The sequence below is a fragment of the Pipistrellus kuhlii genome, unplaced genomic scaffold (assembly GCF_014108245.1).
Source record: "Pipistrellus kuhlii isolate mPipKuh1 unplaced genomic scaffold, mPipKuh1.p scaffold_m20_p_10, whole genome shotgun sequence".
Classification (NCBI taxonomy): Eukaryota; Metazoa; Chordata; class Mammalia; order Chiroptera; family Vespertilionidae; genus Pipistrellus; species Pipistrellus kuhlii.
Genome location: NW_023425405.1, coordinates 32,349,400 through 32,405,387, shown reverse-complemented (window position 1 = coordinate 32,405,387; position 55,988 = coordinate 32,349,400). Strand labels below are relative to the sequence as shown.

The 55,988-nt window shown below is 38.2% G+C and overlaps 1 protein-coding gene across 2 annotated transcripts; it reads left to right on the top strand.

The window, feature by feature from the left end:
- The first annotated feature begins 25,947 nt into the window (after positions 1-25,947).
- On the top strand, positions 25,948-48,018 carry TMEM106B (transmembrane protein 106B). 2 transcript variants are annotated; one of them, XM_045578303.1, is made up of 8 exons: positions 25,948-25,964; positions 29,613-29,834; positions 32,747-32,810; positions 34,952-35,111; positions 36,986-37,126; positions 37,882-37,931; positions 40,315-40,368; positions 41,719-48,018. In XM_045578303.1, exons 2-8 carry the CDS (start codon positions 29,615-29,617, stop codon positions 41,855-41,857), a joined length of 828 nt encoding a protein of 275 aa, XP_045434259.1. In that variant the 5' UTR covers positions 25,948-25,964; positions 29,613-29,614; the 3' UTR covers positions 41,858-48,018. The 2 variants fall into 2 exon arrangements, with proteins under 2 accessions (XP_045434259.1, XP_036285201.1); XM_036429308.2 differs by lacking the exon at positions 25,948-25,964 and adding an exon at positions 26,406-26,528.
- Positions 48,019-55,988: the final 7,970 nt, after the last annotated feature.

The window sequence follows — 55,988 nt, the reverse complement described above, 5'->3', positions numbered from 1 at the left end:
GCTCCCCCTGGTGTCTGTTTGCAATACTACAGGTTCTGTGGTACTTCTGCAGCAAGTTGTCCAGCTCCATTTTATTCTCATTGGCTGCCAGGCATCCAAAGTATCCAGGTTTCCTGTCAGGGCTCCAAGCCAAGCCAGAAAGAAACCAGTGTCTCAGGCAGCTCTCCCTAAAGCTGGATGGATGCTCCACTCTTCTCCCTTCATCCCCAGAATCCATGACTTGGGTGCCTTCTCCTGATGGCACCAAGCTATACTGGCCTTGTCCGTAGCACTGCGGGTCTCCCTGGTACCAGAGCAAGCCACCCCCATTCTCTGTTGCTTTCAGTGCGCCCCCACCCCCCACCCCCTAACCCCCTGCTTACAGACTATGCTGGTTCCAACCATGCCAGTGTTCCAAGTCAGTCCAAAGAGAAACAAGTCCCTCAGAAAATCTTACACATTGGACATATGTTCTACTCTTCTCTTCCCTCCCGCCCCCACCCCTTACCGCCCACCCCCGGGAGAAGTTGTGAGCTGAAATTCTTCCCAAAGGAAGAATGTGGTGTTTGAGTTTGGTGCAATGGGAGATAAAGTAAAATAGTTCTTATTCATTTCAATGCTGCTGTCCTCAACTTTTCACCTGCCTGGTGTACTGCATGGTTCTTGACTGGTTTCAAGAGTTCTCATAAAGATATTTTGTTCCATATGTTATGTTTAAGTCAGTGTCTGCAGAGGAATAGGGGTTGGATCTTACTCTTCTGCCACCTTGTTCTTATTCTCATTGATTTCTGCTCTGGTATATTTCCTTTTCCCCACTTACAGTAGTTTGGTTTTATTTTACCATTATTTTTCTTGTTTATTGTGATGGAAACTAAAGTCATTCATTTTAGACCTTTCTTTTTCCTAATATAGGCATTTAGTGCTATAAATGTCCCTCAAATACTGCTTTAGTAGCATCACTCAAATTCTGCTGTGCTGCGTTTTCATTTTCATTCAATTCAAAATATGGTCTAATTTCTTTGTTGATTTTTTTCTTTGACCCATATGTCATTTATATTATTTAATTTCTAAATTTTGAGTTATTTTTCCAGATAGCATTCTGTTAGTGATTTCTAACCTAATTCCCTTATATTCAATACTTACATTGAACAACCTGAATGCCTTCAAATTTATTTAAATTTTTTATGCTTTAATGCAATCTATCTTAGTAAATGTCTTGCGTGCTTGAAAAGAATATTTTTGTTAGAGTATTTTATAAATGATAATTAGGTCAAGTCAACTGATAGTGTTATTCAAATATTTTCTTTCCTTACTACTTTTTCTTTCTCCTATTTTACTCATTGCTAGGATCCAGTTAAATTACTTGAAACATTGTTATCTTTCTTGGTCTTGTTTGCAATATTTGTTATATGGAAACAACTTAGTGTTTACTCCAGGATCAACTCATCTCTGCTACTGAGGAAATACTCTTCTCTGTACTCTGTCTAGTGTCCCATGACACTGCAGATTTTCCAGTATGCTTGCTGGGCACTACTCCTGGCCTTGTGTGTGAGCACTGACCACTGTTAAATTTTAGAAGGTTATTTCCCAGCCCTTCATCCTCACACACATGTACTGATCATAATCACCTGAATACTCAGTGGAGGATCCTCTTAAGATCTCTGGATTCTTCTGTCTGTGTAGCTCCCCCCTCTACAGTAATTTGTTCTGTGCACTCTATCTGCCTTAGTTTGTTAAATTCTCAGTTCCATATCCTCAGCTTACTGTGTCTACTTCTCCACCTAAATTCCTCTTCCCTGTGTTGTGTGGTTTGAAAACTCTCTCAAGGGATCTCTATCTTAATTGCCTAATGTCCAGTTTCTCGAAAACTGTTGCTACATATATTTTGCTTGTTTGTTTTTTCTTACATGTGTGTGTTTGTGTGTGTGTGTGTGTGTGTGTGTGTGTTATATAATTTGGATTTTTAAGTGCATATTAAAGAATTCCCTTTATTTCATTTTAATAATGGCTTACAGGAAAATAGATTATATGTCTGCAGACATTAGCTTATTTATTTATGAGACTCCAACCGGATTGTCAGATAATAATAATGTCACCTGTAATAAACAATCATAATATAAAAGTTTATCATAATCTTTATTTGTTAGTAATGTTTAGATAAAAATAATTAAAAATTTCTTCTATTTTTTCCAGTTTAATGTACTAAAAAGAAAAACATTTACATGGGCTTAATATTCAACCAAAGTTGCTTGACTCAATATGAGTCTAATTAGGCCATAACATTTTTGGTAGTAATAGAAATCTTTATGGTCAGTAAATTAAAGGACTTTTTTGAGGCTATAATAGAGGAAATGGAAAGATAGAACACAGTAGCATAAATGAGGCCTGAAATCAAACACAAAATTTAAAAGAGACCCTGGGAAATCTGATTAATCCTGGATTTAATACTCTACCAGGAGCTTAATATATCATTATAAAGTAAAACCAGGTTTTTACAGTTTTAATTTTTTCTTCTCTGGGATAATCAGTAATTAATATGATAGGTAGGATCTAGTCCATATTTTTATTTTCTCTCATAATATAATCATATTCTTTCTGTGAATAAGTGGAAAGAAAATGAAGCTATTGATTTTAGCACATTTTATAGGGTACTGCAGGCAACATTGTTCAAACTGGTGATTTCAACACTCTTCAGTGTTTGCTTTTAATGTGTTTATATTATAAATAATATAACAGAGATTTCATAAATTATCATTGGCATAATTTTATTAAATTTTAACATATTAGTTAGAAGGAAGTCTAGAGAATTGAGGGGGAAGGGGAAGAAGACTCCTATTCTCTAGAAAGCCCACAATTTCCACCTCCAAATAGTTCCCATATATGAAACCCCTTAAATTATATTGTAACCCTTCCCTCTTGAGACTTGACCTTAAGTTTGAGAAATACTGGCATTGATATATGAAATACATAGATAATGCAAAAAAAAAACTCATTTTACCAGATAGTTTCGCCTTCTGTCCCCATCAATCATATTACAAAATCTGTCAACAGGAAGTAAATTGCCTGGCTTGAATTTCATACTCCTTCACATGGTCACTTAGAGGAAGTGTTAATGGCCAATATAAATGCCAAAACTGAATAGGAATAAATAAATGAAACACTGGTCTAGTTAATTAGCTTCTAGGTAGCAATATTAAACTATATTGCAAAGCTTGTGTTGGAAGAAAAAATGGAGAAGCCCTGTAGGTCTTGTTTTATTATGTTTCGAGGAAGACTATTATTTTCCAATATCACTGTTTCTCCCTTACCTTCTCTTTGCTTTCCTACTCTGCAACTCTATAATCTAGTCATCCAACTTTCTCTTTTTATTTAATCGACATGTTACTTTGACAAAACTTAGCATGGTAAGGGACACAAATAAAGTTGGAAGAAAATGTAGGTACATAATAAATTCTAAATTATGGTATTTTTTTGACTAAAGAATGTATTTATTATGCCTACTATCTACCAAAGATCATGCATTCGGATGATAGACATGGTTAATATAGTTCCTTTTCAGTTTACACTCAACAACAGATAGAGAAGGAAAAATATTGTGCCAGTATTTACTAGCTATGCTGAGTACTGCTAAGGAAATGCATAATTTGGGGATTTACCTTATTCAAGTCCATTAGAAAAATTTACCTGCATAGCAATATTCATTCTGTGCTTTGAGGGACCACCAATAAGCTAAGGTAGGATAAGGGTAGAACATTCTTGGAAGAGAAAACAATATACACAGAAGCTGTGAGGCAGGAGAAATCATAGGATGCTCAAATATTAATAGAAATCCAGAGTGGTGAGCATGAAATGAGCAAATAATAGGGTTGTGCATATGAGACTGAAAGGTCGGGTTTTTGGGGTTTGGGGGCCTCATTTGAAGGACCATTGGAAGCTGTTGGAAGATTTTAAGAAAAATGACCTAAGCAAATCTGTGTCTCCCACAATCACTGAATTCTGCCCAACCGTGGATATTATCCAGAAATCTGTGAAAGATGCCATTTTATGCCCAAAGTGGAGGGGGAGCTGAGGCAGCAATGAAGAAGTCACAAATCATAGAAAGGGATGCTAGCTATCATAGGCCATAAAATCGTACTGGCTGCTACATGAAAAACAGAGGGGATAGGCAGGGGTGTATGCCTGTGATGACTGCAGCCTAGTTGACAGTGAACTTAGTAGTGGATGGATTCAAGAGTGATTTTTTTTGGTATAATTTTATTAACTAATGTCACCCCAATAAGTTCAATAAAAAGGAAAAAAATGGGTTTGGGGGGATGGTAGAATGTATTGAATTGGGGAGTAGGATGAGCAATGAATCTAGAATTACGCTTATTTCTGGATTAAATATATGAAATATAGCAAAGAGTTTTACTCAACTTGGGAAAACTAGAAGGCAAATTTCTCAGATGAAAAAAATATCTCTTAGGATCACAAAGGTAACTTAAAACTAGACTGCTAGCTAAATATTAAATATTTAATTGTCAAACTTTTTAACTGTCCTTATGAAGGAGAAATGGGTAGGTAATTGAGTGGCTTATTTCTTATTAAAATATTTCTAATTTTGTATGAACATCTAAGGCATCTAAAACAAAAATAGCAGAATTACTTTCAAATCTAAATGTGCTCATTAATTTATTTCTCATGAAAGAAAAAAAACAATGATTAGAGGAAGGGCTGAGCAAGTATGTCACTATTTGCTGTATTCATAATTATAAGAGGAATTTCTAGTGGTGAAAATAATACCATCGGGAAACTATAATAGCTAGAGAAAAAAGAATACTTTAAGAGGGCAAAAAAGACTGGAATAGTATTTTTCAAGTGTAAAAAACTGTCAACCTACAGTCCTAAACACAATGAAAATATCTTTCCACAAAAAAAAAGGGAATTCAAATGTCATCAGATGAAGGAAAACTAAGAAAATTTGTTGTTCAAGAACACAGAAGGCAGAATTACGGATAAATAAAATACTTTCCTTTTCTTGAGTTTTTAAATTATGATAGGTAGTTAAAGCAAAAATTCTACAACTGGTTGATGTTGTTTTAAATATATGTAGATGAAATATTTTTTTAAAAAAAATATATAAATGGGAATAAAATAAGAAAAGGGGAGATAATGTTTCTATATTTCACTCAAACTACTGAAGAGATGATACCGGTAGATTGTGCTATAAATTAATACAAACTAGACATGCATATATATATATATATATATATATATATATATACATATATATAATAGAGAAACTACTAAAAAAGTCATGCAGATATACTCCTAAACAATACATATAAATCTAAATAATAGTTAAAAATACAAATTAAAACATATCAAAATTTGAAGAAGATAGCTAAAGCAGTGGCCAAGAGGAAATTTTCTAGCACTATGTGTGTTTGTGTGTGTGTGTGTTTGTGTATGTGCATGTGTGAAATTTCTTCAAGCCACTTACCATATTTTTCTTTAAGCAGAGATTGTATTTCTTTTCAGGAAAAAAGTCACAAGTTCAGAAAAGCAAGCGTGAGTTCTTTGTACTGATGTTTTCCTACAAAGAACAAAAAAAAAAGTGAAATGGTTGGTAACTATCCAACCACTGTTGATAAATCTGTTATCACTTCTGTGTCCTTAGTACATTATTACAAAGTTTAGTGCATTATTACACATTGATTCACACGTTAGAAAACTTGAGAGGGTGTCCCAGTAGTATTTAGTGTCAGTTTGCTCTTTGGGTGGGTTATAAAGTGAGCAAAATTAGTATCAAACTACAACATCCTTGCCCAAATACAGTGCAAATCTGTGGAGGATTATTTCTTGTTTATTTTGAGGAGTTAGGTCTCAAATGCGCATAGTTCTGACAACTGAGTTAACTTCTTTTTTAAGATCCTGGAACAGAATCAGAAGTAGAAATAATGAGGAAAGAATGACTTATAATTTAAAAAACAGAACTTGGTATGCAATCCCTTTTTCTTCATAGAATACATGATAAAGTGGGGGGGGGGGGAGAAACCCACAAAAACAACTTCAGAGTAAATGCAGTAAAATATTAGTTAATTACATTAGGCAACTGTTATGCAAATTGAGATCATTTGTATTTAGAGACTATAATTATTCCCTTAATTATAGCAAATTCTGCTACATAAAGAATGAGTAAAATCAACCATTGGTCTTGGTGGAATTCATTCATTCAATAACACTTGGTGGTATTATGCCTGCTATTTTTAAAAGCCTTTTTAGGAACAATCAACCCTACAGATTATGATTACATCTTTAATACTGGTTACTCAGATGAAGGAATTCAAAAAAAGGTCAACATTGACCTTATATACAACTTATTCTGTAAAGAAATTAAACATTAGTCATGCAATTAATTTATATAGGCATACACTCTATAACTCTGATATGAAAGTGATGTGCATATATCTGGAATCATCCAAAGTTGTATTATTTATTCTTCAAAACATTTGAAAAGTGAGGCCAATGAATTTGAATTTGCTGTGTAAAATATTTTGGTGTTTCTAAACTTCATTATTCTTCAGATACTCCACAACTGAAAGTCACTAAAATTAAAATATTTTAGGGTAATTTGTCATATCATGCTACTTACTGTATAAGAGTAATTTTTTAATGAATAGACTTAGTCTAAAATTTTAGTCTATTTCTACGTAGACACAAATCTAAGTGACCTTTTAAATTTTCAACCCATAATTTTGGGTGAAAATGGCAAAATGGCCAAGTGATTAAAAACATGTAGGAGTAATGTGCTGAGGAAAATGCATACCATGAAAAAAAAAATGAGTTTTACAGGTTTAAGAGGCAGGTGCATTCTTCCCTCACTAGGATGTGACCACTACCTGGTCAGAAAATCTATTTCATTTGCTCCTGAATCTCAAGATCCAAGACAGAACTACAAAATGCACTCTTTAATTCCCATTTCATGACTAAAATCTAAAAATCAAATGAAGTAAACATTGATAAAAAAAAATAGTTAACTATTTTTTTAAGTAAGGCTTCCAATTCTACTTCTTTTGTGAAGACAAACTGTATTAGATTTAAAATAATTATTAGGGAAAATGACAAAAGAGAATGACATTATAATTTCATATGGATTACTTGTAACACTCTTTGATAACAGTAATAATTAGATTATCTCTTAAATCAAACTATCTGGTTTCTAATCCCAGATCTGATAACCTGTTGTGTGGGCTTGGTCAAGTCACTTAATCTTTCTGTGCCTACTTTTTCTCATCTCTGTTTTGTAGATAATAATAGTATCTACCTTATAGTGTTATTATGACAAATGAGAAATAAAAACTGCCATTTAATATTAGCTAGAAATATCAGTAGTACCATTAGCAGCAGCAGTGTATATTAACAATGGTACTGAGTTATTGGGGGTCTTTATTTATGGACAACTATAATCAAGGCAAAAATGTACCAAGAAAAAATTTTGCTATATATGAAATATATACATAATAGAATTTCATTGAATTTCTAATGGCTTAATAGTTATAAACATTAATAATTTGTCTCTAAATAGTACTATATGAATATATTCAGAACATAGAGTAGACTCAGGACTGGGATTACCTTTTTAAACTCAGGCCTATAGCTAAAATCACATGTATAATATGTTATCTTAACCACAGGTGATTTATTTAACATGAATTTAAATATAAATTGATATCTAATATTGCTCATAATTATGTATCTTAATTTTAATGTTACAGTTAAGTTCTGTGATAAATATTTGTTGCTTACTGCTTTTAGAGTTTCTTCTCTAGATTATTGTTGTGACAATACAATTAATTTCTCCTTGAGTCTATGTTCTGTCATGTTGAAGCATATAAAAGATATAAAAAAAATAAATGTTCAATAATGTATAGGAATCTGAACAAGTTTAATTAAAAATAAGTTAAATAACAATTTAGTTAGTCTGTATGAAGTGGGCATCAATTTCAATTATGTAATCTGAATTCAATATTTCAGCACAAATGTTTTAAAATATTTTAAATGTGTAGATTTTTATATATTTTATAAGTTGAATTGTGTATCTCCAAAAATGATATGTTGAAATCCTAATCCTCAGTGCCTCCAAATGTAAGCTTATTTGAAAAGAAGGTCTTTACAAGGTAATCAAGTTTAAATGATATCATTTATACTTGATTATACTGGCCTTACTTCAATATGACTAGTGTCTCTGCAAACAGGGAAAATTTCGACAGAGAGACAGACACAAATAGAGGGAAGGTAGTCCACAGACACACAGGAAGTCTGTCATGTGAAGAAAGTCAAATGAAGATTGGAGTGATACATCTATAAACCACAGAATGCCGGAGGCTATAAGAACAGGGCCCGAGAACAAAGGCAGGGGAATTCCCTTTCCTGGACTTTAACTTCAGACTTCTGGCCTCCAGAATTGTGAGACAAGAAATTGCTTATTGTTTTAAGCCATCAGACTTATGGCTCTTTGTTACAGTAAGGATGTCACATCCCTATAGAAATACTACTAAATCTGAAAGTGTGACACCACAGGCATGTCAGATTTTTTCAGATTTTACTGGATTTTCTTTATAACGTGTGTATTTTGTTTATGTAGAAAAACTGGATTAAGGATTTCCATTAAAAAGTTAATGTAAAATGTAGAGATTTTTTTTCATTAGAATGATTTATCTTGAACTGTTTTTCAGTAAGAAAAAGGATTTTCTATGTTCTTGCACCTTGATTTGAATATGCAATAAACACACGACTTACTGTTAACATTGGGTCAAGGATAACAACTCTTAGAGTGAAAGAGATATAAACCTCATTCTCTACATATTTTGAACCACAGTAAATACGTCTTGCACAATATGTATTAGTTATAATCATTCATCATAAGCTGAGAACAAAAATAACAAAACAAAAAAAACCCTAAAATTTCTACTATAAAGCATTCCATTATAATGAGAAACATATTTTGTATCATCCTTTTTTAATATTTGAGAAAGTAAATGTAAGTTATGGCTTTATTCTTCAAGCCATAATTTCTAGGTTATTCTTATGTATAATTCATAGAACTTAACATATAGTAATTATAAAAATGATGAATATGTTTACTGCTTTTTCTCCTACTCAAAAATATTTTCCTTTCTTTTTAAAAAAAATATATTTTTTTTATTTCAGAAAGAAAGGGAGAGAAAGATAGAAACATTAATGATGAGAGAATCGTTGATCACCTGCCTCCTGCATTCCCCTACTGTGGATCAAGCCCACAACCAAAGCATATGCCCTTGACCAGAATCAAGGGGATCCTTCAGTCTGTAGACTTGACACCCTATCCACTGAGACAAACCGGCTAAGACTCAAAAATATTTTCCATCTTTCCTCTTGGACTTCCTCTTTCTTTAGGTTCAAACTAATAGATTTTTTTTTTTTTCTGATTCCATCCTGTGTACTAGCTTAACTCACTTTTTAATTTTGCAGGTATTTTAGTCTTTAGTGAACAGACTGAAGTTGGTAAAAGATTGTCTATTATACAGTGTTAAAGCTACTGTGGCCTGCAAAGACACATGTTGAGAGCTCCTAAGGGAAGGAGGAAATAAATTGCTATGATCTGGATGGAAGCAAGAGAACATAAATCAAGAATAAAATTGTACTGTTTTTTTCAACATTTCTATAAGTCTAAAATTATTTCAATATAAAAAGTTGTAAAACAAAAAAAATAAGAATAGTAAAACCATACAGGCATGAAGAATACCAATCAATTATCAAAATTGGAAACTTGAAATCAAAGATTTCAAGCCACAAAGGGAAGCCTGGTAAAGGATGCAGTTAAGTGTGTAGATTTTTGAGTCTCACTCCATTGATTGTATCGCTTAGTAGCTGTGTGATATTGAGCATCAGTTTTCTCAACAATAATATTAGTTCTCCTAAGTTTATTATAGGAATAAAGTAAGATGACATTTACAAAGCTCACAGCATTTGTGTGGCACATTCTATGCATCTGACATCAGCAAACCATTAGTAAGGAGTGGTAGTTATGTTAGGGCAGACAAGAATTGACCTATTAAATAGAAAAACTGACCCTACAATTATTTTCTGCAGTTTTTTTTTTTTTGAATCCTTAATGTTTTTATTGATTTAGGAAGAGAAAAGGGGAGGGAATGTGGACAGGACATAGGGCTTGAATATGATGGATGCCACTCTTGAGATTACGCCACTCTTGTGATATATATATCTATATATAGATATAGATATATCTATAGATATATATAGATATAGATATATACTATAGATATATATAGATATAGATATAGATATTGTAGATATATATAGAGATATAGATATATATATAGATATATATACAGATATAGATATATCTCATAATCCAACTTGCTAGCTGGCTTGCTCTAGTCTTGCTCTCCTTGCTGATTTTAAATAAGTAATCTTTCATAAATCCTAAAAAATGGTAAGAAAGGAAGTCAGTCTACAGCCTGAGTAAGCTTGGATGCAGGTCCTTCCCTAATGAAGCCACCAGATGAGAACCCAGCTGGCTGATACCTTGTTTCTGCAGGCTTGCAGAAAACCCAGCTAAGCTATGCCCAGAATCCAGGCTCACAGAAACTGTGAGATAATAAATGTTTGTTGTCTTAAGTTACTAAGTTTGTTGTAATTTATTATGCAGTAGAGAAAACAAATACAAGTATCTAATAGGCATCTTCTCACAAATTAAACCTGTCTAAAATAGAGTATTGGTCCTCCTACCATTCAAATATGTATTTCTTTCATGTTCCCTAAGTCAGTGGTCAGCAAACTCATTAGTCAACAGAGCCAAATATCAATAGTACAACAATTGAAATTTCTTTTGAGAGCCAATTTTTTTAAACTTAAGCTTCTTCTAACACCACTTCTTCAAAATACTCGCCCAGGCCGTGGTATTTTGTGGAAGAGCCACACTCAAGAGGCCAAAGAGCCGCATGTGGCTCACGAGCCGCAGTTTGCAGACCACTGCCCTAAGTAATGGCCCACCATTCATCCAGCTGATCAGGTAAAACATCCTGATGGCTCTGTTCTTCTGAGACTCAAAAAATCCTATCAATCTTACACATTTCATCCAAAATAAGAATACCTCTTATAGTCATCTGGTTCCATACACCATCAATTCTTCAAGTGTTGACACTCTTGAATCTATGCCCTCACAACAGTCAGAGATACCATTTAAAAGTAAATAATTTATTAAGTCCCTGCTCTCAAGCCTTCCAAATATTACCATGACACTTGGAGCAAAATCCAAAGTATTTTATATGACATGGGATTCCAAATAATCTGGCCTACAAATAACTCTCTTATTTCATGCCTTGTCTCCTCCCCTCATTCATTTTCCTCCAGCCACATGGATCCTCTCGCCAGTTCTTAAATACTCCAAGCAAACTCCCTACTATGGGCCTTTAAATTGTTGTCCTTTCTCTCTGAAATATTTTCCCTTAAATATTTTCACAACTTACTTTCTTTTTCGTTCAAACTTATGCTCACATGCTAGCTCCTCATACAGGCCTTTCATAAATGACCTATCAAAAGTAGAAAACTGCAATTCTCCCATTTCACTTTCTTGCCCTAGGTTTCATTTTTTATAGGACTTATTAAAACTATCCTTAGTATTGTTTGTTTATCTATTTATATCCCATCTTCGCAGTAGAAAATAAATTACATAATGCTAAGTAATTCATTGATTTTGTTTATTTCTATATTCTAGAACACTAATGGCACAAAGTAAGAAGTTGATCAATTAGGCATGTAATTGCAGTTGAAACCATTTGGAATCCTTCCAGAAAAGATAGTCTGCCTCAGTGCTTTTAGAAGTTATCTCAGAGAAAAGCACAAGAGAGTATTTCAAATGTTTGTTGAGTAATGCCAACTGATCACAAGACTAAATTCTGTCATCTTTTTGTATTTTTTTGATAAATTATTTAGATGAATTATCTTCATAAAGTAATGAATATCCCAAAGTGCAGCTCTTGACTTCTCTGCCAGTCACAGCTCAATGATCATTTTATACTCTCTACTGTGTATTTATGGCAAAGCAATAAAAAAATTATATAGCAGAAAAGTAAAATAACTTATTCCCCCAAGTAAGTGAGCAGTTGAGTGTTCAAGTCAGGTCTGTAATGTTATCTGACGGATGCCAGAGACTGTGTTGTTCACAGAGATCGGTATTGGGGAGACTCAATCCATCACCCTGCCATTGTCTGACAGTCACAGACAAGAAGAATACCTAGGAACCGCAAATGAGTTTTCTCACGATCAGTGCATAGCAATTTTCATAACATTGTATTTTGCACATTTTCTTCACATGCTCCACGTGTTAAATAAAAGAAAGCTGCTTTATCTAATGCTCACAATTTATACAAGATGATACGTGCTAACAGAGTTGTATAATGTGTCAATAAATAAAATCAAATAATTCTCCCCTCTCTTGCCTGAGCCAGTGCTTTGCTGATGGAGCAATGGGTAGCTTAGATGATTGATAATAGAATCCACAACCTTTCACCTCTGAGTCACCAGTTTGAACCCAAACTAGTTGAGCAAGGAGAGATATTTGTTTCCAGAGGCAGCTCGTCAGAGGCCTGCATGAAATGAATGGGTAGCGTCTATTTGCTTACTGGACCTGAAATGATAGTTCTTTTGCAGTAAGGAGGAAAAATTCTCCTGTGAGTAAAGGCCTGAATTATCATTATACTAATATTCTTCTTCAAAATCCTAAAGTAAACATAAAATATTGGTTGGAATACAGTTGTCTGACTAGCATATTTATTCTCTGAGATAATTTATAGTCAGATTTTTCAATTTTCTCAACATGAAATAATTATTATTTTAGATTTTTAATAATTAAAACTTAAGTGCAGTGTAGTAACAAGCCAAATATGCACATAATAATGAAGTTTGGCCTTAGATTTATTTTCATTTCTCAGAAGTTAGAATGTCAAACATTCTGCACTTTGGGATATTCATTACTTTATAAAGATAATTCATCTAAATAATTTATCAAAAAAATACAAAAAGATGATAGAATTTAGTCTTGTCTGTAATTAACAATCAGGAAATATCATTATGCTTGTTATTTAGAAATATGGACTAAAGCACTAGAACAAACCATTAAACTGAGTTGAAAGTGGATCTCACTGGATAATAGAACTTGGGGGTGAGGTATTTGTATTTATTACTTTAAATAAAATAATGTAAAAGTAAAGAAACAAAATGTATTCATACATTCTCCTTTTCAATCATCTCAATTTCTGTTTTGATGTCTTTAATGTTTTATGCTGTCATTAATCCTCACCCAAGGATTTTTTTTCAATTAATTTTTGTGAGAGAGTGGAAGGGAGAGAAATATTGACTGGTTGCCTCTTGCACAGTGCCCTGATCGGGGCTGGGGATCAAGCCTGCAGCTGGGTTATGTGCCTGTGACTGGATTCAAACCCCTGACCCTCAGTCCATGGGCTAATACTCTACTCACTGAGTAAAACCAACTAGGGCTTATGTCTTTATTTTTCTTTTAATATTTAATATTATTGTGATTAACAAAAAATAGGTACTCATTTTACAAAACCAGAAAATTATCCTTCTATCTTTATTACATTTCCTTAGCCAATGTCCAGAGCTGTTCTGTCTCACACAGGAAATTATTATCTTAGATGCAATAAAAAAACTACTCAACTAGACATCAGTGTTTGGCTGAAATACTGAGACTATCTTCTATCTCAGAATTCACAGAATATAACAAAATGCCAGCTTAATAAATAATATGCATTCAAATTTCCCCATTGACAATTGAATGTGAGAAGTCGATGCAGATTATCAGAGCACAGAGCAAAGCATACTATTCAAAAAAGACTTGAAATAATCAAGAAAATCATTGTGATGTATTACACAATTATATTATTGTAAAGAACATGAGAATGCTCAACTAATCTATTTCACTGAAGGATTTTTGATCAATCAAGTAAAGAAAATAATAAAGAAAAGAAATAATCTAGAAAGCAAGCAGACATTTTCCTCCCCCCTCCCCGCCTTCTTTCACTCTGTCCCTCCCTTCCTTCCTTCCTTCCTTCTTCTTTCTCCCCTTCTTTTTCTGTAAAAAATAAAGAAGGGGTAATTCTAAGTAAGTAAAATGGTTTCCCCTCAAGAAACAGTTGTTTCAGGCTCAGGATTCAGCCTAGAATCAATCTTAGCTGAGGAGCAGGAGGAGAGGAGCAGGATTTACCAGGCACTTTCTCGATGGCTGTGACCTCCAGGGCTCACCGTTGTTGATGCTGTTTTTGACTTGTAGTTTTCTAATGTTTCCCACTGAATCGATTATTGCCTTTGGAAGTAATTTCATGGCTTTTGGAGTACTATAGCTTTATCTTTCTAACCTTCACCGGGCTGTGAAAGATTGGTCTCATTTCTTGTTAATTCTGATTCTTCTTAGGTTATTCGTTCACTCTCCAAGGGAATCATCAGGTATCATTTTATTAGTCTTACACATCATGCCCCCTCTGGGGGATTCGTGCTGACAAATTCATCTCTCCTGACAATTGCCAAATAAGTGGTAGCCAGAGCACTTGTTTTATTTCTGTAAACTTATCTTATTGCTCGCCACCTTTCACAGCAGTGAACAGTTATAAAGACCAAATAAACCAGGATTTCTTTACCAATATTATATATAATGGCCAGTTTTAAATCATTTTAGTTGCAAAACTTTTTAAAGAATACTTTAACCCTACATTTTTTTAAAAATCTGATATATATTTATTTCTTCCTATATATGGCAGAAAAGGGTAATTAAAGAAAAAACTTATTAGTATTAGAGTCTAGATTCTAGTCCCAGCTCTACATAGGACCTCACACAATTTATTTAGTCATCCAAGCTTTGATTTTTCCATTAGTAAAATAAAAAAACCAACCTTTGAATCACTGAAGTTTTTTTTTTCCCCTCTCTCTCTCTCTTTTTTATTTATTTAAGGAAGAGAAAAGTAGAGGGAGACAGAAACATCAATGATGAAAGGTAATCATGGATTGGATGCCTCCTGCATGCCCCCTACTGAGTATAGAGCCTGCAACCCAGGCATGTGCCCTAACTGGAAATCTAACTGAGACCTCTTGGTTCATATATCAATGCTCAACCACTGAGACACACCAGCCAGGCAACTGAAGCTTTAAGAGATTGTGTTTCCAGGGGGGGGGGAGAAATCTCCCAATTGTCAAATCTTTAAACACCAACCATTTCATCTGAGAGTACATTTCACCTTCCATTCATTAAAATGTATCCAGAAAGTAATGTCCAATGTCTCAATTTTTTAAAAGATGTCTTACGATGAAATGTTTACACAAACCCAATTAGACTAAGCAGATGTCAGAATCATTAAATTTTACAAAATTGGAACAAGTCTTTCTTAGAGCAAGTTAGTAGAATTAACAGATACTTTTGATTTTTTTTCCCCTCCCAAATCCAGCATTCAGAGTCTAAAATACTTACTACTTAGTCCATATCAGAAAAAGTTTTCCAACTCCTGGGATTAAATTTAAAAGTGGGGGAGAAAGAACAAATCTTCCTTACAGAAGAACTCTAAAAGTTAAATATAGAAGAAATGTGAGAAGTAGAATACCATTAGAACAGAACAGTAATAATTGCTGCAGACAAGATTCACAGATGAATGGTAAAATTAGAGGACAAAACTTTAAGATAGATGCATAGCTTCAAAGTAGGCCCCCTCCCCCCAAATACATATTATTACAGTCATTTTAACTTGTATATAGATTTTTTTAATATTCTTTCCTTCAAAAAAATTAAGCCAAATTATCTTACTCTTTAGAGTGGGCTGGATTTAATGACTCACTTATAAAGAACAGAATTATGCAAAGGGAGAATAGTGACTTTACAACAGAGAAACCTGGCACATATAATCTGAAACAAGTAATCAAGTTTACATTCACTGATGATAAGGGGTATTGTATCACTTGCCTCTAGTAGGATGCTATGAAGGCATTTCATCTATATGGTATTCTTCCCCAAGGCCCGGAACCTCATGTAATTATGAGAAAACATCAGTTATGCCCAAATTATAGTATATCTAACCAGTAATCTTCAAATGTCTTAAGATATTGAAAAATAGGAAATGCACACCAGTTGGCCTGACTCAGTGTCTGAGCATGGACCTATGAACTAGGAGGTTTGATTCCCCGTCAGGGAATATGTCCAGGGTTGTGGACTTGATCTCCAGTAGGGGGTGTACATGAAGTCGCTGATCAATGATTCTCACCATTGATGTTTCTACCTCCCTCTCCCTCTCCTTTCCTCTCTGAAATCAACAAAAAAATACTTTTTAAAAACAGGAAATGCTAAGAAAATGCCAGAGGAAATTAAGAGACATAAGGCCTAAACACATTACAACAGTCTGGACTGGATCTAGAAATAGAAAAAGGGCACTTGTAGAAAATATATATCTGACAAATGACTGTTTTTGCAGAATACATAGAGAATACTTGAAATTTTGTAAGTCAAACAATCCCATTAAAATTGACTGAGGCACTGCCGAAACCGTTTTTGGCTCACTGGATAGAGTGTAGGCTTGGGACTGAAAGGTCCCGGGTTTGATTCCGGTCAAGAGCATGTACTTGGTTGCGGCCATATTCCCAGTAGGGGATGTGCAAGAGGCAACTGATTGACTCACTCTCGTCGATGTTTCTAGCTCTCTATCTCTCTCCCTTCCTCTCTGTACAAAATCAATAAAAATAAAAAATAAAAATTGACTAAGACATGCTGATCTGCCCAGATTGAAAGTAGAAATGGAGAGCTCTTTGAGGCCTGAGGGCACTCTTTTCACGGACCCTCTCCATTCTCAAAATCCAATTCTGTTATCAAGGCCAATTTACATATAATACATAAGAAATGCAGTTTCCAATAGTTTTTTTTTAAGTTTTAGTACTGTATTACTTAAATAAATCCAGTGTTTGCCTATTCTTCTCTCAGATATCACAATTGCCCTCAAATAATGCAGAGAACAGAGATCTGAAACTCACTGTCAACAAAATAAGATTAAAGGACTGCCAAGAGTAGCTCAGGTAAACTGGAATACAGGAAACTGTGGAGAAAGGATGCCCCCAGCTGTACATCCCTGACACTGCTGACAGAACACATTCTCCAAATAGGTGTTTCATTCTGAGATATAAAACCAAGAATTGTTTGGTTTCATTAGGGAGGAAGGTGAGTGGGCAGGTGGGGAGAGCATTCCTGTATTCATTTGTTGGAAGTGATACCATTGTAATTAATCTGGTTATTCATAACAGGAAAGGAGCAAAAGGAAGGCCAAGTATTCTAGGCATACCATCTGCACAGCTTTGCCAGAAAGCTGCCGTTCAATACTCCCCTGGAAGCCATCAGTCTGTTCTTCACAGATCACGGGGGAAGGGGCTGCACAGGGAAAAACAGATGCATGCCCAGTCAAGTCTGGGTGAAGGAGGGAAGGTACTTGCCTACCAATCACACACCTGAGAACAGGTCATTGGCCAGAGTAGGTATGGCCGCTGCAAGCATATTTGAGATATTTCCTAGTAATCTCCCAAACAAAGAAGTTCGCCCTCTTGGCATGCTCTTGGCTCCTGGTACTCTTGGTTCCCTTGGGATTCTTGTTGCAGGTGGTGTGTGCTCTTGGCTTCCCTGCATTCCCCACATGGCCCAGAGCCTGGTGGATCCCACATAATGAACTAATGGTCTGCAAGTAGACGGATGCTATACCGGACCCAATTCCAACATAGAGTGGAAACTCTGGACACTGTCTTTACTCCTAGCTGAAACCCCAGTTACATTTATTTTGGGACTGGATTAAGGGAAATGGGACTTTGGAAACCCATGCAAGTAAAGATCACTCATTCTCCTGTGCAGATCTCAGGAAATTATTTTTCCTGATATATTTTAAGAATCCCATCCCCAGCACCCAGTAGGGAAGGGGATACCCATTTCCACTGACAACAAAAGGATGAATGGGAGAAAAAAACACAGAGTTAAGTCATTTCTGAACATGGCTTTTTTTCCTGGGTGTTGGTTACTCAAGTATTCATTTGAGATAATTCATTATCTGATATTTATTTTTGGTGTTTTCTGTATGTTATACTTAAATAAAATGTATTGGTAAGGGGACCCTAACTTCTATTTATTGACCTGAAGAGAGAGGATACACCTTCAATTCTAGTTGCACTATGTGAAAATTACTCCAAACAACTACTTATTATCTTCATAGCCTCTGTGAGTTAGAATTCAGACAGAGCATAGCAGGATGGATGTTCTCTGCTCCACAGTGTCTTCAGTGTTTGTCTTGATTATTATAAATATATTTGTAAATAATGCTGCAGTGAACATGGGAGTGCAGGTATCTATTTGTTCAACATCCTAGAGCTGGCAGGTGCTGGGGTGAGCTAGGGGCCAGGAATCCCTCACCTGGTATCCTTAGCTCTTGTGAAGATTTTTCTGTGCATGGATAGTTATTCAAATTGACGCTTCTAGGAGAAGAAGGTGCTAGAAACTGCCATTTTCCTGATAGCCCTCCCTGGTTCAGAAGAATTTCAAACTAGAGATTATTTCATTTTTTTTTATTATAAGTTTTCATTTTTTTATTTCAAAATTTTTCAAAACTATGCCATAACCAGTTTGACTCAGAGGATAGAGCGTTGGCCTGTGGACTGAAGGGTCTCAGGTTCGATTCCGGTCAAAGGCCATGTATCTTGGTTGAAGGCACATCCCCAGTGGAGGATGTGCAGGAGGCAGCTGATCGATGTTTCTCTCTTATCAATGTTTCTAACTCTCTATCCCTCTCATTTCATCTCTGTAAAAAAATCAATAAAATATATCTTTAAAAATTTTTTTTCAAAATTATGACAAAGTAAAATACTTATAAAAACACCAGAAATCTCACCACCTAGAAACAAAAGCTGAAAACATTCAACTTTAAGATTAATTTCCACATGCTTTTATTAGTATTTTAAAATGAATACTTAAATTAATTAAACACACACAAAAAAATAAAACTATTTACTAAAATGAATTAAAGTAGTCCTGGCCAGGAAGCTCAGTTGACTAGAGCATCATCCTGATACTGCAAAGTTACGAGTTCAATCCCTGGTCAGGGCACATACAATAAATGTATAAATAAGTGAAACAGCATATTAATATTTCTCTTTCTCTCTCAAATCAATCGATAAAACTTAAATTAACTTGGTTTCCCTGCTTTAAAAAAAATGACTTAATGCACTGCTTTCACTTTCAATAATTTCCAGGTGGCCCAAATTTGAGATAATACTCCTAGTTCATTATATATAACATCTTATTGTAAAATATTCTTGACCAATTAGTTAAGGTATATTGACAGTTTAGTCCTAGCCAGTGTGGCTCAGTGGATATAGCATGGCCCGAGGACTGAAAGGTCCTGGGTTGGATTCCAGTCAAGGGCATGTACCTCGGTTGCAGGCTCCATTCTAGGCCCTGGTCAGGATGCATGTGGGAGGCAACTAATTGATATGTCTCTCTTTCATAGATGTTTCTCTCTCTGTCTCTCCCACTCTCTTCCATCTTCCCTAAAAATACAATAAAAGGTACAAACCTTTAGCTAGTGGTGCTATTGCCCAGGATAATGGTTTTGTGAGTCTGTGTTTTTAAGGGTATATGACAGTTTATAGCAAGTGAAATCTCATTTCATTTTCTTTTTAAGATGAACAATGCTTGGATAACCATTTCATACATCCTCTGCATCGGTCTCTCCTTGGTCAAAAGCTGCTCAAGAGACAAAAGTTATTTGGAAATCACAAGAAATGAACCCAAACTTTATTTTTAAAAAGTGATATCCCTACATATACAGGGTAAATTTTATGGCAATTTCTTAGGGGAAAGCTATATGTAAACCCATTGTTTATTGCACATAATTATGTTCCCAGTTGATTGCACAGTACAATTTATATAGTTATCATTCCATAGTGAGATCAGGGATTTTAAACATAAACATAAAAGTCTTTTTAGAGTTCTAATAAAACAATCCTCCCAGGCACATGTGCAACAATGACCTCTACATTATTACTCTAGCCAAGTTCTAGTGCCAGGAGCAGAAAAAACAAAGTAGGTAGAACCGTCTCACAGATGACTGTTGTTAACAAGACTTATTTTTGTTTGGGTGCTCCACTTATTATCTATGCATGCCTGACCTCCTGTGAAACTGAAACCTTTTAGGAATGTCAAGGTTAGAAGTGAGGCTCTGTAATTTTCCATTCGGCAGCAGGTACTAGATTCTTCAAGCATCAGATTGTTTTTCAATTCGTTCATTTGGCTGGTGCCAAAGTCTGTTCAAATGTTCCATGTGTTGTTTGTGACTCAAAGTATTGCTTCCAAGTATTCTATGAGCTTTCTAAATTATTTCAATGAAAATAGGTTGGCAAATGTCATAGAAATGGTTATATTGAGAAAAATGTTCAAGAACAAGCAAGTGGGGAAGGGAAGCACTTCCATGTAGATCATTAACTCTTTTTTTTTTTTTTTTTACTAATTGGAGCCCTCAACCTAGGCATGTGCCCTTGACGGGAATCGAACCCAGGACCTGTCGGTCTGTAGGCCGAAGCTCTATCCACTGAGCCAAACCAGCTAGGACTCCTTTTTTTTTATAATATACTAGTGGCCTGGTGCACGGATTTGTGCACATTAAAATAAAATTAATTAGAAGAAATATTTTAATATCGCAGCAAGCTAACCCATGGCCAATTCCGTGAGGAATCAGGCTCCCTCCTCTCTCCTATCTGAGTCGGAGGTGCAGGTGAACCAGATGCAGGATTGACAGGGCTCCAGCAGCAAGCTAAGCCATGGCCAGCAACTTAACCTACCAGTTGGAGTGTCTGCCCCCTGGTGGTCAGGGAGCTACCGGTTGAACAGTCAAACAGCCGAATGGTCACTTAGGCTTTTAGATAGATCTTTATTGATTTCAGAGAGGAAGGGAAAGGGAGAGAGAGATAGAAACATCATTGCTGAGAGAGAATCATTGATCGACTGCCTCCTATTATACATGCCCCACAATGGGGATAGAGCCATGACTAGGAATCTATGACCTCCTGGTTCATAGGTCAATGCTCAACCACTGAGCCATGCCAGCTGGGCTAGATCATTAACCTTTCAATAGGATAATAAAAGGAAGATACTGATGATGTACTGAGTATTTACCATTAGAAGGGAAATAATGATTACGAAGTTAAAACATGTAAAACTAAGATTAGAGGGTGATGAGCACATCCCAAGCAGAAAGCCAAACAGGACTAAAACCACAGTGGCAGGAAGGACAAGATAGGAAATGCAGAAGAGCAAGGACTGAAGTATTCTAGCAGAGAGTTGGCACAATTCCATTTGAAGTATCAGTATCTGATAAATAAACAGTCATCCTAGTAAATACTCAAACCCAGACGTCCAGGGTCAGATCCTGAGGGGCTAAAAGCTACAACAAATGTGACCAGGTGAACAACAAAAGGGCACACTTGTGTGGGATTAACTAGCCAGCCCTGCAGGACATAATTCTCATTTCTTTTTTTCTAGTACTTGACAATATTCTCTAACTCCTTCTCTAGAATAAAGGGCAAATGGTATGGTGCTGCCATCATCTCATGTCAGCTCTTTAAAGTCACTGTCAACTGTTGGTTTATAGGACTCAATATCTATAGTCTGTTTCAAAATTCTGGTCATTTACCTACTATGCCTATTTTCTTTCTCTTCTCAATCTCTGCCCAATAAGATCCTATAAATAAATTATAAAATAACTAATGGTAAATATGAAAGAGAGTTTAAAATATATAATACACAATGATTTTGTATTAAATTTAAATGTTTTATCCAAGTTGTTTAGGATAAGCTCAGAGCAGGTGTACAAGAGAAAATGCATCCACTCAAATACAGAGTCAGACTACCATCAACAAATCAACAAATGATAAATGCTGGTGAAGATGTGGATAAAAGGGACTCTAGTACATTGCTGGTGGGAATGCAGACTGGTGCAGCCATTATGAAAAACAGTATGGAATTTCCTCAAAAAATTAAATATGGAACTGCCATTTGACCCTGTGATCCCATTTCTAGGAATATATCCTAAGAAATCTGAAACACCAATCAGAAAGGATGTATGCACCCCTATATTGATAGCAGCACAATTTACAATAGCTGGAAACAGCCCAAGTGCCCATCAGTATATGAGTGGATAAACAATATTTGGTACATTTATACCATGGAATACTCTGCAGCACTAAAAAAGAAAGATCTCTTACTCTTTGAGACCGCATGGAGGGACCTGGAGAGGATGATGCTAAGTGAAATAAGTCAGTCAAAGAAAGCCAAGTATCACATGATTGTACTCATATGTGGAATCTAAGTAACAAAATAAACTAATGAATGGAGTGGATCAGAGATATGGAAGCATGGAATAGAGTGCCGATCTCAGAGGGAAGATAGGGGAAAGTGGGTGGGTGGAAGTGATCAACCAAAGACCTTGTATGCACATATAACCCATGGACACAGACAATAGGGTGCTGAAGGCCTGGGGGGGGGGGGGCAGGCTAGTGGGGGGAAAAGGAGACATATGTAATACTTTCAACAATGAAGAATTATTATAAAATAATAAATACAGAGTCAAAGTGTCACTTCTACTTATTATTCACTCTCATTATTTTAATTTACTTTTCATGAAAGTAATTTCTTTCAAATTTATAGTATTCAAAACCAACATGATCCTCTATCTTAGGGGTGTCGAACTCAATCAGAGAAGGGGCCAAAATCTAAAATCCAGCCTAAATCGCGGGCCGAATGGTTTACTGTACAGTCATAAACTGTCATTGTGATGGAAACGCAGCGGAGTGCAGTGATGACAGTGCGGTGCGGGCCACATTGCAAAGCCTGGCGGGACGGATTTGACCCGGGGGCCTTATGTTTGACACATGTGCTCTATCTCATGGAGCAGCATTACAGAGATAGTGCAATGAATGGTAAGGATACACAGGCACAAGAGAGGCATTAACACTCATACAGGTCTGATGGACAGAAGAAGCAATAGGTTCTAAATCCAGGAAAACAGTTTGGGCAACAGAAGAACATAGCAGGCCAGATAAAGGCAAATCCTATATAATAAAAATGTAATATGCAAATGGTCCTTATGCAGTGAAGCATAGTGACCAACTGCGCATAACGATGGGATCACGGATCAGCAGGAGGGTGGGGCAGCGAGATACAAGCAGGTGGTGGAGAGCTACAGGAGGGGGCAGGGCAGCAAGCTATGAGGGAGGAGCAGGGGGGGCAGAGGGAGCAACAGGAGGGCGGGACAGCAGGCAGAGAGCTACTGGAGGGTGGCAGCAAGCTACTGGCATACGGATTCGTGTGCAGGGCTACTAGTCTTCTATATAATAGGAATTTAGAGTCTATCTCTGAATATTAATGGGAATTATAGAATATCATCATCAAATAGGGCCCCAAACTAATGAACTGAATTTATGACCTATTGTTGAATTATAAAAGTATGAAGTATTGAGTGTCAGTAATTAATGAAAATCCAATATAAACAGGAACCTCCAGGCTGGAAGATGAAGTAATGTGATGAGAAAAAAAAGTTCATATAATACTTTTTCTAAGTATGATTTTTTAATTTTTTATTGAAGCACTGTTACATATAATAAGTTGAAAATCCTAACTGTTCAATTAAATGAGTTTGGGCAGTTGCATGAAACCTTTTAACTATTGTCAAAGCCAAAGAACATTTATATAACCCCAGAAAGTTCCTTTTCCCCCATTTCCTGTCCATTTCTACCTTTATCTGAGCCAATTACTTTCCAATTTAACCATATATTAGTTTTGCCTTTCCTTGGAATTCATGTAAATGGAAACACATTGTGATTGTATACATTTTTTTTTTTTTTGCATTTAGACTGTTTTGTACAAAATGTTCTTGAGATTCATCATGTTGCTTTATCAGTAGTTTATTGTTTATTGCTGACTAGTATTCCATATGAATTTTATGTCCTTTGATGGATATTTGTTGGGTGTTTTGCAGTCTTCTCTTTCTGTGCCTCCATAGAATTCTCTCCATCCTGTTGCCCTGCCCCAGCCTTCAGAGGGTTGCTCGGAACACCTAACAAAGGCCTGGACTCCTCAAAGGGATTGTTCCATCCTGACTCTCACAGCTAATTTTGGGCACTTATCGCCTTTGGGACAGAGTAAGAGGGTCAGTGCAGAAGACTCTCTCTGGACTGGAGCTCCAAGCGCATGTAATCTAGCATTCCAATCTACACACAGCCATTCAACATTTGGATGGTCTCCTATCACCTGTTTGTGGTGCATTCATGTGGGAAAAGTTACTTGATGTACCATAAACTGTTCTGTGGGAAATGAAAGAAACTGTCATTCTCTCTTCTCTTAGCTCTCACTGCCTTCTGTATTTAAATTTATGAATGTTTGTGTCCTCAGTTCTGATCATTTTTAACTGATTTTAACAAAACTTTTCTGTTTTGTGCTTGTTGTGCAGTAGAGTAAGTCTCTTGTAACTTTATAAATCCTGATTGGTCTCTTTATTTTTATTTTATAACCGTTTCAGAATACCTCCTCCAGGGTTCCTGGGCCAAATTCTCCTCTATTAGGTAGTAGTGACAATCACTTACTAAAATATTGAAAGTACTCCTTTTCTCCCCTCTCCACTTCCTTACTGATTGTTTTCCTTTGCATTGGCATAAGGAAAAGCCACTGGACCCCACTGTGACTTTTCTAACTGGCCTTGTTTCTTATTCCCAGAGTCTCTCACTCCAGTCATGCTTTCCTTTTTCTCTACCTATGCTTAGGGTTGCAGGCTCCATCCCCAGTGTAGAGGCAGCCGATCAATGATTCTCTTGGGCCTCCCTCTACTTTGAGAACAATTTTGACCTTTTGTAGGAAACATAAAGGTCCTTGGTTTATTAAGCTCCATTCTTGGATTAGTAGCTTCCATACGTGTACTATTCAAACATTTTGCCTGGATCCTTAACTTGCATTATGGTGTCTGTTTCTTCAGGGTTTTTCATACTGTTTTAAGGATGGCCCCGCCCGCATGGCTCAGTGGTTAAGATTCAGTCAATGAGCCAGGAGGTCACAGTTAAGATTCCCAGCCCCGATTGCCGCTGGATCCCCAGTAGGGGGCGTGCAGGAGGCAGCTGATCAATGATTCTTCTCCTCTTTGATGTTTCTATCTCTCCTCCCTTCTTCTCTGGTAGCAGTAAAAATGTATTTTTTTTTTTTTTAAAGAATGGCCTCTTCCTGAAACTTTTTTCTTTAATTCTAATCATCCAATCTAACCCTGCAATCTGGCAGTATTACATCCCAAATGGACTGACCTTTTGGATTTGGCAAACTGCCTCGCTGAACACATAAAACTTGCCTATCATTCTCTAACTTCAGCTACAGTTATGGCCTCCGAAGAAAAAGAAATTGTGATTTACTGTCTCACCTTAGATTGCTGTTCTGATTATGTTAACTCATAACCTTAAGCTATAAATACAGGAGCTACTAGTCAAGATACAAATACTAGAATAGGCTACTTAAATCCATGAAATGTCCAACTTCCTGCAAGCCATGAGTCCCGTCTGTGCTCAACAGTTACCCCCTGCATTTCACTTAACCCTCAGAACAACTGTGTAATGTTGTTATTCTCATTTTCTAACCTTTGAGGCGCTGAGCAAAGCAGCCCAGGGTGCACCGATGCCTGGAAGCGCCGGGCTCGCCCACTCCTGCCAACCAGCCGCCGAGGAGGGAAAGGGCGGGGCGGGGGACGCCAAGTGCAAAACCAACCTAAACCCAAACCGAAAAGAGCAAAAACTGGACTCCCTCCTGCTTACATCTTCCTGCCACTGAACAAGAGGCTCTAAGTTAAACTAAGTGCGACTTCATTGTATTAAATTACATTAAAACAGACGTGAGCGCATCATCCAGCTCATCCCCCGCCCAGCGCCGTGATGGTCCTGGTCCTGGTCCAGGTCCACTCCCGGGCCAGGACCAGAAGCCGGCCCAGCGGAGGGCTGCAGCAGCGAGGGCACGTTTTTCCCCTTTGGAAAGGGAAATTGCCTCACCGGGGTGTGGAGGATGGAGTAATACCACTATTTTTAAATTTCCTAGGGCCCTGCAGCCCACGTTTACCTTTCAGTCTTGGGAGACCAAGGTAACAAACGCACGCGCGCATCTGCGCGGCGGCGGCCGCGCTTCGGGGGTCGGACCGGCGGGGGCACGGCGCAGGCGCAGGCGCAGGCGCGGGGCACGTCCGGGCCGCGCACGCCCAGGAGCGCGCTCTGCGCAGGCGCGGGCGCAGGTCGCCACAGGCCCGGCGTCAGCTGATCCGGTGCTCGCATCGCTCCGGCCCCTGCTCCGCGGCGGCCCTGCTGCAGCCAGCGGCTCCCGCCCGGGCAGCCTGACCGCGGGCTCGGCGACCCTGTCCTCCGGCCCGTCCGCGCCGGAGGGAGCAGCTCGGGACCCCCCAGCGCCGGTGAGCGACCCCCGCTGCGCGGCCCGGGTCCCCTTCCGGCGCGGAGGGAGGGGAGACGCCGCGCAGCTGGGCCGGCCGGGCGGCGGGGGAGGAGCTCGGGGCTGTGTTTTGGAGGATGTTGTGCCACCACTTCCTCCCACTGGGACCCAGAACCAGAACCAGACCCAGAGACCGGGACCCAGAACCAGACCGGGACCCAGACCCAGACCCCGATCCAGACCCAGACCCCGATCCAGACCCAGACCCAGACCCAGACCCAGACCCAGACCCAGACCCAGACCGTGACGCCCGGGGTCGATTCCACGCCCCCACAGCTTGGGAGGCCGCTGGTGTTGCTGTTTCTGAGTTTCCTTGCACGGTTGGCTGGGTCTTAATTTTAACCTTTCCCGAGGAGACTGTAGGCTAGATTTTGTTTTATCTGTGTGTCGTTAAAGGAAGGGACTGGCTTCCTTCGTTATCGCAGGAAATTACGATCCATTTAAATTGGATGGACGGCTGTTTTGTGTGTGTGTTTTTCTTTCTCTCTCTTCCTACCGAGTCTGAGTTCCAGTTTGGTTTTCAGTAAATTAAAAGGCTGCGATAAGACAAACAAACAACACTTGGAGCACACAGAAGAGAAGGGGGCTTAGAATCTCTCTATACGCCAACCAGCCTCCAGGAATAAAAGTGCTTAAGTTTATAAGGGTTCTGAGGAAATTTTAGCAAGAAGTGTGGGGATGCCCAGTACCATTAGCCTTGAAACAAACACCTTTTTTTTTTTTTTTAATTTCATTGATTTCAGAGAGGAAGGGGTGACGTCGAGAGAGAGAGAGAGAGAGAGAGAGAGAGAGAGAGAGAAAGAGAAAGAGAGAGAAACATAAACATCAATATCAGTGATGAGAGAGAATCACTGATCGCCTGCCTCCTGCACGCCCCACACTGGGATAGAGCCTGCAACCAGCACTGGACTGTGACCTCTTGGTTCATAGGTTGAGCTGAGGCATGCAGGCAGGGCAAACACACACACATCTATCAAGGCAACTGCTAGAAGAGGTCCAGACAGAGCCAGTGGCTTTGCCTTCTGTGTCTTTCTCTCCTGAGACATATCTGTGCCTGGCAAGTATTGGCTTGGCTGGGATCTAATGTCATTGAAACAAATCAAGAGAAGATAATGCATTTGTAGAAGTCATAAATTATGTTTTTGAACTTATAAAAATGGCTTTAAATTTATACTTAACTTTCCCCTCATTATTTTTGACATTGTTATGCCAAAATTTTGAAAGTGATATTTTGTATGGGTAAGTTATCCTATATAATAAAGAGGTAATATGCAAATTAACCCTCATGCCCTCATAAGATGGCTGCCTATGGCCAGGCTGACAGGGGTTAGTGAGGGATGACCAAATGACTGAACAAGCAGACTGCATGGGGTGACCAGGCCAGCAGGGCGGTTAGTGAGGGCTGTCAAGAGGGGGGCAATTAGGAGCAACCAGGCCGATGGGGGGCAGTAAGAGGCAACCAGGCTGGCGGAGGGGAGGCGGTTAGTGGCAACCAGGCTGGCAGGATGAGAGTGCAACAAGGCCAGAAGGAGGAGCAGTTGGAGGTGATTAGGCAGGGGGGGCAGGGCAGTGAGAGGCCACTAGACCATCAGTGGGGGCAGTAGGGGGGGACCAGGTTGGCGGGAGGTGGGGCAGTTAGGAGCAGGTAGGCAGGTGAGTGATTAGGAGCCAGCGGTCCAGGGTTGTGAGATGAATGTCCAGGAATCTGGCCTAAACCGCAGTTGGACATACCCCAAGGGATCCCAGATTGGAGAAGGTGCAGGCTGAGCGAGAGAACCCCCCTCCCATCCCCCATGCATGAATTTCGTGCCTCTAGTATTCAATATTTTGAAATGCTCCTTTCATAATTTTAACTCTGCCAACTGCTGAATGAGAGAAAAACATGTAGAATTTGGTTTTTGAATTATTTTTGTTGCAAGTGTTTAAACGTTTAAAGCAAAGAAATGTATGGATGAGAGGGATTGTAAATTTTATTTATCACAAAGGAGCATGAATTTTAAAAGATTGAAAAATACTATTTTGAATTTGCTTGGTGATACCTAATTGTTATCTGCCCAAAGAAACTTTTGCCTTTGGTGCTTATTGGTTTAAAGGCAATATGTGTTTGTGTTTTATTCTAAGAAATGTGAAGCCCACATTACTTTTCAGAGAACCCAGAGAAAGTATGTTAAATTGTAATGTTGTTTGAAAGTCCATTCTCATCACAAGTCTGATATGATATTATTTCATAGCTATGGGGCCCAGTGCACAAATTCATGCACCTTGAAAGGAAATGTGGACTGCGAGGCTGTGGTGGGCACAGCGGCAGGTCTTGGCCCATCCTCCACAACCCCACCCAGCCCCCTCCACCACGGCCCCGGGTCCCCTGTCTGCCAGCAACCCCACCGCCTCTTCCACGTGCTAATGGCACCAGCCCCACTCTCACCCGCTGGTGGCACAGAGCAATTGGGGCCAGCGCCATCAGCAGGTGCAAGCAGTGGCTGCTGCCCCAATTGCCTCTCAGGAGCAGGGAGAGGTGGAGAAGCCCTGAGGGGCAATTGGAGCCAGCACTGCTGCTCACACCCACTGATGACACTGAGCAGCAGGCAGGACCACAGCACACAGGAGCAAAGAATTTTCAGTAACCACCAGAGGCTTGCCCCGGTGACAGCAACCGGTCCCCTGCCTTGGTGTGCCCCTCCCCCCTCACCTACTTCACCATCCTGCCACAGCTGATGTCTGCCATGTTCCCCGCATGTCCCCTCGTGGTCAGCACACATCATAGTGACCAGTTGTTCCACTGTTCAGTCTATTTGCATATTAGGGTTTTATATATATATATAGATATTTTGATAGATAAACACTTTTGGACTCAAGTAAATGGCTTCATTGTTTCAGACATTACTTTGATTGAATATAATTCTAATTCCCAAAGTAGTCTGTCTGAATGTTTGAACATTCCCCTGAAGTTTTCTAAGTTAATTAGATTGGTATAAATGTTTCATAAGGTTCTTGCTTGTATATGTTTTGTGTGCGAAGTTTATTATAAATTACTCTTTTTCTTTAGACATGGGAAAGTCTTTCTCTCATTTGCCTTTGCATTCAACTAAAGATGATGCTTATGGTGGAGTCGCATCAACTGAAAACATGAGGAATGGACTGGTTAGTAATGAAGTCCATAATGAAGATGGAAGAAGTGGAGATGTCTCTCAGTTTCCATATGTGGAGTTTACGGGAAGAGACAGCGTCACCTGCCCCACTTGTCAAGGAACAGGAAGAATTCCTAGGGGTATGTGCATTGTTTCCCTTTAAAGAATGATTTCAGGTATTGGCACAAGAGGAACTAATTGCATGAAGGAGGATGGTATATGATGATGAGTCAAATAGGAAAAAAAAAAAAATATCAATTTGTGGAATATCATAGAAATCAGAGGGAAATAATTCCTGTGCGCTGTTTCCAAGCTACAGAAATATGAAAGTACGTTTGTGCTCTTCTCGCTATCTGCTTGGTTAGAGTTGACAATGTGACTCTGGAGAAGCCTCAAGGAAAGGACAGAGTGGCAGTAGAAGGTCTAGCAGAGTCTCTGATAGATGCCTTGGGTTGGGAAAGTTTATATTTGAGTTGGCCTTTGAATGTGATGATTTTTATCTTTGCAATGATAGTGACTGAGAATAAAAGGATTATTTCCGTTGAAGGGATTAATGTACCAGACTAGGGGAGGGGAACATTACCTGGATATGTTTTTGAAGTATGGCCAATGGGCTTTTTTGGCAACTGGAAGTGGATAGTGGGAAATCGAGAATGTCTACAAAGGTATTTTTTGTCTGAGCAACTGGAAGAATGAACTAGTTATTAGGATTGAGAAAAGGCTTGAAGGTGTGTATGTCAGGAGAGAGCTCAGTTTTAGTTATGTATGTTTGGAGATGCATATTTGACACCTACGTGGATATGTGCAATAGGCAGTTATAATGAGGGCCTGGAATTCAAGTGCAACATGTAGGCTGGAGTCAGCAGTATACAGGTGATACTTAAAGCTGAGATGGATGAGGGTGTTATAGGATAGTAAGAAAGTATGAAAATTCTAGGACAAGCGAAATAGGGAAACTAAACAGATAGTTAAACAGCAGTTTGCAGCCACCTAGTAAATCCTAACGTCCCTAAATAAGGACACTTAAGAGTAAGTTGTTTGTAGTTCTCCCCAACCAGAGGGTAATAGCTTAAATGACCCTACTCAGGGAGGCAGGTAACAGAAATCCAATTAGTGCCACTTGCCAACCAGACCCAAGGACAGACAGATTAAGAGAATAAATCTCATTTTGGTACATCAGCATAAGCTAATGGATATTCTACTGATCCTCCTTTAAGGACTTTCCTAAATGTCCAGCCTTTAAAACCCCATGAAAAGAAAGGTCCTAGCAGGCCTAACCATTCTCTTCCCCCATAGGCCATGCCATTCTCTTCACGCACAGGCATGAGGTCTCTAAACTCTAAGGGACCTTATGAGACTTGCAACCAGGAGAGCAATGGGCTGTAGCATTTTGTCCCAGGTTAACCCCTGAACCTGTCTCCAAGGCCCTCTTTTCTCTTACTTCCCAGTGAGCCAAGGCAGCCCAGCCTAGGCTCTCCAGTTGCTTCTTCTATGTATGCCCTTGTTGCTAAGTGTGTTTTTGCTACCTTCAGTAAATTCTTGCTTACACTTCTGCACTTTGTCTCTTGATTAAAACCTTTCCTTTAATACGTTAAGCGACATGTCAGTCACCGGTGACTGGCAGTATACTTTCCGTCCGGACCTCATCAGTCACTGGTGCCGACAGCATTTGGGTGAAATCAGATATCTCAGGCTAAATGGAAAGGAAGACAAAACAGGCTTGGCGCTTAATGTGTTAAGAAGATAAGAACCAAGGTCTTGTAGTCTCACAGATAACAAGAGCACCAAGTTCAGCATTGTGGAATAAAAAGCCCTAGCACTGAACCCTTGAGCATTACATTTTGAGGTCAGTGACATGAGAAAGAATTAGCAGACACTGACAGAGCAGCTAGTGTAGGAGGAGGAAATCTGTATTTAGTGTCCTAGAAGGTAAATGTGGAACATATACAAAGGAGAAAAATTGATGGACTGTGTTAAATATTACTGATAGATCAATTAATGTGAGGACTAAGAACTATTGGATTTGCTGTTGTAAAGACTATTGGATTTGGAATCGGGTACAGAGGAGGAGCTGTTATATAGTGTGAAGATACAATAGTTTTTGCATTGAGTTTTACTGTGTAAAAAAGGAGTGAAGTAGTATAGCTGGAGGGTACTGTGAGGTCAGGAGAGGGATTTTTATAAGATGGAGTGAATAATATTTGGAGAGAATGATCTACAGACAAAGCATACAGGAGCTGGGAGAATTATTAGACCTGTGCATCTGGCTGTTCTTAGTAACAGGAGAGAATGTGTGGACACAGTAGTAGATAGTTTAGGTACATGTGGTGGTGGGAGCTTGCGAAAGTTCTGTTTGCTACATCCTGAGCTCAGAGTGAGTATGGGGAAGAAGATATTGGATGTTTCAAAAAAACTTGATGTTATGAAATGGTGGTCTTGGTATGTCAGGTTGAGAGTGTGAACTAAGGAAATTAGTATGGTTGTTGGTATCATTAAGGGCTACTTGAAATTAGTGATCTAAAATCAGATCAGTGAGTATAGTTTGATGTTTTTCTCTCTCACATTTAACTGTGGATATAGGCACAGTAGCTAAGGGTTGGTTTTAACCGGGATTGTAATTTGTAATTTAGCTAAATGAATACCAAGATGCAATTATATATATATATATATATATATATATATATATATATACACACACACACACACACACACACACACACACAGACATATATTCAATATATAGAGATATATATATATTACATGCGGGTGTGTTGGGAGTAGTCTAAATGAGGGGAAAGTTATGGAGGGTTTGGAAGGAATAATGGAAGCATTATGGAAAGCTTTAAAAGAGAATATAACTTTGGTGTTCTAATGGTTAATACAAAGATCCAAGTTGTATAATTTCTGAAGATTTTGAGAGCAGTTTACTAAAGGAATGTGATGAGAACCACATGATATTTTGGTCTTTCCAAACCAGACTTTGTTGAGCAGTCACTCACTACATTTTTAATTAACTATGTTAATAAAATTTTTAAACTTCTTTAACTCTTAGGGCAAGAAAACCAGCTGGTGGCATTGATCCCATATAGTGATCAGAGATTAAGGCCAAGAAGAACGTAAGTGATTATACTCATAAAAAAATGGCAAATTGTTTTGCTGTATGGTTTTTGTTTTGTTTTGTTTTGTTTTGTTTTTGGGGGTTTTTTTTTGCTTTTCAAGTTATCTGTATTAATAAAAGGGTAAAATGCTAATTAGACCAGGTTGACTAGACATCTTCCGGTAGTCCTGCCTTCCTTCCAGACAAAGCCATGGTGTCAGGGGCCAAGGCAGAGGCGGTTAGGGGTGATCAGGCCAGCAGTAGGAAGCAGTTAGGGAGCTGATCAGGCTGGCAGGGGAGGGTAGTTAGGGGCAATCAGGCATGCAGGTAGAGGTATTAGGGGTGGTCAGGCTGACAAGCGGTTAGGAGCCAGTGGTCCTGGATTGCGAGAGAGATCCTGGATTGGAGAGGGTGCAGGCTGGGCTGAGGGACCTCCCCTCCACTTCCCTGGTGCATGAATTTTGTGCACAGGGCCACTAGCTAACACTATTAAAAGGGGAAAATGCTATCAAATTGTTAAGTATTGCTCTCATATGCTTTTATATCATAAAAAAAAAAAAAAGATTCCTAGTTGGGGTAAAGTCTTGAAAGCAGCATAGTATCTGAATCTTCTCAAATCCATTTATTAAAATAGACAAACTTAAATTAATAGTAGGGAACACACACAGAGAAACATGTTTACTTTTTTTAAATGGGTGTTCCCACTAGCCACAGGATAAAAATGGGTATTCAAACCATGATGACAGCAAGGACTTAACATATTGAACAGCTGTGTGGAAATTGTGAATGGAAGCAAATAGAGTTCCTAAGATTCCCAATGCCACTAATACCCAAAGCAAATACCTTGCCTATAAGAAGAGGATCCCATTCAGAAGGCTTTCAGCAAATACCTCTGAGAATAACCTGTTAACATGGGAGTGCTCCTCACGCTCCAACGTGGAGAGAGTGCAAAAAAGGCCACAGAGATCCATTAAGGGACCCTGAAAAGATCGGAGTGGACTGGCCCTCAAAGACCTGAGGGAAACTGGATAAAACCTTTTACAGAAAGGACAGGCTTATCCTGAGAAGAACCTGCTGGGGATAGGGTCCAGTTTATAAAGGGGAGAACAGGTTCGGTCACTAGAGAAATAATCTCAAAACTATAGAATTGGATATTCATACTGGCCATTTTTTAATACCTTTTATAACAACAGAGAATGGCTATAAACTTGAAATTGATAAGCCGTGTCGATATCTCATTGTTTTAAGAGCTTCCAAAGTAGTTATGGATGAGTAGCCACTTTAGGAAATCACAGTGGCAGAATTCACATGTGAAAATTCTGCCTTGGGGAATTCAAGAGGAGGTCTTGAAATTTATATATTTTTAAAGCTCCCTGTCTTGATTTGAATGTGCAGCCCAGTTTGGGAGTCACTGCAGTTATGTTATATCTATAATAAGCCTGAAATCCCAGTCTCTGATAAGGTAAATTGTAGAGGGCCGCTTGGGAAGTCACATGAGCAATTTTCCTTAATTATCATCAGCTGAACTCGTGGCATAAGCAGAGCCACGCCTTGGGAACATGTTTCCCAAGATGGTGGACATGTTGTCAGCTTGGCCTTCATATCAGCCCAGGTGTCAGCAGGGGTGGGACTAGAAATGTAAATCCAGGCATGCTAGGGCCTACTTAAGAATTCAAATAAGTTGGTGTTACTTCCTGGTATTGGGGGTATAAAATAAATGCGCTGTGATGGGTTGTTGTCATTGTCTTCCTGCCCCTCCAGCAGAGAGAATGGTGGCCCACCCAGCTCCCAGATTTAAATCTATCTCTGTGTCTTCTCTCTTTATTTCTAATATTTCTCAATCCCTGCCTGCCTCCACTTAGAACTGGTTCATTCATCTCTCTTTCCGTGCGGGACAGGGAAAAGGGAGATCCCTGCGATGTCTGGCCCCCACCGCATCAGGCTCCCGCAGTAAATACATCTTTTAAGGAAAACATTTCAGTACTTAGTAGACTCAGACCCAAGCCTACTAAGTACTTTAATAATGTAAAAAGTTGATAAAATACATTTTATACAGCTAGCATAATAGGGGGAAAATTCAGGTTGAAAATATCCTTTCTAAGTGTTTCATTGTGTAATTTTTGGTGCACATATGTTTAAATACTCCATTTTCTTTTTCAGAAAACTGTATGTGATGGCTTCTGTGTTTGTCTGTCTGCTGATTTCTGGATTGGCTGTGTTTTTCCTTTTCCCTCGCTCTATCGACGTGAAATACATTGGTGTCAAATCAGCATATGTCGGTTATGATGATGCAAAGCGTACAATATATTTAAATATCACAGTAAGTAAAACTTTATCTTAAAAATAGTTTACTTCATTCTTTTATGATGTTAAGCAGTACCTTTGTCCTTGTTGAGAGAAGATTGAATGTGATGCTGGTCAGCTTGCGTTTTGTGTGTCTACAGTATTAACTTTCTCTGTCATTTCTGGTTCTGCTGAAAGTGGTGAGTAATAAATACGGTCAGTTGTGTATGCAAAATCATTTAGCATTTGAAGATGCCTTTGGGAGGATAAATGAATTAAACAATTAATAGCTACAAAAAAATCCTGTATAATAGAGAGCTAATATGCAAATGGTCATCACGCCTTCATACCATCACACTGTAACAGCTCAGACACTCAACACTGGGGAGAGAGGAATGGGGACCAGCCAGACTGTGGTCTGACAGTCCTGGGTGCCAGCAGCTGCACCTCCACCTCCGACTTGGGAGAGGGACAAGCCGCATGCTCCATGGTCCCGGGCACCAGTGGCTGGCCCAGCTCAGGAGAGGGAAAAGCCATCCGCCCCACGATCCTGGGCGCCAGCGCCTGTGGCTACAGCCTGGGAGAGGGATAAGCTGCCCACCCTGCGGTCCCAGGCACCTGCGGCTGCCCGCCATGGTCCCCCCCCTGCAGCTGTGGCCGGCCCAGGCGAAACTGGCCTGGGTCCTGGGTGCTTATGGACAGCCAGAGGGAGGGAAGCCCGGGTCCTGGGCGTCTATGACCAGCCGGAGGAGGGAATCCTGGGTCCCGGGTGCGGGGCAGAAGCGGTTAGGGGCGATCAGGCCAGCAAGGGAGCAGTTATGGGTGGTCAGGCCGGTAGGGGAGCAGGTAGGGGTGATCAGGCAGGCAGGCAGAAGTGGTTAGGGGTGATGAAGCAGGCAAGCAGAAGTGGTTAGGGGTGATCAGGTGGGCAGGCAGGCAGAAGTGGTTAGGGGTGATGAGGCGGGCAGGCAGGTAGAAGTGGTTAGCGGTGATCAGGCGGGCAGGCAGGCAGAAGTAGTTAGCGGTGATCAGGCGGGCAGGCAGGCAGAAGTGGTTAGGGGTGATGAGGCGGACAGGCAGGCAGAAGTGGTTAGCGGTGATCAGGCGGACAGGCAGGCAGAAGTAGTTAGCGGTGATCAGGCGGGCAGGCAGGCAGAAGTGGTTAGCGGTGATCAGGCGGGCAGGCAGGTGAGTGACTAGGAGCCAGCAGTCCCAGATTGCAAGAGGCAGTTAGACATCCCCCAGGGGTCCCAGATTGGAGAGAGTGCAGACCAGGCACCGGGCCTCTAGTCTATGTATTGTATAATCTGTTTACTTTTCAACATTTGTTTCTGAATTTGAGACAGATGTGAATTAGAATTTAAAAAGTTGGACCTAGTGTTACCCAAGTATAGAAGTAATGCACTTTTATCTTTGTCCAACCAACCAGACTTAAATCTTTTCCATTTTTTCTCCATGGTGACCTGATAAAAATTTCAATTTGTGTATAATATAAAATACTAATTTCTTTTAAACCAAATTTATTTTAAAGTGCTGCTAAATGGCCATATTTATATTTATTAGAATTAGAAATAACTTTATTAACATTTAATAAACATTTAGATGAAATTTAAAAATTATTTTTATTGAATTTTTGCTAATGCCACAAATACCTTTCCTAACATTTTCAGCCTGTACCATTTCTGGGCCTTTTTTTTTTTTTTTTACACTATTGTAGCATATTCAATACATTGTACTCATACATAAAACCAAAAAATTGGTTCATTTGATATTCTTTGACATTTTTGTTAAAACTTTTATTCTAATAATGAAGCATGGCCACAACTGAAGTCATTTTTATTAGTTTGAGTACATCTTCCTTTTGCTTATTTTCAGATAACTTACATGTTTTCTGCCTCCTTTCTTTTGCAGAACACGCTAAATATAACAAACAATAACTATTATGCTGTTGAAGTTGAAAACATCACTGCACAAGTTCAGTTTTCAAAAACAGTTATTGGAAAGTCACGCTTAAACAACATAACAAACATTGGTCCATTGGATATGAGACAGGTAAGCTTCAGTCATGAAATTCTTTGAAGAAGTTAAATGAGTCTCAACTTTATCGTACTACCTTAAAGGAAGTGGGGGTTTCCTCAAAAACTGGACTTTGAAATGTGTCCCATCTATAATAAAAAAAAGCATAATATACTAATGAGACTGGACAGCCGAACAACCTTCTGGATGTCCTTCGGGTTGACCTTCTGGATGAAGCCGGGGCTACTACAGCCGAGGCAAGCCACCAGTCTGCAAAGGCTGAGCCCCTTGCACAAATTTCGTGTATCGGCCTCTAGTGAATATCCTATAAAATAAAAGGGTAATATGCAAATTGACCCTAACAGCAGAACAATTGCTGGACCAGTCACTATGAGGCACACTGACCACCTCTTGGTCCCTTTCCCCGCCAGCAGGCTGCCATTACCCTATGGCCACCCTCTGCAGGAGTGGGGCCCATGAGCAGGCAGGAACAGCCAACCTCTCCGTTCTTTCCCCCAGCCAACAGGCATTGATCACCCCTTGGCAAATGGGAACTGGGGCTGAGTAGTGGGGCCAGCTGAGGGCAGCTGGGGAAGATGGCCCTGGTTGCAAGCCAGGCCTAGGGACTGCCCGTGCATGAATTTTGTGTGTCGGGAGCCTCTAGAATAAGAGTAAGTCTTAGCATCAGACTCGTAAAGGGAGATTTCTGAACTCTTGGAAGTTATGAAATGTATCTGAAATGTTTGATTGTTGATCCAATTCTCTCTTTATTTTTATTTTTTGCCTTTCAGATTGATTATACAGTACCTACTATCATAGCAGAGGAAATGAGTTATATGTAGTAAGTTCTGATTTTTATTTTTCTCTCATTAAATTATAAAATATGAATTAAATATATATGTATTTTATCTCCCATAATCTTAGCAGTCACAAGACCACATTTTGGAATATTCCTTCTGGCTTCTGCTTATCTCTGTTTTCCTCTTCTCCCTTTTCAACGTACTTGACATTTATGTACAACACCTGATTTTTTTTTTAATTAAGATCATATATACAGTGTCACTTTATGTTTGCTGTTTTAAAATCATATTCTCATATATTCTATTATTTGTTGATGTTTTATTATAGGAAGATTTATCATGCTAATACAGTCAAGCCTCATTTCTCAAATGTTTCTCATCTCAAATAATTCTGTTCTCAACTCAGTTCACAGAAAAAAATATATATGGGTTCTTAAAGTAAACCAAACTTTGGTTTTCAATGTTCATGCTGATACCTCAGCATGACAAAAAAATCTCTCTCAGGCAGCTGGGAGAAAATATTTTTGTTGCAGGCTGAATCAACCATTAACACAATTTTAAAACAGAGAGAGGCTCAAGAGTGCTAATGGCCCTAGCTGATTTGGCTCAGTGGATAGAACTTAGGCCTATGGATTGAAGAATCCTTGATTCCATTTCAGTCAGGAGTACCTGCCTGGGGGGCAGGCTTGATCTCCAGTAGGAGGCATGAAAATCAATGATGTTTTCATCCCTCTCCTTTCCTATCTCTCTAAAAATCAATAAAAAAAAATTGGGAAAAGGTCAGAGCAGGCAGGAAAGGTCAATGGGGGGGGGGGGGGGGAAAGGAGACATATATAATATTTTCAACAGCAAAGAATTTAAATTAAAAAGATTAAAAATATTAATAATAAAATATATAATGACATTTATATTTTAGGACAAGAAGGTAAAGAAGTTCTTTAAAAAAAATTGGGGCAGGGAAGAGTGCTAGTATTGCTGAGGGTGCGAAAGAAACAATGATTACAGGCAATTGAAGAGGTAGAAAAACTGATGTTGATTTGGGTAAATAAAAAGCCATTAGCCAGTGACAGCATTTCAGGGAGGCTGCATGCTGACCTCCATGAAAGATACCCCTGGAACAAGTGCTGACAGTGATTCTTTAAGGCCAGTAAGGGTGGTTTGATAAATGTAAGAAGTAAAGTGTTTTGGTTTTTTTAGATTAAACAGTACATTTGACATGTACTCTGTATAAGAAAGGTTAAAACGGGGAATCATTTGGGGTCTGGAATGGATTCATTTAATTTATATTATTCCTAATGGGGACATGATTTGGGTTTTTAAACAAATTGCTTGTTGGACAAATTAAGTTTAAACGGATGTTCTACTTTAATGTATAATACTCTTGTCATTTTGTTGTTCTAAAACTTATAAATTGTTTCTAAATGATTATTTACTCTCATTAAGTAAAACAGTGATAAATTTTTATCATCTATTAGCCTGATATAAAACTTCTGAAAAATAAACTGATGAGTGAAATTTCAAAAGGTGAAAAGTAAAAGTAGGGGGAGAGACAAAGTGGCGGCAGTATAGGCAGACATGGTGCAGCCACTGTAGAGAGCAGTATGGAGTTCCCTCAAAACTAAAAATGGAACTCCCATTTGACCCAGTGATCCCACTTCTAGAAACTGGAAACACCAACCAGAAAGGATATATGCACCCCTATGTTCATAGCAGCACAATGTACCATAGCTAAGATTTGGAAACAGCCTAAGTGCCCATCTGCAGATGAGTGGATTAAGAAACTGTGGTACATCTGCACAATGGAATACTGCACTGCAGTAAAAAAGAAGGAACTCCTACCATTTGCAACAGCATGGATGGTCCTGGAGAGCGTTATGCTAAGCAAAATAAGTCAGTTGGAGAAAGATAAATATCACATGATCTCATTTGTGGGAAATAATGAACAACAGAACTGATGAACAAAAACTGATCCAGAGACAGAGAAGAATCATTCAGACTGTCAAACCTCAGAGGGAAGGCAGGGGAGGGTGGGGGTAAGGGAGAGAGATCAAAGAATTTGTATACATGCATATAAGCCTAACCAGTGGACACAGACACAAGAGGTAAGGGCATGAGCAGAGGGGTGGGTTGCACTGTGGGAATAGGACACATATGTAATAACTTAATCAATTAAAAACAATTAAATTTTTAAAAAGTAAAAGTAAATTGCTCTGGCCTATGTGGTTGATCATCATCCATGCACTGAAAGGTCACCTGTTAATGAAAATATTAATCATTATGTGAGATAGAGGAAATGATCAACCAATACTGCTTGCTTATTATATCTTAATAGTATCACTTAGCTTTAGCATTGGAAGAATTGTAATTAAACTTTTACATTTATGTCATAGGTATCATCTGTTCACATTGTTTTCTCTTTAACAGTGACTTCTGTACACTGCCATCCATCAAAGTGCATAACATTGTTCTCATGATGCAGTGAGTATGAATTTTTTGAAAAAGACATTTCTTTGTATAAATTTCAGATTAATAAAATTGGCTTAGAGCAGCAATTTTTAACTGATGTGCTCTGAGAATTTTTAAAGCATGTAATACCTGACTAGTCAGGGACAGTGACCTCTTTTCCCTTAGATTAGGGGTGTCGAACTCAATCAGAGAAGGGGCCAAAATCTAAAATCCAGCCTAAATCGCGGGCCGAATGGTTTACTGAACAGTCATAAACTGTCATTGTGATGGAAACGCAGCGGAGTGCAGTGATGACAGCGCGGTGTGGGCCACATTGCAAGGCCTGGCGGGACGGATTTGGCCCGCGGGACGGATTTGGCCCGCGGGCCTTGTGTTTGACACATGTGCCTTAGATTATAAAAAATAAATAAATAAATAACAGCCAGCATAATATAGCCTTCTAGTGTGTATGCCCTGTCACAAAGTATATAGGTCATATAATAGAGTTGCATCTTATTGGTCATGTTGCATAAGTTTGCATCTGACATACTTTGAAGCAAAAAGGGTAGATAATCACTATTTTATTTTTTTATAAATCAAAATTATACCCTTTTTTTTTATCAGCAAGTAAGTTTTGGTGTGCTGCAGAATTTTAGCAACTAGAGTATGTGTTCCATGAGCCGAAAAGGTTGAAAATCACTGACTTGGAGCATACACAGCATTTTTACAAGGCCATCTCAATTGGGTTTTATGTCTTACAAGAGTACTCTGATGTCCAATAACTATTATCCCATGATACAAATGAGGAGATGGGAGCTCAAGAAGTATTAGTACAGGATCACATGCTGCTGAATAATGAACCTGAACCTTGCAAGAACTCAGGAAAATGTTAGGGGTTGGGACAAGGGGAGGACTGAACTTAGCCTCCAATTCCTTGCTCCCTTTGGTAAATGATCATTAGTATTAGTGAGGAGAAATAACGTTACTGGTTTGTATATTGAGTGTTACCCTAAGCTGTTAAAACATTGTAGGTTATAGGTTTGGAATTTGGGCCATGAGCCTAACATTTGATGAACCCTTTTTCTATAACTATGATTTTTAATAGTATGATGAACTTACACTATATTTTTAACTAAAGATAGGTGTTTTAAAAAAAAAAAATTAACATTTGTTGTATATAATTATTTGGATAGGGTTTACTCAGCGAGCATTCCTGTTGTCTGTTGGGAAAATATTTCCTAAGAGACCCATGTCCAGAATATGTAGCTGTCATCAATCAAATCTCTCCCTGAAGAGAATTTTAATGTCTAAAAGTATTCTCAATTGAGAAAACTTTTATATATGTAACTATTCAGTGTTTCTCCACATTTATTTTATTTTTAGAGTCACTGTGACAACAACATACTTCGGACACTCTGAACAGATATCCCAGGAGAGGTACCAGTACGTTGACTGTGGAAGGAACACGACTTATCACCTGGGCCAGTCTGAGTACCTGAATGTCCTTCAGCCACAACACTGAAAGCTGGACGAGATGCAGCTAGAGAAGAAGAAACAGTATTGATTTTTTTTTTTTTTTTTTTTAATCCTCACCTGAGGATATTTTTCTATTGATTTTTAGAGAGAGTCAGAGAGGGAGAGACACAGAGAAACATTGATGTTTAGAGAGACATGGGGTCGGGGATTTAGCCTGCAACTGAGGTATGTGCCCTTGACCAACACACAGTCTACTGAGCTACACTGGCTAGGGCCCTATTGTTATTTTTTAAACTCTGAAGGATGACGGACTTACTTTCTGAAAGGGGATCTTACATTGAACAACCTAAATTTTATACTACTCTCTATTTACAGCACTCTATACAGCTAAAAGTATGTGGACTTGCAAGTCTCTGCAGCTCTCTACTCCCAAGTACATGACATTGGTACCAGGAACTTTACTTAAGTCTAAGATTACTGATTGGTTTTCTTCTCCCCGCTACCACCATACCCCTTAACCCCCACTCCCCAAAGGTGGAAACTGAGACTTTCCCTACAGGAAAATAAATATTTAAGGTTCACAATTCCAATCACTACTGAAAACATAAGTTTGGTAATGAATATAATTCAAAAAAATTTATTTCTGAAAGATTTTATAGACTTATTTACTGATAGTTTATGCATTATGAAAGACTTTTAAGGACCAACCGTTTTTCCTATTTTATAATTCCCATTGCTACAAGGAAGTATTTCATCTATATGGTATAGTCATTTATCTTTTCACTAAACATTTTTAGTTTTTCATTTGTTGAAATTCTACTCATTTGCATTTTTTGTCCATTTTATTTCAAGCCAGTGCTTGAATAACACAAATTAACCAAAATAATCTTTGCAAAATTCTATACCTAAAATTTTTAAAATCTCTAAATGTTTCACTTGTCTTTTCATTTTAGTTACAGTTTTGTGAAATTTTGGTATAATCTTCAAATATAATTAATGTATAATATTGTAAATAAATTGCATGGCTTTTATACAGCTTTAATGTCAAGTGATACAGATTCAAAAGAAAGATATCCATAAAAATAAAATAAGAAATGAAATTCAGAAACCTATAGAATGTTAATTTATTTCCATTTACATATTAGATCAGGCATAAAGTAAATTTTAAATAAAATATTTTGATGCTCCATTTCTTTTTTAATATTGCTTTTCATACTAAAAATTGTGAAGATACTTTTCATAATTACTAGGTACCCACATTATCAATTTTATGAATGCTTTGAGATAGAAATTCTTTTGGTTGAAATTATCTAAGAAGTCCTGTCAATGAGTGAAAGTGGCTATATCAAAATATAATCAATATTATGCTTTTAAATATTTAATCACTTTGCACATCATATGGATATCATGCCTCTAGCAGTTACATTTTTAAGGTTTTCTACTTGTGGTTTGAATTTTATTTAAAATTGTTTTCAAGTGTAAATTATTGACTTATTCACTTTGTTGTTTTATACTTTCAATACCACTTATCAACTGGGCTTTTTGCCTTTTTACTTATTAAGGTCTAAGTAAATACATACCACTAAGTGTAGGGGCTGACTACGCTATTCAAAAAAAGAGGGAGGGGCGACTTGATATCTTTCTTTTGCCTCATAACAAGAATAAGGCTCCCCTCATTAGACACCTCCCCCGAAGTGTCTCACTTAAGTCTGAAACATTATTATTAATCAGTTTGACTCAATTCTGAAACATGTATTAAATTATTTATATTAATAACTAATTATTGAATTATTAATTACTATGAAGCCCTCCTTTCTAACTATTTGTCATCCCTTAATTTATTGCTAACTTAATCCAGTGTTACTGCTAAACTAAAATCACCTCTTCATATTTATTATGGACTTCTGGTCAAACCCAATCTTTTAAGTTTTTTCCTTAGTTTTTTACTACTCTGATTCTTGAAATCCCACACTTCTCTAGTACTGATTCTATTTGTATTTTTCAAATCATTGTCATCTCATTTTCCCTCATTCTCTTCTGACATCTTTTCTTGAGTATTATCTAGACCCTCTTTGACCTCATAATTTCTACTCCCGTGACTTCAGCAATGCAATCATCTATATCAGATCTTCCAAATCTGTTTCCACATGCCTGACCGATTACCCATCCAGTTTCCCATGTAGCTAGTAACCTAGAGATACTAATATTTCAGTGACTGTGTATAAAACTAAACAGTGTTTTACAAAATCTTATTTTTTGTTTTTTTTTCACCTTGTCCTGTTTCCTTCAAAATCACATTCATTTCTTCACAATCATCCTTCAGATATGTCTTCTACAAAAATCAATCCTAATTTATTTTCTTGCTTTGTATCTTACAACCTTGGAAAACTATATAGTATAAATTAAATGGATTTTTTTGTTGATTTGTGCTTCTAAAATTCTTTTGGATTCATAGATCTAAACTTACAATACCTACTTTCTGTGAGTTTAAGTCAGAAAAAAACCCACTAGAATTTACAATAAGTATTTTTTTAAAAAAGGTAGTAGAGAAATAAAGATCACCTATGACTACTTTCAGAGTGGGTTAAGTAACTACCAGAATAAGCCTAAAACAGCAGGCTATAAATTAATAACATTATAGAAGCACATTTTGGTAAGGCCGAATTATAGCCTTTTTTTTTTTTTTTAATCTGGGAAGAATAAATGAGGCTTATCTTTTCTTAGGTCATTGTCTGAGGTAATTCTTTACATGATAATAGGATAGGTATCTGCATTTTTTTCAAAATGCTCTCAAACCTTATCCAAAAGACATGGTAAAGATACTACATATTTTTTTCTGATAATTCCAAGGATAACTTTCTCTTAAATTACACATTTAATAGCCTGGCCATTCTAACAAGATATAATACTATAAAAAGCCCGTGTGTGTGGGTATCACATGTATATACCTTGTGTCCTTTTCATAGCACTTTCATAGGTTTTTCTTAGGTGATTTACCGCAGCCCTGTGAGTTAGACAGAAGAGGGCAGGATCCTCTTTTTTTGGAACAGGAAGGAGAGGCATGGAGAAGTTGAGGGACGTGCTAAACTTGACACATTTAGTAAATACTTTGACTGGGCCAGACATAGTTTTCTGTCTCCTATATCTGTGCTCTGTCATTTAAAATATCCATTGGAAATGTCATTGATTCGGGTTAGTATGATCAAAAATTAGAGGAACTGTTCACATGCTTAATAGTCACACTCAAAATAATATTGATGTACTGTGGTTTAGTACCTGGAATATTTTAAATGGGAAATTAACACCAGTAAAATATTTTGGACCATAATCTATAGCTTAATGGTTTTTGTAAAATTTAGTACTTGATCATTCCAATAAAGATATGACATGTCATCAGAGTAGACTATTTATAAGTAATAGAGGTTTTTTGAGATTTTAAATATGAACAGTATGAAAACATTAGATACCAGACCAATTACTTGAAATTGCTAAAATGGTTACTATATAATAAATAACATGTAAATGACTTTTTATTTGTGTACAGTTTTTCTATGCCTTTTTTTGTTCAGGACAATGAGTTAATTATTTTTTCTAAAGATTCATGACAAAATAAAATACAAAAAAAGCAAAGAAAATTCACTTCAGATCTTTTGAATTGTAGTTTGGAAATGACAGAGTGCAGTGTTAGAATGTATAGGAAATGACTGCCAAAGCATGATGAAAGTAACCTAGGACACTTCAAATGTTAGTCTGATGAGTCCTTTGTGCTTCTTAGCCCTATTATTGCAATATAATTCTGGATATTTCATTGGAGGGCATGTCCCCAACTGTCTCCCATGCTATTTTTTGTTTTTGTTTTTTAATTAGGGTTCTTAATTCTTTATGTAATGATTACATATTATTTGAAAATATACTTTGTTAGATACTTGACCCTTAAGTCACTGCTAGGTATAGCTAATATTTATTGTTACTTACTGTGTCACATACTGTATTAATCTTTTGTGTGTATTATGTTACTCAGAAGAGCTCTTTAAGGTGGACACTGTTGTAACCGCCCATTTTATATGAGAGAAAATTGAGTTTTACGGAAGTTAAGAAATATAGTTAAGATTTTAAGTGGCAGATTCAAGATTTACAAGCCTGTAACTCAAGCATTATTGCTCTTACAGTTAGCATATTTTCTTTCCAGTCTTTGAAAGTGATTGCAAAAATATATTGGTGGTTGTACTTACCATATAAAACTTTGAAGTGTTTGATAGTACAGTTGATCCTTGAACAATGAAGGGAAAGTTGGGGATGGAGAACTACCACACAGTTGATAATTGGCATATGCAAGTAAATACAGTCATCTGCATATGCTGATTTTCTTTTTCTTTTTTCTTTTTTCTTTCTTTTTTCTTTTTTTTTTTTTATTGTGGCAGCACCACTCAGCCAGAAGCCAGCACTAGGGATGTCAAACTGACGGTTTAGGCCTGCTCCCTCCAGGCCTAAGCCATCGGACATTCCCAAGCGCTCCTCTACTGTGAGAGGGCGCAGGCTGAGGGCCACCCCACCCCAGGTGCACCAGTTTCGTGCACCGGGCCTCCAGTTTGGATATAAATAGGCCTCCGCAGTCCAAACCTGTATTGTTCAAGGGTCAACTGTTTTCAAAAGTAATATTAGGAGACTTTATTATTTTGTAGATATTTGGTATAAAAATGCTTATCATTGATTTATAAATATATTTTTGTTAGGATTTATTTCTTTTAAAGGATGAAAAATTTTTAATTTAAAAATACGTATCAACCTTCTTTGATTAGCATTATAAATTGACTTTCAAGCTATTAAGTTGCAAGCCAAAGGTGGTTACATTCGGTCATAACATCTTGAAAGCAGCAAATACTTGACTCATATTCACATAGAAATAATTGATTTATCTTGTAAAAATATTTGAAATGAGATGTTTATCTTAAACTTTTATTTTAAGAGGAAAATGTGTTTGAGAAGATAGGATTAAAATACTGTTAAACATTATTTCTTTAAAAAATGTATTTTTACATGAAAACAATATATTTACAATGTTCTTGAAACAAAAATTTCACTTCTATATCCCAGATCGTCTTATTTTCAAAATAAACATTTTCATTTGTCAACTGAAATTTCTAATTAGAACTAATATTTGTGTATTTTTGTGTTTAGTCAGAATGTAAATTTCACAGTGGATTTTTTAAATTATCCTTTATTTGGAAGAAAGCAAATAATATGTTCATAAAAGTTACTACTGGGGGGAAATGGTAATTTTAATTTTTTAAAAACTAATAATATAATTGGTTATGTTTGCAGTTCATTTTACATGTGTTTAGCACAGGCTGTAAGTTTACAAATATAGTATGGTCTGTATTGATCCAAAAAATATTTCATAAATTCATATAACAAATGTCAAGTTTTTCATAGCTAAATCTAATTCTTCTAGAAGGAAATTGTTGCCTTCTGTTTAATTACATTAAATGAAATGTGTTTAAATGCGTTCGGCATATTTTGTATACTAAAAAACAAAACACAAAAGGGATTAGTATTGAGCCAATGGCCAAGAGGTAATATTACTACCATGTAGACTGTTACAGTGTAAACTGTTTCACTTCCCCCAGAACTTTAGAAACTGGAAGTCTGGGAGCTGCAGCATCAGCTGTAGTTGGGTGATTCATCTTAAAATTACTGTGTGACATGGAGCATATATGCCAACTTGCAAAACATGCATAAGTTCATTATGTAATGGTTTGTTTTAGGCATGAGATATCAGCAAGCCACATCTTGTGTGTTTTGTCTTACATTTTTTTGTAGAACTAAATTACATGAGATTTTTTAAAATAATTTGAAATGCTTGCTGACTTGACCTCCTTAGTCAAATATTTGAATGATGGCATTACTGGGTAGATTCTAACCCATGATTCTAATTATGGAATAAAGAGTAATATAGTTATGAGACTGTGTATAGGGTACTTTTTGTATTATACATTAGCCCCCATTATACACTTACTTAAATTTCAAGTCCAGCAGTTAACTATTGTTGCTGTTCATGTAACAAAACATGCTTATGATAGTAAAATGTGAAGTGCCCCCCAAATACTATTATTTTTAACTCACTTGTAACTGTTAACTCTTGTAACTGTTATAATAAAATTTGTAACAATTTTAGCATGAAAAAATAAAAGTTGTATTAGTCAAGTATGTTCGTTATGCTTTTGAAATTACCTTTACATAAATAAATCAGTTTAGATATTGAAAGCCCTTTAGCTTAAAGTTCTATTTACAACCTTTACTCAAATTCTACGTTCATAACATCTTTGATTTATTTTTTCTTTATCCCCTTAGAGATTCTGATTCATTGCTGAATTCTATCTGTTCATCAATATCTTTGGAGTCTGTCTCATACTTGAAATTAGGCTGTATTTTTAATCTAATCTTATTTCTTTCAATGCCCAGCTGCAGTGTTCTACCCCTCTCTCCCTGCAAACATACGAAAATATTTGCTAACATTTCTCCCTACCCTCAATGTACTTTTAAAAAAATTTCCCAATCACAAAAAAAAAAAAAAAAAATTTAACTCAAAACTTTTTGTTTTAAACTGAAAAACATAGTATCAGCTTGGAGTTAGTGTTTTAATTATGGTTTAAAAAATTGTATGCTCTGAAGTTGTGACATTATACACACACACACACACACACACACACACACACTGGTAATTATGGGGAAAATGAGATTACCTGGGTGTGCTCTACCTAGCCAATTAATCAAGGGAGAAAAGAATCATTAGCAAGTTCATGAGGGTGTGTGTGTGTTTTTGTTTTGTTTTTTGGTTTTGTGTGTGTGTGTGTGTGTGTGTGTGTATTTGGAAAATTAAAAGGTGTAGTCCTAGCCGAGCAAATAGAGCATCGGCCTGCAGACCAAAGGGTCTCAGGTTGATTCCAGATTAAGAGTCTGTACCATGGTTGCAGGCTTCTCCCTGGACCGGGCTCTGGTTGGAGCCTGTGTAGGAGGCAACCAATCAATGTATTTCTCTCACATGGATATTTCTCTCTGTCTTTCCTTCCCTCTTTCACTCCCTGAAAATCAATGGGAAAATATCCCAGGGTGAGGGTTATAATATAAAGACATAAGGCAAATAGAAAATAAAATTGAAAGTACTTAAAACTGAACTGAGAGCATTATATTTTTAAATGTTTCCAATATATCCAAAGTGGGAGGAAAAAATTATATCTTAAAATGCATATACTAGAAAATAAAATAAAAAACTGAAAATAATCTATTTCCAACTCACAATTAGTTTAATCACCAGTGGTGAATGATTCGATCAATCATGCCTAAGTAATGAAACCTCCATAAAAATCCTATATAATAAAAGCGTAATATGTTAAGTGTCTGATTGATCAGTCACTATGATGTGCACTGACCACCAGGGGGCAAACTCTCCAATTGGTAAGTTAGCTTGCTGCTAGGGTTCAGCCTCTCACAACTGGGTGAGGGGGGTGGTCATGCCTGGAGCATGGTGGTTGGGATGGGCCCCAGTTGGAGGGCCCCCATCAGCCTGATCACCAGCCAGGCCAAGGGATCTCACCTGTGCACAAATTTGTGTGCAGAGCCTATAGTAAATAAGTAAACAAACACAAAAAAGGACTCAGCTTCCAGGTGGATGAATGTATCCAGATGCTGGGAGGTAGTAAAACTCAGTTCCATGAGCACAGATGCTCAGGACCCTGTGGCCCTATATCCATCTGTGTCCTTTATGATAGCCTCTGTAATACCCTGGTAACTCTAAGTAAATGAGCTCTGTGAGCCATTCCAAGGAAGAGGTCATGGAAACGACAGATTTTAGCCAGTGGGTCAGAAATTCAGGTGACAACCTGGACTTGCAATTGGTGTCTGAAGCAGGGGCAGCCTCGTGGGACTGAGCCCCTAAACTGCCATTAACCTGTGGAATCTGATGCTATCTCTAAGTAGATAATGTCACAAGTGAGTTAAATCTGTAGCATACCTAGGCAGTGTCCTTTGAGAATTGTAGCATTGTTTGACAGTGTTGGAAAGCAAACCATCCACTAACCACTTTTTATTCCCTCAAGCATTTTGCATCTTCTCCATATCTCTTGAAGGAAACAAAATGGCCTTTGAACTTGAGGGATTTCTAAAAGCTGGGTGAGCACTATTTTAGCTATGCTATCTGGAGTGGGTGATGGCTGGTAAACTCACAAGAGACAATCCTAGGGGAAATGAGCTAATTTTATAAACGTGAAATGTGATTCTCAGGTGCAGGATATTGAAAAGCCAACACTTTCTGCAAGAGCCACTCAGCACTCCAGGAGAAATTCGATCTGTCTGAATTACAGTAAGTTACAATGATAACAACCAACTGCACTCACGGGGTTACTAAGATTTGATGACTCAATGGTTGTGGAACCTCTGAAGTTCTGTAAGCATAAATGAATAACAAATATACCATTGTTATTTCTGAATTGAATTTCTCCTGATAATTTCTTCTTATTGTCTCTTCTAAGTAGGCACTGTGTGAGACTAAAATTATAAAAGAAATAAAATATAAATAATATATAGTAGTGGTTTCTCATGATTCTCATCATTGGTGTTTCTCCCTCTCTGAAATCAATAAAAATTATATTTAATAATTTTTTATTGATTTTGTACAGAGAGGAGGGGAGAGAGATAGAGAGTCAGAAACATTGATGAGAGAGAGTCATCAATCAGCTGCCTCTTGCACACCCCCCACCGGGGACATGCCCGCAACCAAGGTACATGCCCTTGACCTGAATCGAACCCGGGTCCCTTCAGTCCCCAAGCAGACGCTCTATCCATTGAGCCAAACCGGTCCCGGCAAAAAATTATATTTAATAATTTTAATAAAATGAAAAATCTCCTGAGAGGATTATATTGAGGAAACTGCTCTTCTCATCCTTTGTTGTTGTTTTTTCCTTTTCACCTACCTGCCATCTCTTTCCTCAAGACAAAGGACGTTTGTCAGGGTGAGAAGGAAAAGAAAAATAATGTTACCGTTTTATGAGGAGAGTAATTCCGAGTGGGACAACCTTCTCAGTTTTCAGTTGAGGTTTTATTACACACAGCAGTTTTTCAAACAAATTTCAGTGTTAAAAAAATTTTTTAAAAAGTGGACTTTGTATATACAACTTTAACTCTTTGATTGTGCATTATCCATTATTTTCTAATTAAAATCTTATTCTATACGATAAAGGATACTGAAAAATAATAAAACAATTAAGTTTTTTTTATATATATTTCAACTGAATTTAGAAACTAATTTTTTTCTAGGTATCTTAAAAATTCTATGTCAATCCAGCATCATAATGCTGAGTTTTTCCTTATCAATGTGATAACTGGTTGTAGTTTATTGACTATTACTGAGAGTAACTAAGTAGAGCCATTACATTTCAGACACGCTTTCCTGACTCTGTTACTAGCAGCAACCTTATCTCTTCATGATAATCAGGTCCCATTACCCTTCCCAGTATAGTAACAGTTTTTTGCGGGCCCATTTGTCCTTTGGTAGCAGGAATCCAAAATGTCCAGATGGCAGCCACCACCGTAGGTTCAGTTGCAAACCCTTGCCGTGTCCCTGATGGGAAGCATCCCATCCCAAACTGCTCTCTGGACCCGTACTTCTAGGTCAGCAGAGCCTAGCGTTGTGAGTCACGTGCCCAGTCCCCAGGTGGGTCAGGAGGAGTGATGATGAGATGAGATCTACCCCCATTCCCATGCCTTATACCCAGACCCATGCATTCTAGCTTTTAAGAAATATCCCCATATAATGGCTTTTGGTTTAAGTATATGTTTGAGGATGAAAAGGGTTCTACAGCAAGTAAGCTTATACGGTGATCCCATCATAATTGGACAGAGCCAGTGGGTAGTCATGTTCCAGACATATAACTTCAGGGTGTTTTCAGCCCTGTACCAGGAAGAGGGAGATGACATATCCAGAAACTCTTATCAATGGAGTAAGCAAGGACTTAAATCTGCATAGCAACTATACTCTTATTTACTGGGCTTTTCCGGATAACCTCCCACCACTGGCTCCCCTCTCCCGGCATCTGCTATTGGTCGTTACTGAGGATGGTATTTAAGGTGGTGGCCTTGGTAATTTTGGTGAGTTACTCAGTCCCTCCCATGTACAGAGGAAGTACACATGCTATTAAACTTCAGTTTGTTTTTCTGCTGCTCATCTGTCACGTGTCGATTTGATTATTAGATCAAAGTTTATATTTGCCTTAAGTAAGCCCTGTCCATTGTTTTTGTGTATCTAGGGTAGCAATCTGTAATTGGGGTGCCACACTATTTTTATTTTTATTGATTTCAGAGAGGGAGGGAGAGGGAAAGACAGAAACATCACTGATGAGAATCATTGATCTTGATCGGCTGCCTCCTGCACGCTCCTTACTGGGAATCGAGCTTACAACCAGGCATGTGCCCTTGACCAGAGTCTAACCCAGAACCCTTCAGTTCGAATGCTGAAACTCTATCCATTGAGCCAAACCGGCTAGGGTGAAAAGCAAATTAACTGTTAATTAACTGTTAATTTAATTTTTAAAAAATCTTGTGTCAATCTATAGTTTAAATAGAATTAAATTGCTCTGTTGATCCCTTCATGAATCCCCAGACATTTTTTGATCACCTACTATATACATAAGGCGTGGTTTATGGTGCTAGGAGTGTATAATTTACACTAATAAAAGAGTAAGATGCAAATTGACTGTACTTTCATGACACCCATCAGCCAATCAGAAGTGATACAAATTAATCCAACAAAGATGACAGGTTAATTTGCATACATAGGCTGCAAGCTGCCAGGGGCTGGGCAGGACACTTGCATCATCACCATGATGATGATGCAGGCATCCCACACTGCTCCGGCTGCTCTGGGCCTCTGGGCAGCATTGGAAAGCAGAAAGGCAGCTCCAGGCCAGAGCAAAAGCAGTGCCAGCAGCCAGGGGAAGGAAGGCCCATACTTGCACGAATCTTTGTGCATTGGGCCTTTAGTGGAGTACAAGAGAGAGTTAAAATATGCACAGGTCTGGGCATGCAGGTGCTCAGCTGCCTGGGAAAGGAGAGAGAAGCCTGGAGAGGAAAGAGGCCACTCTAGCTGGTGGGACATGATGTGGAGGGATACAGACCAGGCAGGGTGGCTGAGCTACTAGGGAATGCTCACTCTTCTCTTCTTCCTGCTGACATAACCTGCAGAGTGTTTCCTGCCATGGCAGGAGTCTGGACGTTAGCCTCCTGTCAGTGGCCAGAGTTACCTGAAGGTGTTGGCTTCCCCTCCTATGGGAATATAGAGACGCATTCAGAGCTGAACATGTAGGTTACATTTTTAAAAAACACGAAGTGCTGCTTTGAAATGCCAAACTTAACTGATTGGAAATATGGGAGAGAACATTCCAAGCTTAACAAAACCAACAAAAGTTTTGTTCAAATTGAAAAGCAAAATACAGATTCAAAGAAAAAAAAAAAAAGTTGTAAGCTTCTGAGAACTTTCCTAGGACTTTGAAACCTCAGTCATCAGATGGGGCCTAAAAATACAGAACTTTGTATGTGAAATAGAAATTTTTCCTGTAAATGGAAGGAACATCTGGGTAGATTCAGATGAAAACAGAATGCCACAGTCAGCTTATAATACAAGCCAATTCAGATGGAAAGAGTCGGTTCTCTGAAAAGAAAACCCATTTTGAGAATAAAGCAACGTACTGAAAACCTACAATTTATTCTTAATGAAGCTTCATTTTTCATTTGTTTTACAGCAGCCTTCTACCCAAGGGCAAAGATTGACAGATTGTTTCCTAGCCCCTTAATTTTAGCTGTCCCCTTAACTCTGACTCGGGGGGTAGAATGCACAATTAGAACAATTAATCAAAAGGAACAAGGAGCTTTTAAAATTATAAGGTAGAGAGGGGGAAGAAAAGTGTGCTGAAAAATTCCCTTTACGTGCATCCTTAATAATTAATTTAAAGTACCTATTTGCTGAGCCCAGTTATATATTTTTCAAGACAGATACATTTGTTCATGGTTTTTCCTGTCTAACTTTAAGCAACATAGAGAGTGCTTTTCACATTTTCTCATTGACGTTATACTCCAGTCAATTCGTTTAAAATTAGAGGCCCAGTGCACAAAATTCATGCATTGGTAGGGTCTCTAGTGGCTGCCAACTGCTGGAGGCCTACCCTCCCTTCACAGGTTGAAAACCGCTAGCCAGGTCGCCCAAGACCATCAGAAAACACAGATATTTACATTACAATTCATAGCAGTAGCAAAATCACAGTTATGAAGTAGCAGCGAAAATAATTTTATGGTTGGGGGTCACCACAACATGAGGAACTGTATTAAAGGGTGGTGGCATTAGGAACGTGGGGAACTACTGCCCTAGGGGGTGCAGAAGCTGGGGTAGGCTGTCCATGCAGGGGGTTTGGAAGAGCTCCCCATGGCCAATTCCTCTTTCCTCTTTTCAGGCCGGGCTCCTGTCAGGAGCTCTCCTCAGAACCCTGGAAACTTGGCTCCAGCCAGCCCGCCCCTCTGCAGCCCCCACCCCACCTGGCTCTGGCTGTCTGCCCCACCTGTCAGGAGGCTGCTGGGGCGCCCTGCTGTGGGCAGCGCGGTCCTGGGGTAGAGGAGCGGGTGTGGGGAGCAGCTCCAGTAAAGTTTAGTAAACCTCAGGTCGGCATCGGGATTGGGCTGCAGGGTCGCAGAGGAGCCTGCCTGGGCTGGACTAAATCACGCTGCTAGACCCGGAGTCCAGCCCCACAGCCCCATCCATCCTGTGAATGGTCTTAATGTGAAGGCATTCCCAGATAATTTGCATATTACTCTAATATGTGTGTGTGTGTGTGTGTGTGTGTGTGTGTGTGTGTGTGTGTGTGTGTGTGTAGAGAGAGAGAGATTAGAATAAATTGCGTTTAGTTTTTGAAATATTTATACTTGCCATGTTCTCAGCACTTTGAAAACACAAAGTATGTCTTTGTTGGTTTGCAATAAACTGTAATTTAAACGCTTTTAATTTACCTTTTAGAATATATTTTTATTGATTTCAGAAATAAGGAAAGAGGTAGAGATAGATACATCAAAGAAGAGAGAGAATCATTGACCGGCTGCCTCCTGCATGCTCCCTATTGGGGATCAAGCTCACAACCCAGGCATGTGTCCTTGACCAGAATCCAACAGGGTCTCTTCAGTCCACAGGCCAACACTATCCACTAAGCCAAACTGGCTAGGGCTAAACATCTTTTTAAAAGAAATACATTGTTGCTTTAGTCAGTAATCCTCTGAATTGGGGATTTCTCTTTAGCTAAATCTAAAACTTCTGAGATAAGCTTACATTACCTCCAAAACATAAGTATCAGTACCTTTTAGTCTTATGAATTGTACTAGACCAGATCTTATTAGATGTTTTGTCCTTTGATTGAAATCTTTGTTTGTTTAATGTTTTGTTTTTAACATTTTTATTGATTTCAGAGAGAAAAGGAAATAGAATGATAACAGAGAATCATTGATTAGCTGCCTCCTGCACACCCCTTACTGTGGATCAAGATCAAAACCCAGATATGTGCCCAGACCCACTGGGAATTGAACCGTGACCTCTTGGTTTATAGGTTAAAGCTCAACCATTGAACCACGCTGGCTGAGCTACATGTTTATAATTTCACTAGATACCTGGTGCATGAAATTAGTGCATGGGAAAGGGGGTTTTCCTCAACTGGCCTGCACCCTCTGGGATTCCACTCACAATCCAGAACCACTGGCTCCTAATTGCTCATCTACCTGCCAGCCTGATGGTCCTAATTGCTCTCCCCTCCTGGCCTGATCCCCTAGCTGCCTATCTGCTCTCCCTTACTCTCCACACCCTTCAGATGCAGATGCAGATGCAGGTATGCTGAGAGCTCTCAGCTGAGTGCCCACCCCCATCCTGAGGTGTCATTACATAATGGCATCCTGGACAATTTGCATATTTCTCTATTCTTGGTATAATTAGTTGAACTATATTTTATCTGTGCTGAAATATTGTAAATAATTTCCTTTATGTAAGCATTAAAATATTTTTGACCTAACAACTAACAATTGGAAGCATGCATATCAAGGTAAAAAGTTGTCATAGTAGCATTTATTACTATTTTATTTCTGTCATGGTCAGATAG

Excerpts from the sequence above, each read along its gene's own strand:
- TMEM106B (XM_045578303.1), top strand. The coding sequence starts at position 29,615 with ATGGGAAAGTCTTTCTCTCATTTGCCTTTGCATTCAACTAAAGATGAT. Across the intron at positions 37,932-40,314 it reads GAGGAAATGAGTTATATGTA|TGACTTCTGTACACTGCCAT; the intron begins GTAAGTTCTGAT and ends TCTCTTTAACAG. Across the intron at positions 40,369-41,718 it reads AACATTGTTCTCATGATGCA|AGTCACTGTGACAACAACAT; the intron begins GTGAGTATGAAT and ends TTTTATTTTTAG.